The 72,089-nt window shown below is 36.8% G+C and overlaps 2 protein-coding genes and 1 pseudogene across 5 annotated transcripts in view; 2 read left to right on the forward strand and 1 right to left on the reverse strand.

Moving 5' to 3' along the window:
- The first annotated feature begins 6,457 nt into the window (after positions 1-6,457).
- On the forward strand, positions 6,458-28,690 carry SLC19A2 (solute carrier family 19 member 2). The gene is made up of 6 exons (XM_032463777.1): positions 6,458-6,913; positions 13,800-14,402; positions 22,732-22,954; positions 24,023-24,215; positions 24,572-24,713; positions 26,690-28,690. The coding sequence occupies exons 1-6, from the start codon at positions 6,500-6,502 to the stop codon at positions 26,816-26,818; spliced, it is 1,704 nt and encodes a 567-aa protein (XP_032319668.1). The 5' UTR covers positions 6,458-6,499; the 3' UTR covers positions 26,819-28,690.
- A 20,636-nt stretch (positions 28,691-49,326) lies between these two features.
- CCDC181 (coiled-coil domain containing 181) overlaps positions 49,327-72,089 on the forward strand; it is a 23,925-nt gene continuing 1,162 nt past the window's right edge. Inside the window, exons 1-6 of one of the 4 annotated variants that reach the window (XM_032463780.1) lie at positions 49,327-49,491; positions 50,129-50,160; positions 54,091-54,227; positions 56,711-57,661; positions 59,840-59,986; positions 70,890-71,041. In XM_032463780.1, the coding sequence (XP_032319671.1) occupies positions 54,114-54,227; positions 56,711-57,661; positions 59,840-59,986; positions 70,890-71,041 (1,364 nt within the window). In that variant the 5' untranslated portion in view covers positions 49,327-49,491; positions 50,129-50,160; positions 54,091-54,113. Of the gene's footprint in view, positions 49,492-50,128; positions 50,161-54,090; positions 54,228-56,710; positions 57,662-59,839; positions 59,987-70,886; positions 71,042-72,089 lie in introns of all 4 variants that reach the window. The other 3 variants (XR_004313886.1, XM_032463779.1, XM_014556050.2) reach the window with 3 other exon arrangements.
- LOC116658656 lies at positions 61,435-64,512 on the reverse strand (annotated as a pseudogene).

Here is a 72,089-nt window from a genome sequence, read left to right on the forward strand (position 1 = left end):
GCATGCTTTGTAGGTCACTGCTTGCTCAGAAGCTGTCCTGCAGGTTTTTGAAATGGGTCACTCAAGGGATTAGAATCAATGATCTATACAGGAACATTCATTCACCAAGATTCATTAAGCTCCTTCAACTAATCAGATGCTGTGCCAGAAAAACAAGAGATTAAGACAAAAAGTTCTCTGTTCTCAGTCCAGCAATCTCCTCAAAGAGGTCAAGTGAATAAATATAATCATTTTACCATTCTCTTTATATTTTTTATATTTTATCTTATATTAGTGCATTTCTATTTTTAAAGGGTTTCTTTATCACCTGGAATATACATGTAGTCACCTAGATTTGGGGGGAAGATTATTATTACTTAAATTTAAATTATTTCTATATTTGGAATTCCTTTTTACATATGGTATAAAATTGTCCCCAATTTAATTTCCTTCACGTGGATGAATAGTTTTGCCAGTCATATTTACTAAATTATTTTTTTCATTTAACTGAACAAAACAGTTGTTAATTATTAAATTTTTATATATAGTGAGCCCTATTTCTGGATTCCCTGGTCTGTTTCACTTATATATTTGCCTATTTCAATTATATTATGAACTTGATTTGATTCTAGAGCTTTTAAAGTATGTTCTGACATTTGGTGAGGCAAGTACCCCCTTACTAGTCTTTCTCTGCAAAATTTTATTGGCCATTCTGGTACATTTATTATTATACATGAACTTTAAAATAGTTTTAGATTCTTAATTGAATATTTTTGGATTCCAATTGGAACTGCATTAAAGTTATAAATTAACTTTGGGGAAAGGGATATTTTTATGATGTTTTCCTATCCAAGTTTATAGTATGTGTGACCATTTGTTCAAATCTTGTTTCATGTTGTCAATAAAAAATATATTTGAAAAATAATATTTGCAATTAAGAGGACAAATAAAAAGTTTATAAAACATAAAGTGCTCTTATAAATTGGTAAGAGGAATAAACAACCAAAAGAAAAATAAACCAAGGACATAAATAGGTACTTTATAGAAGAGTAAATCCAAATACCTGACAAACATATGGATAGATGCTCAAATTCATCTATAAAGATTTTCAAATTGAAGATAAAATGAGGTATCACTTTATAACAGTTTCTCAACCTCAGAACTATTGACATTCTAGGTTGGATAACTCTTTGTTGTGGGGGCTGCCTTGAGTATTTTAGGGCATTTAGGAGAACCTCTGGCTCTGTCCACTAGAAGCTATTGGCACCTACCCACAGCTATGATTAACAGTTATGACAATCAAAAATATCTCCAGACTCTGACAAGTGTCCTGGCATTGGGGGTGCGGAGGGCAAAATCATTGCAGGTTGAGAACCACTGATTTTCACCTATCAGACTAGCAAAAATGTTAAAGCCTGATTACACCTGTTGTTGGCAAGTATGCAGTGTAAAAAGAATACTCTGATAAGTGGCTAATGAAAACGTAAGTTATTATAGCTCTTACGGAAAGCGACTGAACAATGCCTATTAAAATAAGAAGTGTATAACTCTTTGACCCAGTTATCCCACTCCTGGAATAAATCCCGTAAAATGAAACAAACAGTACATAGACATATATTGTACAAGGATGGCAACTGCAGCACTGTTGGTAGTGACCAAAAAAGTAAGCACCGAGTAAATGACTATAAAAGGGAATAGCTGAATAAATTATAGTACACTTGCACAATGGAACACTAGAAAGAATTTTAGAGTTTAACCTTATTTATTCGTGAGTGAGAAAAAGCAAGATTCAAAAGGATGCATAATGTAATTCTACTTTTTGCAAAACACACATTCCCTCAGACTTTTATAAATAGCTCTCCCTCAACTTACAATGGGGTTATGTAATTGAAAATATCCTAAGTCAAAAATGCATTTAATACACCTACCAAACATCATAGCTTAGCCTAGTCTACCTTTAAACATGCTCAGAACACTTATAGTAGCCTACAGTTGGGCAAAATCATCTCACACAAGGCCTATTTTATATTAAAAGTATCTCATGTGATTTATTAAATACTATGCTAAAAATGAAAGACAATGGTTTTATGGGTACAGAATGGCTGTAAGTGTATCAGTTGTTCACCCTCATGGTGATCATGTGGTGACTTGGAGTTGTGGCTGCTGCCACAGCCCAGCATCACAAGAGAGTATCATTCCAAATATCACCAACCCCAGAAAAGCTAAAAGTTCAAAATTTGAAGTATGGTTTCTACTGAATCCTTATCACTTTCATACCATCATAAAGTTGAAAAATCATTCCGTTGAACAATCATTAAGTTGGAGTATAGAGGAAAATATCTCTAGGATGGATATTTACCCATACAGAATGGGCAAAAATATCTGCTTATCTTATACTGATAAGGCTCTATTCTCCAGAATATATAAAGAATTCTTATACTTCAGCAATAAAAAGATAAACAATCCAATTATAAAGTGTACAAAAGACCTGAATAAACATTTCTCCAAGGAAGATATACAAATGGCTAACAAATGCATGAAAAGATATTCAACATTATTAGTTATTAGGGAAATGCAAATCAAAACCACATTGAGACACCATTTCACACCCTTACGATGGATTTTCAAAGAATAAAATAACAAGTGTTGGCAAAGATGTGGAGAAACTGGAATCCTCATACATTGCCAGTGGTAATGTTAAATGTGCAGGCTCTGTGGAAAACAGTTTGGTAGTTCCTCAAATAGCTGAATGTAGAATTATAAAGTGATTTGGCAATTTCACTCCTATTTACCCAAAAGAAGTGAAACTAAGTATTCAAACATACACAAATGTTCATAGCAGCGCTATTCATATAGCAAATAAAACTACCATGTCCATCAATTGATAAATGGATAAACAAAATTATTTCTATACATAAAATGCAATATTTTTCAGCCATAGAAAGAATGGAGTACTTGAAATGGAGCAGGACCCTATGGGGCCTTCCCAGGACAGACACGCCCCTGCCCGGGTTCTCCACCTGCCTCTTGTCTGTAGAAAAACTCAGTCGAAGAATAAGTTTAATCAGAGAAGTATTAAGAAAATACAGAAACAAAGGGAAATGGTCAAGCAAAAAAAAATAATAATAGTTTAGTCATTAAATAAAGTCAAGGACTTTTAGTTCCTCCTCAAGGGCTGTAGATAATACTGTGAGCCATACCCTTTGTAGTGTCTTGTAGATACTGAAAGCCCCACCAGGTGGAAGATGTTAATTACATGATGACCAGGCTGTAGCTATGACAAAAGCTGCCACAATTCCGAGAACTGGCCTCAAAGAAATGGGAACAAACCAACCTTGGAACTGATGATTAACTGTATTTAAAACAATCAAGATGCTGCTGTTCAGACCACCACAGGACAAACTTCAAGATGACTGTCTGCTGTTCTGCATGTAGCCCCTTCCCTCTGCCTATACACCCCTGAAACTCCCATTTAAAAGCTCGCCCACTGATTGGCAGGAGGGGAGTTGGTCTCTGGACACAAGTCCCACCTGTCCTTTGACCCCAACCAAAACATGCCCCTCGGGTATTGGCTTTCAAGCTGAGAGTCCCGACGCAATCAGTAACACACTGATACATGCTACAAAGTCAGCATTTCAAGGTTCATTTCGGTGAGCCTTGAAAATGTTATGCTAAATGAAAGAAGCCAGACACAAAATGTCTCATATTATATGATTCCCTTTATATGAAACTACCCAGAAGAGCTAAATCCATAGAGACAGAAAGTACATTAGTGTTTGCCTGGGGCTGGGGGAAGGGGAGAATAGGGGCTGATTGCTTAATGGGTACAAGTTTCCTCTGGGGGTGGTGGAATGCTTAGAACTAGACGGAGGTGATGGTTGCACAACACTGCAAATGTACTAATACAACTGAGTTGTACATTTAAATCTGGTTAATGGATAATACTGCATTATATAAATATTACCTCAATTTAAAAGATATATTCTATATACCTCTGTATTAGTTTCCCGTTGCTGCATAACAAATTATCAGAAACTTAGGCGCTTAAAAAATTACAAAAACAGTTTCGCTTACAGTTCTGTAGATCAGACGTCCAGGTCGGCTTGAGTGGGTTCTCTACTTAAAGCCTGACAGGCAGAAATTAAGTTGTTGGCTGTGCTATGCTCTTATCTGGAGGCTCTGAGGAAGAAACCGCTTCCAAGCTTTTTTAGGTTGTTAGCAGAGTTCAGTTCCTTGGGATTGTAGTACTGAAATCCCCAGTTCCTTGCTGGCTGTCAGCCAAGAGTCAGTCTCAGCTGCCATAGGGTGCCCACATCCTTGGCACAGAGCCCCCACCGGCAAGCAGCATGTCAAATCTTTCTCATTGTTCAGATATCTCTGACTGCGCCTTCTGCTACCAGCAGTAGACAAATTCTCTGCTTTTAAAGGGCTCGTGTGATTAGTCTGGGCTCACCCAGATAACCTCACTTTTACCATATAATGTAACGATCAGTTGTATTATCTCATCAAATTCAGGGGTTCCACTTTTTGCTCAAAGGGGTGCAGACTGTACAAGGGCAAGTGTCATTGGGTGTCAGGCTTAGAATTCTGCCATGACCTCTCAGAGAAAAATAATAACAGTTTCTACCCAATTCAAGAACAATTGCCATTTCTTAAAATCCAACACTGCAAAGAGGATTTGAGGTGCCTAAGTGATTTATACGAAGGAAAAATTTCAGAACCAGTGATTTACAGATTAAAACAATTCAGGTCTCCAAGACTCAGGGAAGGGACTGAAAGTTGTTCTTAGTAAGTGGGCTTCTCTTTCTGAGGCCTCTCTTGTTTTTCTCTTCCTCCCTTATCTTCTACTAAGGCACTGAATGTAAACGCAAAGCAATTGCCAAGAGGACCACGGGTGTTCTCTCCATAGTCGTAATGAGAAGTAGATACTACGGCTGGAGTTTAGGCGACTAGATAATTCCATTGTGTAGATTATAAGTTCTTAGTTTTTGGCCTCAAAACTCCTGTAATTGAGGACACTTTTGTGTGTGTGTGGGGGGGGGGTTATACCTATTTGCCATATTAGAAGTTAAATTTGGAAAGTTTTTAAACAGAAACATATACACACATTCTCTTAGCCTTTAAAGTGATAATGCCACCATACATCATGTAGTCTCTAGATTGGAAAAGGAAATAAAGTTTTAGCATTATTATTAAAGTACTCTGATCTCCTGAATATCCTCAAAACTCATAGTGCTTCCTGGACCACACTGTGAGGCGATAGTTGTTAAGTACCAACAATTGCATTTCTTCAGAGATTAATCAACTCATAGATCTCTTCCTTCACTAGTATGTTGTCCTATCTGGTAGTCATTTTTTGTGGCTGAGTGCAAAAAGTATCTTTTTTTTTTTTTTTTTTTTTTTTTTTTTGCAAAAAGCGTCATTTGCCGACTCAGGTAAAAATTTGAGCTAGATGGGTTGTAACTTACATTACAGTAAAATAGACAGTTCAAAAATGTTTTCTGTGAGGTTCTGGCAGGATGTTATTCTGCAAATACTGCACAGGAAAAATTGCTTTAAACGGTGCAGCTTGGTCTGCAGTGTTAGGACTTGGGATACAATTAAGCTGAGTCAGGCAGAAAGAGGCTTACAGAGAGAGATGAAGGAAAGTACTGGGGATTCTTGTCACGCTTTGCCCTTGAAAACTATGCCAAGACTTCTGTTTTGTTTTAATAAAGAGACCGATATTTCGTGCTTGCTTTAATAACTCGGGATTTTCCACTTTCCCTTTAAACACAGGTTATGCCTAAAGTTACGCTTGTTTTTTGTATCCCACGTACAAAGAGTAACGAAATAAAGCTAAGACCCTTTAATTAGGACTCCATTATGGTCCTTCAGTTAAGTGACGGCGTCGTTCATTCTTCTCACAGTATTTTATCCATCTTTCCCGCTCAGGCTCTTGGTCAACGCCCACGACCGCTTAAATCTCTGGCTTCTCTACCACAAGATGAATACAATTTAAAACCTGAACGCTGCTGCAGGAAAGGGAGAGCATTCCATTCCCCCGCCTCAAGGATAAACCTTTGCCCGGCGCTGGCCACTAAGTCTCTCTGGAAGAGGAATCCGAACGAACGTCCACAGAGTGACCGTCGTTAAGAATGTGAGAGGATGACTGTGTGGAACAGCGCGTTGTCCCGGTGGGGATGAGGCCAACATGGAGCATTCCCCACAGGTGAGCGGCAGCACGAAGGACGTCCGAGGCGACCTCGAGTTGTGGGCGGCCAGCTCTCCACCTGACTAGCGCGCGCCGCCGCCAGGAACCGCGGCGTCCTGACGGGAGTCCTACACGTCCTCCGCGCCAGAGCCAGAGGACGTCAGCCGTCCGGCGTGCCACCGCGGCTTCGCCGCTTGTGAGCCGCCGACCAATGGGAGAGAAGCTAAGGCCCGGCGTCCGCTGTGATTGGCTCTCAGCGGGGAGGCGGTGGCGGAGGGCGGGCTTTAGGGTGTGTTTGGTATAGGGCTGCGCGGCGGGCGGCGACCCATGAGGCGCTGGCAACTGGGAAAGGTTGGGAGGCGCGGCGCCTTGAGGCAGCTGTCCCAGAACAGCCTGGCCCTGCCGGGAGGAGGCGCCACTCGCGATTGCAGGTGCCTGCGCTGGGGCAGCGCTTCCACCTCACTCCCGTTGGCAGAGGAGGAAAAGGAGAAGGAAGGGGCCGGGCCGGGTCCCCCCCACTCCCGCCCCTCCCGGCCCCGGATGGATGTTCCTGGCCCGGTGTCCCGGCGGGCGGCGGCGGCGGCCACCATGCTCCTGCGCACGGCTCGGGTCCCGCGCGAGTGCTGGTTCTTGCCCACAGCGCTGCTCTGCGCCTACGGCTTCTTCGCCAACCTCAGGCCTTCCGAGCCCTTCCTGACGCCCTACCTGCTTGGGCCGGACAAGAACCTGACGAAGAGGGAGGTAGGCGCGGCGGGCGGGCGGTAGATGAGCCGGCGGGGAGCGCGGCGAGCGGAGGTGTGCTGGGGTGGGTGGGAGCGGGCGGAGGGGATGCGGTTCAGGGAAGGAAGAAAGGAAAGGCGCTCGAGCCGCGTGAGCCATTCCGGGTAAAGTTCTATGCCGGTGCTGGGTTCTATCTATCTTAATTCATGCTGTTTTTCTGTCGTCCCTTGATTTATGGGGCACGTCTTATGTGAAGGGCTCAGAAAGCGGCTCGGGAGCCCCAGTGCACGTGTTTCAGATGATGGTGCTGATGATGCTGTAAAGTAACTTAGCCCCCACTCTGCTTACACTGATCCAGCAGTTCTTGCTTGTGGGCGGGGGAGGGAAGGAGGAGAATTTTGGATAAAAAAGCGAAAACAGTAAGTTGTACTTTGGACATGGTATAAAGGTTTAAATAAATATTTGCTGCCTGAAAGTAAGGAACCAGATGCAGAGTAACCCCTGCTTTCTGAAAGGGTCTTCCCTCTACCTGCTGCACCCTCATCCTTCTCCTATCTTACTTTCTTTAAACTTTGACAAGACGGATGTGCTCAAATAAGGACAATACAGGACAACAAGAATCTATCATCTTATCTTGTCTTGATTTTTAATTGGGTGAGGCTGTGTCGAAGGATATGCTTCCCCAACCCGACCTCCACCTCCTGGGATAAAAGCAGATACTTAGATGGTACCACACAGTTGGCACTTTTAGTTTTTCTTGCGTTGTGAATTGTTGCTATACAGGTGTCAGTTTTGCTCCTTTCTGTCCTGCTGTGATGTTCAGAGTAATTGAGAGTACATAGTCCATGATCAAGAACTTCTTGCTGATTGATTTTCCCTAGGAGGATTTATAAGTAAAGTACTTCGGAAGTACACTGTATACTTTAAAAATGTGCTTAACTCTTTAAAATATATGGCTAATCTCAACACTTGTTTTTTTTGAAGAAGAAAGACATATTAATTGAGAAAGGAATTAAACTCAAAAGTGCTACAACAGAATCCAAATAAAGCAGATTCAGCATCCTCTCCCTTCAACACTACAAAGGGTGAAAGCTGAGTGGGCACTTGTTAGCTGTTCCTTTTTCCCTGTGTCTACTTTTCCTCCCACCCTGCCTCCTGCCCCAGTGGCTGTGAAACACTCCTCCCATTTAAACCTTACTCTTCTTGGTGTAATTAGTATTCACCTCTTTTGAGTAGCAACTCAGTATCCCTGCATAACAGGCCAGAGTAGGATTAATTACTCATAGTCCAGTTTGTGGTTGCACTGCTCGTCCATTTTCAAGGGCACTTAACAGAGAATTGGAAGTCAGTGTTTGAACCCTGGATTGAGGATTTCACTTGAGTTTCTCACATTGTCTTGCCACTAGAAAGTAGCACTGACCTTTACCCAACTTCAGATCTTCTACTTCTTGGTCTTAAGGAGCAGTCCACAAGGAACTGTAACCGTTATTCATTACGTATTTAAATTGTAATATTGGTTCAAAACAATAATAAAATGGAAAGGGCCAACTCTTGGGAACAGAATGATCCTGCAAGAAGAAAGTTACTGCAGTAGATACTAACTATTATGTATAAAATAGATAAACAACAAGGTCCTACAGATAGCACAGGGAATTATATTCAGTATCTTGTAATAGCCTAATGAAAAGGAATACATATATATGTATAACTGAATCACTGTGCTGTACACCAGAAATTAACACAACATTGTAAACCAACCAAACCTCAATTAAAAAAAAAAAGAAAGAAAGAAAATCACTGCAGTAAATATGAGAGAAAATGATTCTGGAGACCCAAAACAACCACTAAATCTGAGGTGTAGCCACTGAACAGAAGTGGTGCTCCTTGTGGGCTGCTAACAATTAAAGTTTCATGGGAACTGCCATGTGATCTGCACAGTTTGTGTACCTCGCCTGGAGGAAAAGCACACAGGGGAGGAACACACTCTCAGTGTTGCTATTTGAAAGCCGATCTATTTTGTCCAAGTGCCCTGGGCAGGATTGCTGTGAGATGTGCCATCATGTGCCCTGTCTTATCGGACAGCTTCCAGGGCAAGCGGAATATGTTCAGGGGGCATAGGAATAAAGCAGGGGTACCAGGCCCAGGAGATATTCGCTGACTGTGTAACAAAAACATAGCACACTTCTGTTACTGCAAATTAGATGAAGAGGACAGGGTTTGAAGAGAAACCTGGTGTCATTTGTCTCTGAGGGCCTCAGAATCATGGCCCATTCTGCTGGTCGTGCACCGTCTGGCTCTGTCTACCCTCTCTGGAACCCTAGATTTTTTGAATATCTGATAACTAAAATGAATAGGACAACTTGTTCTCGTTCCTGACTTGAGTGCTTGATTTCACCAATGGACAGTTATTTATTTAATATCACATGATTTTTGAGCAAAGTGAGTGTCAAATCATGGTCAGTAGTGTTTGTATTGAACTTTGTATTTCCCCCTAGAAGACTTTAGAAGGGCTAAGTGGTATCATCTTAAATAAAGGTATTTTTAACCAAGACAAAAGACAAAAGGAGAGGGAAAAGGACAGAATTTCTTTTTAACAATCTCAAAAATTTTTTTCTTAGATTTCAGGAAAACCATTAGCCTGTTTTAGGTATCATTTTATAAATTTTAAACAGGTTAAAATTTGACCATATTTCAATAGTTGAAAGCCAAACTTTAAATAAAATAGAGCTATTTAAAGCCTAAAACTTTTTTATCCCTTCATCTTTTTCAGCATGTGATTTGGGACATTCACTACCTTTATTTGAAATTTTTAAAGCATTAAACTTAAACATTAAAACTGTTCTTCCAAATGTTGGCAAGGATATGGAGAAAAGGGAACTCTTGTACACTGTTGGTGGGAATGTAAATTGGTGCAGCCACTGTAAAAAACAGTGTGGAGGTTTCTCAAAAAATTAAAAATAGAACTACCATATGACCCAGCAATTTCACTCATGGGTATATATAAAAAAAAACTAAAACATGAATTCAAAAAGATACATGTACCCCAATGTTCATAGCATCATAGCAGCATTATTTAAAATTGCCAAGATAGGAAGCAACCTAAGTGTCCATCAACAGATGAATGGATAAAGATGTGGTATATACATACAATGGAGTACTATTCAGCCATAAAAAAGAATGAAATTTTGCTATTTGCAGCACTATGGATGGACTTTGAGGGCATTATGCTAAGTGAAGTAAGTCAGCCAGAGAAAGATAAATATTATAGGATATCATTTATATGTGGAATCAAAAAACTACAACAAACTGGCAAATGTAACACAAAAGAAGCAAACTCACAGATATAGAGAACAAACTAGTGGTTACCAGTGGGGAGAGGAGCAACATAAGGGTAGGGGATTAAGAGGTACAACTGTTAAGTATTAAATAAGTTATAAGGATATATTGTACAATTTATAGCCAATATTTTATAATAACTATAAGTGGAATATAACCTTTAAAAATTGTGAATCACTATACTGTACACCTGTAACTTAAGTAATATGCACATCAACTATACTTCAATAAAAAGATATTTTTAACTATGCTTCCTGACATTCAGAGCCTTACAGAATTTGGCTCTTGCCTCCTTAACAGCCTTATCTCCTAGTACCTCCTTCTTCCCCTTGCCTTCTACATGCCCAAGCTCCACCTACATTAATCTTACAGTCATAAGTCCAGCATATCCAGTCTCTCATCCACTGGTCTGTACTCATTAACTAGTTGTTTAATTGAAACTTGATTGGCCTGATTGAATAGAGATTAAAACTGAACATTGTTTTCCCTTGACTTTTTTGTAACTTAGAAGAAAGCACAAACAAGCTCTGATCCAAAGAGCTGTGAAAGGCACCTTAGAATAAAATCAATTCCCTTTGCTCATGTGGCAGATTTTACCTGAGATAAGAAGGTATTGTCCAGGTATGGACAATTAAGTCTGCAATCCGTACATTTTTGCATGTGGAAGGTTTCTCTTCAGGGTTCAAAGTGCTCATCAAAGAAGCATTTCCTGGCATAACAGCTTCACTGAGAAAGAAGGGGTCTACTGGAGACCCAATGGCTAAGCTCTGGAGATTGTCTGGTCTTCTGTATTCATGAATGCCCTATGAAAGCACCCCTTTGCAGGTTGAAAAAGCTGCTGCCAGCGTTGGAAGTAAGCCTAGAACATAGTAGATGATCAGTAAGAGTTTTCTGGCTAAAGACATGAGGTATTTTAGTGTGCTGGATTCAGAAGATCAAGGTTCAGATCCTCCCTCTGACAATGACTAGCTGGGATGACTTTGGGCAATTCACCTAAGGCCAGGTTCCTCAGTTGTAAAATAGAGAGGATAAAAGCATTTACTTCCTAGGGTTGTTTGGATTAAGTGAGGTAATGTAGGTAAGGTCATCACCATAGTGTATAGCACATGAGTAGAGATTTGCTGTTATAATGCTGATAATACTGTGAAAGGGACATTCATCCTGGGTTGATCTCTCTCCCAGAAGTAAATTCAGATTTCTTATTTAGAATAAGTTAAGGAGAACCCCTCTGGTCTTTATCCTCCCACTTGCTTTGTTTCTGCTTGGCATTGCTTTTTCCTCATCTTCGTTATCTAAATTTAGGTTTTGTATTAGGAGTAGAATTAGGCTCATCAATATAAATACTTTAAATTGATAACGGAAAGGCTGAGATTTTTTATAATGAAAACTTGGCAGTTCATTGTTTTGGGACAACTGTTATTGAAAGGTACATCACATGTCTATGTATAGGCAATTTTACTGGAGTGAAGACTCAATGATTAAGTCCCAAGGGGTGTGGTGGAAAACAAAAAAAGATAGGGAACTGTGGGAAGATATTTTTAAAGGAAGGGTGTGATGGCTCATGGCTTAGTGACATTGTGTTGGGGAAAATGTGAAGGTGAGGGAACATGCAGTTCCAACAGTGGAGGCAGTTTCACACTTAAAACTGTAGGAGAATATCTGTAAAATTGCAGGCAGAAAAAGGAATGGAAAGTTGCTAATGGAACACAACTGTGAAAAGTCTGTAAAGAAGCCTTCACTCTTCGGGGCTTTTATCTCAAGGTTGCCCTTATCCTCTTTGGTTTTCTACTGAGAAGCCGTCTCTCCCTGTGTCATGTCAGCTGAGTGCACTTTGTTCTGCATTTGCTAAAATTTTCAGACTTGTGAAGAAGAACCACTTCTACAGTTCTTGATTATTTGTTCATTCACAAATTCAGATGCAAGAAAATTTCCTAAGTGGAGGTTACTAAATGATTTATGAACACAAATGAAAACAAAATTCATGAAAGTGAGGCTATTAGATGAATCACTTTTGATATTTGGCCAGTCAGCAGTCAGAAATCAAGTCTGGAATATATTTCAGATTATATCTTACTTTTATAGTTGTTCTCTATACTTGCAAAATATTTTATAATAATTGTTTATTTTACTGTTCCTCTAAAGCCTTAAAACAATTAGTCCACTTTATACATGGGTGAAATGAGGTGTACATGAGAGTTAAAAAAAAAAGTTACCTTTGGTCTTAGATTGTCAGAGCCTAGGATTAGATTGCTCCATTGCAAAGTATCTAGCCTGTTAGCAAGACTGCATTTCAGGAAGCACTTACAAACTGGGGCCACTGAGCCAGACTTTGAAATGATCACTTAAAAAACTGACTTACTTAAACCCCTAGGAACTAGCTAGACTCTGGGGTAGGTGTTAGAAGAGGGAAAAGTCCCCTACAATGAGTGTTATTGCAAGAATGAAGATGACAGTTCCATTAATTTAATTCCTAATGTCCCACGTGGTCTGTGTTTCAGCTTTAGTCCTTAAGTCTTTAGACCTATGAATAAAGTGGAGTGAGTGATTTACATGTATTCTCTCATTTAATCCTTGCAACAAACACTATGGCATAGTTTTTACTTCTCCTTTACTGATAATGGAGATTAAGGCTAAAAGGAACTGGAAAAAATAAATAAATAACTTGTTTCTAATACAGCAAATGATGGAACTGAAATTCCAGCTAGGGTCTTTGTGGTTTAAGATTATTTCTATCTTCCAATGAAAAACTAATGAAGAAGGAAACAACAAAACCTTCGTATTTTTTCATATTACAGACAAGCAAAGAGAAGGACCTCAAAGTTGCTTATAATGCTACCATCCACAGATAGTTATTCTGTTAAGACTGTAGGACAGGTTTACCCTCTTTATTACTATTTCCCCAAAGAAATGAAACTTAGAATCATAGAAACTTAAACAGTAAAATCATAGAAACCTAATCAAACAGTAGGATCAAGGCTCTGTAGCTAGAAGTAAGAATTGACAATGATTCTAGGGCATGTATTTGTTTCCAAAGCATTTATTGAGCCAAGTGTCTTCCAAAGAGTGTGCTGGTTATTAGGCTGTGCACATGAAAGTTAACTCCACCCTTCGAGAATCTGTTAGGCAATGGTTCTCAACTCTGGCTCATATTAAAATGTCCTAGGAGGTTTTTAAAAAAAATGTCTATGGCTGGGCATCCAAATTTTTCAAAGCTCCTTGGGAGATGTGTAGCCATGGCTAAGAACCAGTCCTATGAGGTAACTGGGGAAACTGGCACATACAAAGCAACATCAAGAGAGCTTTGGATACAAATACTGTCAGCTGCAACAAAGTCGTCTGGGATGAGGAAGGCGTTGAACCAGACCTTGCTGAACAGGGAGGGTTTTACTAGGAGAAAAATGATGCAGTGGAAACAGGAAGTACATTCCCAACAATCATCAGAATGATTGATATCTTTGGTTGATAAGGATGAGATATTGAGGTATCAGTAGATTGTTTTGTAAGAATAAACTGTTACGACTATTCCAGGTCCTTTGATATCACTAATGGGATTTTATCCTTTTTCCACCAGGTCTTAAATGAAATTTATCCAGTATGGACTTACTCTTACCTGGTGCTGCTGTTTCCCGTGTTCCTTGCCACCGACTACCTCCGTTACAAACCTGTGGTTCTGCTGCAGGGACTCAGCCTTATCGTTACATGGTTCATGCTGCTCTACGCCCAGGGACTGCTGGCCATTCAGTTCTTGGAATTCTTCTACGGCATCGCCACAGCCACTGACATTGCCTATTATTCCTATATCTACAGTGTGGTAGACCTGAGCATGTACCAGAAAGTTACAAGCTACTGTCGAAGTGCCACCTTGGTGGGCTTCACGGTGGGCTCCGTGCTAGGGCAGATCCTCGTCTCAATGGCAGGCTGGTCCCTCTTCAGCCTGAACGTCATCTCTCTTACCTGCGTTTCTGTGGCTTTCGCAGTGGCCTGGTTTCTGCCTATGCCACAGAAGAGCCTTTTCTTTCATCATGTCCCTCCCGCCGACCAGGGGAGGAATGGTGTCAAGCCACAGAATGGTGGCATTGCCACGGACATCTCAGCCTCTAACCACCTTCCCCAGTGGGAGGATGTTGAATCAAAAATCCCTCTAAATACAGAAGAACCTCCTGTGGAGGAACAGGTAAGCACATCCTTAAATGTCTTGTGGCTGCTACCCTGGGGGCTAGACCAATGGTGAAGAAACAGACAAGAAGCCCTGAATTCATTTGGATTCAGTTTTATCTTGAGTTGGTTCATTGGTCCATTCATTCATTGATTCACAGTAATGTTGATTTATCTTAGAGATGACAAATATATTTTCCCCTGGAGTGAGTGACCTCCAAGTTCAGACTGGCACATTATATTGCCCGTGTCAGAGATGTCCTAGAAGCCACAGCAATGTCTGTCTCTCCTTCATCTTTCTGTCCCAGAACTTGGTATATAAAGGAAGCTCTCAGAAAATTTCCTCTTAATGAAGTGATAGCAATAAATGATGAATCTCTACTTCCAGTTTCTGAATTAAAGTCCAAACTGTTTAAGGACAGGAAGTTATCTTCCTCACCTGAGGCTGGAAATTAGACCTGATACAGGCATACCTTGAAGATATTGTGGGTTCAGTTCCAGACCACTGAAATATAAAGCAGATAGCCTAATAAAGCGAGTCATACAATTCTTTTGGTTTCACAGTACATACAAGTTATGTTTGCACTATATGGTAGTCTATTAAGTGCCATAACATTATGTCTAAAAAATATATACACCTTAATTTAAAAATACATTATTGCAAACAAATGATATCATCTGACCCTTCAGCAAGTCGTCATCTTTTTACTGGTGGAGAGTCTTGCCTCATTGTTGCTGGATGCTGACTGATCAGGCTGGTAGTTGCTAAAGGTTGGGGTGAGTGTGGCAATTTCTTAAAATAAGACAACAATGAAGTTTGCCACATCAGTTAATTCTTCCTTTTACGGTTTCTCTATAGCATCAATGCTGTTTGATAGCATTTTACCCACAGTAGAACTTTTAAAATTGGAGTCAGTCATCCTAAACCCAGCCACTGCTTTATCAACAAAGTTTACGTAATATGCTAAATCCTTGGTTGTCATTTCAGCAGTCTTCATAGCATCTTCACCAGGAGCAGATTCCACTTTCTTTGCTTATCCATCAGAAGCAGCTCCTTATGCATTTAAGTTTTATCATGAGATGACAGCGGTTCAGTCACAATCTCAGGCTCCACTCCTAATTCTGGTTCTCTTGCTGTTTCCACCACATCTGAGTTACTTCCTCTGCTGAAGTCTTGAACCCCTCAAATTCATCTGTGAAACAAAAGCTTTGCAACTCAATAATTTATTCTGACACATCCCATTATATTTGTTTTTTTATAATGTGATTGCTGCCCACTAAATTGATTTTATTACCTTCTAATGAGTTGGAACCTGAAGTCTAAAAAACTTTGTCCTAGACCAACTTGATATTTGTTATTTATAGATTTTTTTAACATTTTTTATTGATTTATAATTATTTTGCAATGTTGTGTCAAATTCCAGTGTAGAGCACAATTTTTCAGTTATACATGAACATATATATATTCATTGTCACGTTTTTTTTCTCTGTGAGCTACCATAAGATCTTGTGTATATTTCCCTGTGCTATACAGTATATTCTTGCTTATCTATTCTACAATGTTGAAATCCCATCTATCCCTTCCCACCCTCTGCCCCCTTGGCAACCACAAATTTGTATTCTATGTGTATGAGTCTATTTCTGTTTTGTATTTATGCTTTGGTTTTTTGTTTTTTAGATTCCACATATGAGCGATCTCATACGGTATTTTTCTTTCTCTTTCTAGCTTACTTCACTTAGAATGACAATGTTAAGATATTAGTACTTGACATGCTGAAGAATTATAAAATTTTAGAGTTAGGAGTGATTCTAACCACAGGTCATAGAAAATCAGAGCATCTTAAAGTTTCAAGGGACCTTAGATCACGTCACCCTTTCATTTTAGAGGTAAGGATTAGGATCCACCATTAATGAGTTGTACAGAATTACACAGATATACTCCTAAACGTAATTTAAGACCATATATGAGATCCACTTCAATCTGTACTTTGGTCCTTGAAGTCTTTCACTGGGATAACGACATGGTCAGAACTCATGTTTCTGGCAATGCTGTGGTAAAAATTAGGATTCAGGTCAGTTCCATGATCTCCTTGGCTCTGCTGCTGACACCATGACAGGCAAGCAGTGCTTCTGGGCAGCTGTACCTCCCAAAAATTCTGCTGTTTTTCTTTGACAAGCTTGAAGGGAAGTAAGAATATGGATATTGGAGATCACAGTGCCATTTTAAGTTGACAGAGCCCCTAAGTGAATCATTAAGGGTAATCATGGTAATTACGGTAAAGAAAAGTGCTAGGTCAGTGGGTGGTTTTCTCTTGATTTTATAAAAGAGGAAAGTGAGGTGGAAGTCAGAGTGATAGCCGAGTCCACAAGTTACCTTAGAGTACTTGTGAGTTGATTTTTCAGAATGAGTCTGCTGCTTTGGGGCAAACCCTGCTGACATTGCAGGAAGAGGAGCAGCCAAAGCCAGGGATTTTCTTTCCTAGCCAGGCAGCTGGACTCATTTTGTGCTTGGTGTATAGCTGGGCCTGATTTATTTTAAGTTGCTCATCCATTAGAAATAATGTAAAGTAAACCATCTTTAGCACAGGGCTTGATACGCAATCAATACTTAATGAATGGTATCTGTTAATATAGCTTTACTTCTGTTTGCAGACTGACACCTTTTATTATTAGCAAGCATTCTCAGTGTGTATATGTGTTTGAGTTCCATCAAATGCTGACAGCAGCAAAATGAATGTTCCCACTTTGTCCTTAATATCATTTCTGGCAGCACAGTACAGTGGGTTTTGAAAAAAGCAGGCAAGCCCCAGAACTAGTACTTACCAGCCGGGTGATCTTGGGCAAGATACTGAATTCTTTACGACTTAGTTCCCTCATTCATATACCTACCTCATAGGGTTGTTTCAAGTATTACATAAAGCCATGGAAGGCTTTCAAATTAGTATACATAACAAGTAATCAATACATGGTGATTTCTGTGATTATTTTTATTAGATATGAATAATCAAGAACATCTTTGTACCTTCACTATAGATATTTATTTGTGGGGCTGTAAATAATCTCTCATTTTCCCTTTGAATTAGTTACCCTCAGTATTCTGGACCTTATGAAATGTATTGTTAGAGTGTGGTACTAATTCCTTCAGGAATTCTTTTTCTTTAACTGAGTTAGGCTACTCCTAGACGTGGAGAGTGTTAAACCAGATGATCACTAAGCTTTCTCTAACTCTCGAATCCTGAGTTTTGTGAGCTGGTCGATGTGAAGGTGTGAAGGTACTATGTCCTTTTGCTTGTGTTTCCCAGCCACAGCGTGAAAAACTCTGTCCAGTCCCCCATATCTGTCGGGACACATAATTAATATCATAGAAGTACTTAATTGCAGTCATCAGCCCTTGACTTAAATCTTCATACTTTAGGTATTAAACCCTAATTATCCATCCCCCTATGTTTTCCAATCATAGAAGAAATTTCGATTTAGAAGAAAATCCAAAATTCTCATCTCATCATGGCCTATAAGACCCCATACGATTTGGCCAACATCTCTGACCTTATCTCTTAACTGATCTGAAACACATCAGCTATGCCACCTCAGAACTTCACTCAGGACTGTCTCTCAGTCAGGACTCCCCTTCATTGTGACTTTGATGGCTGGTTCCTTTATGTCACTCAGGTCTCAACTCAGGCATCAGCTTTCTAGGGAGCCCTTTAACACTCAGCAGTCATTCATTACCTCTCCAGAACACAGTCACTTGCTAGCCCATTACCTTGTTTATTTTCTTCATGGTATTATTCCTACTGTAAGCTGTCTTGTTTGTCTCCTTGCTCCAATGTAAATTTCATAAGGGCAGGAGCTTTTCTGCTGTATCACCAGTGTCTGGAACATTGCCAGACACATGGTATGGGTACTCGATAACTATTTGTTGATTACATAAATGAATCATGACAAATAGAATATCAGATAAACCAGCATTGTTTAAGCTCTTGCTACATACTGAATAATACTCATCTAGGTCTTCCAATAGCTTGTTGAAGTAAGCATTAATTTCCACTTGACAGTAAAATGCCTAAGATTCAGAAATTTTTCTGTCTCTACATGAGGCAGGTATGCTGCTGCTGCCTCCTCCTCTCAGCTCCCATTATTTTGACCTGAGTACCAGATACTGTGCTAGCAACCTTAGATTCATTATCTCATTCTTATTAAAACTACTATTCTTACAAAAACTCTATGATAGATGTATCACTATCCCCATTTTACAGATGAGGAAACTGACGCCTACATTAAGTAAGTTGCCCAAAGGCACAAAGAAAGTGGCACAGTCAGAATTTTCAAACAAGATCTAGTTGACTCCAAAGACCACTGTAATAGACTCTCATTCTTTGTTGGAAAGAAGTAACTTCTAAAGCTTAAAAAAAAAAAAAGAAAAAGAAAAAGAAAAACCCAGCATCAGAACCATTAAATAAAACCTAAAAACCTAGATGCCCATTGTGATAAACAAGTAAAAATTGAGCTTAGATATGATGTGAATTGGCAGAACTATGAAAAATTGCTTGGTTCTTATTCCAGGGAGATTATCCAGCATTTTGGGGAGAAAATGGCCTTTATTTACTTAATTTCAATGGTCACTCTTACAGTACATAGCTAATAAACATCTTAAGAGGAAAAAGAAAGTCTCTACTGATTTTATTTAAAAGATTCATACTTAATTTTTAAATTAAACAGTACTGAAGACTATATAAAAAGAAGTCAAAATAATCTGAATTTCTGCCACCCAAAGATTGTCACTTAATATTTCAGACCTTTCAAAATTCATGTATATATTATAGTAATGTAATTTTAATCTACATGCAGCTTTATAATATGTTTTTTTACTGTGTTGTTTAATACTCATCTTTCTGTGTCTTCATGTCAGAATAGCCTTCAGAATCCAAAGAATTGAAACTATAATGGTAAAAATGACTGATGGGAGGTGTGTGTTGGGCAGTACTCTGCATTTCCCACCAGGCTGGCCCTGAGCACTAAAGCCAGAATCAGAGAGAGACTTGTGTGAAGGATATAGTCTGCCTTTTGACCCTCCTGTTTTTTTCCCACTTGTGGTCACAACCTTTCCCTCTGGATATCTCCAGTCGGACCTCTGCCAATGGATGTGTCTGAGTTAGGATGGAGGGGAGGTGTGTAGCCATATATGATTGTACCCGCTCCCCTTTGCAGATTAATGCCCTTGAGGCTCAGATGGTTGTCATCTTCTCTGAAAAAGAGTAGCCAAAGGCAGATCTCCATGCCAACTCTTAACAGGTTGCCAGTGCCCCGCTTTCAGGCTTATGAACTGGGGCGCTGTGAGGTAGCAGGCCAAGGCAAAAATGACTATTCTTAGAACAAGATAAGTGCATAGGAGGGCAGAGCAGGAAACAATGTCCCAGAAGCCTTTATGTTGGAAGAGAACTTTATCGTTGCTGATTCTTAAGTTCATTTCAAAAGCACCTTCCTCTGTGCTTTTCTTATTTTCTTTGCTTTGAAAGTTGTTCTTCATTATTTCTCTGTTCAAGTCTTTTCTGTCACCCAAAGTCTGTCTCAAACACCAATTCTTCCATGATACATATTTTGGTTCCTTTTCCCTGAAACCAGATGTACTTGACTTGTGCCCATTGGTTAAGGCTCATTCTATATGCTTTTAGAATGTTTTGGACAATGGAGTATCAATAGCTGAGGAAATAATGATAGTCTTCCTTTCATCATAAAAAAAAAGTGTTCATTGTTTATAGCAAGAATTAGTATCAGGATTCTGCCCTTCAACAGCACTTAATAAAAGAAGCAAACTTATTCTTGGAAATTTCCATCCCAGCTATTAGTTTGACCATAGACGAATCTCCCTCCGCACATAACTGAGCTAAGAAAAGAGTAGCATTTAGCTTGGTATTGTAAAGACCTAGCTATATTCATTAAAAGGTTCTATTTAAAGGCGAAGGGGCTATACAGAAATAACTTAAGATGAATGAAAGACTTGAACCGAAGACCTGAAACCGTAAAACCCCTAAAAGAAAACATAAGTGGTAAGCTCCTTGACATTTGTCCTGGCAATGACTTTTTTAAACTCTGACACCAAAAGCAAAAATAATTAGGTGGGACTACATCAAACTAAAAAGTTTCTGCACAGCCTAAGAAATCATCAACAAAATGAAAAGGCAACCTACTAAATGGGAGAAAATATTTGCAAATCATATGTCTGATAAGAGTTTAATATCTAAAATATATAAGAAACTCATACAACTCAGCGAAAAGAGAACCCAATTTAAAAATGGGCAGAAGATCTGAATAGAATTTTTTCCAAAGAAGACATTCAGACTGCCAACAGGTATAGGTAAATATGCTCAACATTGCTAATCATCAGGGAAAAGCGAATGAAAACCACAATGAGATATTATCTCATACCTGTCAGAATGGCTGTCATCAGAAAGAACACATAACAAATACTGGCAAGGATGTGGAGAAAAGGGATCCCTCATGCACTGTTGGTGGGAATGTAAAATTGGTGCAGCCCCTGTGAAAAACAATGTGGAGGTGCCTCAAAAAATTAAAAATAGAACTACCATATGATCCAGCAATTCTACTTCTGGGTATATATTCAAAGAAAATGGAAACACTAATCCAAAAAGGTATAGGCACCCACATGTTCATTGCAGCATTATTTACAATAGCCAAGATATGGAAACAAAGTAGGTGTCCATCAATGGATGAATGGGTAAAGAAAATGTGGCATATGTATACACACAGTGGAACATTATTCAGCCGTAAAAACTTGGAATGAAGTCTTGCCATCTGCAACAATATGGATGGACCTTGAGCACATTATGCTAAGTGAAGTAAGTCAGACAGAGAAAGAAAGATCAAATTATCTCATTTATATGTAGAACCTAAAAACAAAACAAAATACCCCACAAGCTCACCGATGCAGGGAACAGATAGGGGGCTGCCAGAGGCAGGGGCCAGATGGTAGGCGAAATGGATAAAAGGGGTGAAAAGATACAAACTTCCAGTTATAAATAAGTCTTGGGGATGTACAGCATGTACACAGTGGTGACTGTAGTTAGTAATACTGTATTGCATATTTGAAAGTTGCTAAGAGAGTAAATCTTAAAAGTATTCATTAAAAAAAAAATTATAACTATGTATGGTGACAGATGATGACGAGCTTTGGGGTGATCATTTCACAGTGTATACAAATAGCAAATCATTATGTTATAGACCTGAAATTAATAAGTAATCGTTTTACATCTGGAAGTTCTCGTTCCATACATGCCATGGCCTCCAAGCAAGGAGCTTCCAGCCAGCGAACAGGTTGAATCATGCTGCTGCCATCAGTGCTACTAATTTGTTGCATGGCTCCTATCACACGTCCTGCCTCTTATGTGCTACTTCATGGTTAGCTTCCCTTGGTCCCTTTGGATTCTCTCATTTTGGCCTTTCTGTGTTAGCCACAAAAGTAAAATTTCCTGTTTTCTAAGCAAGGCTCGGGAATTACAGCAACCTTTGATACGATTGGGGTCAGAGATATTTCACAGGGTGTTTGGATCTCATACTGACTTCCTGGCATAGTCTCAGGATGGCACGTAGCTCAGTAATGTCTTGATTCACTGAGTTACAAGCATAGTAGCTTTATTACTTCATTATAATAGTAATATTCCCCGTAAATATTGGGTGATATAAAAAGCATAAAGAAGAAAAAAAATCACTGATACCCTACCGCCCAGGGAGAACTGCTGCTAATATTTTGGTTTATTTCTTTCTAAGATTTCTGTCTTAACCATTACCTTTCAGTGAATCTGTCAGTTATAAGGATAGGTTCTCATTGATGGATTCTGCCTGAACACTGATTTAATAGGGTTACCAATTATTGCTTATTCTTAATGTTGCTTGCCACTGTGTGGGGAGATGTGGAACGTCATCTCCCTTTGGCTGAAGTATGCAATCTCTGACCATCTTTCTACCTTCATTTTGTAAACAGTATATCATTTGCTGGGTGTGCTAATATTTGTAGAGCATTCAAAGCAAAATTTATATGAGTGTGTTTTTCCCCCAGAGGGGATGAATGTAATTGCTAAGAAGTTTACATACATATATATATATATATATATATGAAGTTACATATATATGTGTGTATTATATATATGTGTGTGTATATATATATATCATATATATATATATATCTTTTATATATATATATATATATATATATATATATATGAAATAAGCAATTGGCTTTCACAAGGAAGAAGGAAAATGTGTGTTAAATAGAAAATTGAGTCTACATAGTTGCTTTCTGTGCTGTTGCCTTCTTCTCTTTTTCTGTGTAGGAGCCCAAGCCAGCCCGTCTGCTTGTGCTGAAGGTCCTGTGGAATGACTTCTTGATATGCTACTCCTCTCGCCCGCTGCTCTGCTGGTCCGTGTGGTGGGCCCTCTCCACCTGTGGCTATTTCCAAGTGGTGAACTATGCACAGGTCCTGTGGGAGCAGGTGATGCCTTCTCGCCATGCTGCTGTTTACAACGGCGGTGTGGAGGCCGCTTCAACCTTACTGGGTAAGCCGTGCAGGGTGGTGGAGGCTGGTAGGGATGGGGGAGAGTCCTCTGGGTCATGAAGTCAACCAAAATCAGATTTTCTCTCCCTTCCCAAATTTGAAGTAACCCCCCAAAAATAATTTACTCATTTTGAGCTCTGATTTTATCATGTAGGATGAAAAAATTTCAAAGTGTTCAGCAGGTGGAGGACTGACAGACAACCTTGAATTTTTCCTAGCCTTTGGGAAACCTAATGTAATGATTCCCTATACTGTCTTCTTATCCCAAGTTTTTGTTTATCTCTGATTTACTGGGTGCTTTTGCCACTTGTTGTGAAACTTCAAGTAGCAGTCTACAGTGCTGTATAACCACAGTAGCTAATACCTGTTGTGTTAATATGTGCCAAGTGCTGTTCCGAAGACTTTATGAGGATTTAGCTCAGTCCTCACAGGAGTCCTAAGATGGGTGCAGTTATCCTCCCCGTTTTACAGTGAAGGAAGCCGCAGACTAACAGGTTAATAACTTGCCAGGGTCATAGAGATAGTAAGTAGTAAAGCCAAGGTTTGAACTCAGAGCCTATGTCTTTGGCCATTATTCTATTGTCCCTTTCTGACGTGTGAACCCACCTCATAAGGTTTGGGAAGACTTTACATGATTTCTGTAAACCCTTGTAACTGTGACTGGCACTTAGCGCACTCCATAGCTACCACCAGCATTTTACCATGTTCTAAACTGCCCCTCAGTTGGGAGGAGATACGAGCCATCCTGCCACGTTGCACAGATACTATCAGCGGTTCTTTTTGACTCTTGCCTGTGTCCACCCCGGTAGTTTTCCCTTAGCAGCATCCCTGGTTCTGTGTCGTCCACTTCCATCTCATATTCAGTCTCTCATCATCTCTCAGTGGCTCCATATTTATTCCATCAAGTCCAGAATTCTCTGCCTGACTTTCAAAGTCCCCCATAATCTTGAACTCCTCTGTTCATGGGTTAGAAGATCTTAAAATGCAGTAATTTCAGCTGAATTTTTAATTTACTGAACTAGTACTTGTTTAGCAAAATAACTACCTTACTTTTCTCTTTGTTTTGCAGGTGCTGTTGCCGTGTTTGCAGTTGGTTACATTAAAATATCCTGGTCAACTTGGGGAGAGCTGACACTGTCTCTGTTTTCTCTCCTGATTGCTGCCGCAGTGTATATCATGGACACTGTGGGTAACATTTGGGTGTGCTATGCATCCTATGTCGTCTTCAGAATCATCTACATGTTACTCATCACCATTGCAACGTATGTATTTGGATTCAAAGCATTTGGAAAAGTTGTGACTTCTTCTTGGTTTCTTTCAAAACAAATATTCTGGCTAAAAGAGGCAAATGGGAGGAAGCATTATATTACATGTGCATTATCAGTTTTTCTCCTGAGAAAGCATTTAGGCAAGGTTCATTTATTTCCTTGTCCATATATTCTTGCTGTTTTCAGATGTTTGCACGAGATTCACATCATTTAGCAACAAAATACTTTTTCACTTGGTTGGGAAGGGAATTGATGGTAGAAAGAAGGGGCTACTCTTCACATTTAAAGTAAAGACTGTAACTACCCTGGAAGTCATTCTTGTCTGTTCTTTCTTCTTTTTCTCTTTAAAGTTTTCAGATTGCCGCAAACCTCAGCATGGAGCGCTACGCCCTAGTGTTTGGTGTGAATACCTTCATTGCTCTGGCATTGCAGACCCTGCTCACGCTCATTGTGGTAGATGCCAGCGGCTTTGGCTTGGAAATTACCACTCAGGTAGGATCTCTGTTTCAGTACTGAAGATGTTACAAGTCAATCAAGGTAACAGAAGTGGAGCATGCTTAATAAATAAATTCAAGCCATGTAGACAGATACAAAATAAAAAGTAGAAGTGTCTCCTCCTTCCTCAGTGAACCTCCACCCTTAGTTCTTTTCTTCCAGGAGGATGTTGGCACCATGATTTTTCTGCTGAGGCCCTGGAACATTCTGAGTGTGATTAAGCAGCCAGGTGTTGCTAAGAGGTGCTAGTGGTCCCCTCCAGGCCAAGCTCTCTGCTTCCTCATCTGTTATTATTTCCCCTCCATTTTGAATTCTGTGCCTGGAATACTGCATCCCATGTTTGAGATGTTCTGCTTCATCTCAGAGCTAAGTCTCCACCCTTCTTTATTTACAATACCCCTCGCCCAGATACCAAGGTACTGACTTGCTGTTGATGAACAGCACTGTGATTCTTAACACATGACCTGTTGAGGAAACACCTGCACAAACACCCAGAGACAATGTGAATACTTTCATTCACTTGGGAATTGTGTGGTTGTATGAGCATGCCTTCATGCATTGTGAGTTGTAGGTAGGGCTTGTTCTATGCTTTTGCAAAATGGGCAGTTGAATCAAAAAGTGCCTACTCCACCCCATCTCAGCCCAAATGATTCCATCTCCATTATTCCTTCCTTCCTTCCATAATTGTTTTCTTAGAATACAAAGACCTAATATGTTGGCAGTATCCCTTTGTTTTTACTGAGGAGATCTAAAAGGGAAATAATAATAAGTCACATGCGTTGAATGCTTTCTGTGCCAGGTACTTTATTGAGAATTTTGCAGGGTTGTTGTCAGGATTAGACATCGAGAAAATGAGTCTGGGAGATGGTGTGTTGTTTAAGGTCACAGTCAGTAATAGCGTGGCAGAGCCAGGATTCAGACCAGCATCTGAGTCTCAAGCCTAGGCATCTCCCACTGCTTCATGCTGCGTCAGAAAAGGCTGGGGCAGAGGAGCGGGGGATAGAGCAGAGGAACGGGAGCTTATTACTTTCTTTTAAGTAAGAACGACTTAAGTGTTTCCCAGTTACTATCTGCAATAAAAACTTTGAGGAGACCTCTCAAGGGTTAGGGGCGTACATTTGGGATGGAGGGTAGGAGAGTAACTAAGGGCTTGCCATCTTGCTGTAGAAATGGTGGATTTAAACAGATGGAGTAATAGAATTTTGTGGGCTGTGCTGAAACTCGTAACCATAACAACCATGGTTAATGAACAGGTTTCCTATAGAAAAATGTATCCAAATTTTTAAGAATCTGGCTCGAAGGATTAGAGGGACAGGCTTATTGCACCCATAGAACCAGCTTATCGGTATTTAGTTATTTTAAGAAGGAGATGATGACGATGTTGATAAATGATATAGTCACGTCAAAAAATTGGCTTAGAGAAAATTCTTATAAAAAGTAGTCTTATAATGGAATATAGTTGACCTCTTCTGGGAAAGAGTAGAAGTTCTTGAACTTCAGAACTTGGCCTGTTGGTCATACCCACCTATCAGCCTGAGGGTAGAGCCCATGATTCAGTTACAACAATAATAACAGCAACAAAAATGAAAGCAGTGTTCACAGCAGTAGCGTTGTGCCAACACACTTACGTACGTGAGCTCGTCCCTTCTCAACAACCCTGGAAAACAAGGAAGTGTTATGAAATACAAAGTGGTCTGTACATGAAGTCAAGGTTCAGAGACTAAGTCTCTCAGTCCAGGTCACACAGCTGGTAAGGGGCGTGGTCAGGATCTGCACGCAGGCAGTCAGGCTTCAGTGTCACCGCTGCCTAGTGTATCCTCAGTGCTGGTCCATCACGTAAGCACACGGTGTTTTTTGGAGTTTTATTGAGAAACTGAATGTACCTTTACTTATAGTCTGTTCACATACATGTAATAAAAGATCTCATCTTCTAATCAATAATCCTCTAAATTGCTTCTCCCCCTCCTCTTTAGTTCTTCATCTACGCTGGTTATTTTGCACTCATCGCTGTGGTTTTCCTGGCTAACGGTGCGGGCAGTATTATGAAGAAATACAGGAAGCGGGAAGATCCAGAATCAAGTTCTCAAGTAAACACTTCATAATCCACTGCTGATGAGCTTCTTAGAGCAAGAACCCTGCACAGCAGCTGTGCCTGGATGTATTTAATTTTTTAAAGTGTAGACATATATTTATGAATGTGCATTTCATGGCTTCAAAGCAGCCAACTGACTCTACCTTGTGTTCCTAGAGTAACATAATATACTGTTCAGAAGTGAAGTTTATTTCGTAGATTATTTATAAGGGCCAATTTTAAGGATGCCTTTTTTTTCTGATTCAAAAGTGAACTTGATTTTGAAAACCAAGTAATCAAGAGCAGTCAAGCAGCACATGGTGATGTATACTTGCTAGCACGTGAGTTTGGTGTTTCATAGGTCAAGTGCTTCCGTATCTGATTAGCCAGATACTCGGCCTGGTGGGACCAGGGCTTCACAGGGGCCACAAGATGTTACTAGTCGGAGTAGAAATATGTTCTAACAGCACCCGGCTCTGTTCAACTTAATTCTTGTTTCTGTGTTACTCGCGTGCATTTGTGTTTCTGCAGATGAAAGCTGTTCCTATCAGTGACAGTATTTGCTCTGGTTTGGTGTTCTTTCCTATAAGGAGTATTTGTCATTTCTAATTTTAAGTTTTTTAAAAAAAATTCATTGTGCGAAGTTCTCAGTTCCCATCTTGACAGGTATGTATTTGTGTAGATGTTCCTCAGAAGTACATTTTTACATTATTCATATGCTTCCCAGAGAAGCTAATTTAGTTTAAAAATAAGGCAGGTTTTGAGGCCTGCTAATAATCTAAGCGACCTAATTAGAAAACTTAAAGTAGGTTTGCTTGTCTTTTATTCTGTATGAAGGACTGTTAATTCCATGATGAAAAGTTAAGGAATGGGCTAAAGATACTACTAGCCCATTTTGTATTTGCATTCCCTTGTATTTCCAAAATAAATTGATAAGGTCTTTTTTTTTTTTTAAATAACATCATCTCCATTTATAACTTATATTATTTGTCCTCCTTATACAAGGTAAAGATGTCACTAAGAGTTGGATTATTCCAAGGTCTTTTTCACAAACTGAGCCTCTTTTAAATTATTTTAATGGGACAGGAACCAGAAGACTTGGTTCCTGCATTTTGTACATTAAATCTGCCTTTGTTTCTAAAGGTGGATCATCTTGAATATTTGCTTAAAATAAGAATTGCTAGTGATTCCACTTCCAAGTTACTTGAAAAAATGTTATTCTGTATACATTTAATTGGGAAATTAGTCTAAAGTGACTGCTAGTTTATGTGAGACATGAACACTATTTTAAAGCCAACTTTGTTGCCTTAGCTTAAAAAAAGTCTAGGGTAACTTTTTTAGAATGACATAGGTAAACAATGAGTAATAGTGTCAGGATTCTAAAACTGACCTACTTATTTGGTAGAAGCAGGAATTCTAGAAGCAAATGAATGAGGATAAGAATAGGTCATTCTCCACTCACCTTCCTTTCTGAATGAGGGAAGGGAAAAGAACGCTGCCTGAGGAGGGGAAGGGGAAGTGGTGTCATAAAAAGCAGCCTCCAGTTTTTACATTTTGTCTTTGTTTTGTTTTATGTTGCTACATAGGGAATTGTTTCCTCGGAAACAAGTAGAAAAGCGGGGTTTGAAGGATTTTAATTTTTTTAACAACATAGACTGTGGTACAATCAAATTGTTCGTGTTACCTAAGCAATATTTCCATGAAATTTAATTCTAAGTTTGTGGTACAATCAGAGCCTTTACTTATTTAAGACAATAGTAAGTTCACATCGTGGTATGTGGCCCTATTTGCAAGTTGTACTGTATGCAGTTTCGCAAAGAAGTGAAAATAATTTGTTGTACTTTGTATTCAATTCTGTACAGATTTTAAATTTATTTTTATTAAATAAATATTTTACAGTATATTCTCCCTCTTTAATCAAAATTATTTTCAAGTGATCTTTTGCTTCAGTAAGAGCTTTGGATTACATATTTAAATCTTTTAATAATTTCTCCTAGGACAGATTTCAGACTAAGCATTCCCCTCACCTGACCTTCTGAACTAAGCTTGTCATCTCGTTCTTCCATTGCTTTGAGATCTTTACCTTCGTCTCTTCTGCCTTATTTCTGTTGTTTCCCCCATTTTTTTCCTAGCACCACATTGCACTACTTACTTTTCTTGGTTTTCATCTTGGTACCTCTTATCTTCTTAAAGGATTCTCCCTTTTAGAAACTGAAAAGACCTACATTCTCTTGATGTTAACTGAATTTTTTAAACAAAGGAAATGAAGTTGAATCAAGGGCAGAAGGTACCATCCTGTTTTGAAAATTCATAGCCTTCTTGTTCCAGCCCCAAATATTCCGATATCCAGAGAATCATCTTCTTGCCATCAGTTGAGAATCACTTGTTCTTTGTATCCCAGAAACCAAATCAGTCTTTTCTCACAGTATCCAAATGAGTACCTTCCCTTTAATATCTCATTCCAAAACCTGTTTCATGAAGGCATTTCATTGATTATCACCAAACACTTGGAAATTTTTCTTGCAAAAACATTTTTGAAGATAAAATTTTCTGTCTCTAGAGTCATATCCCCTGTATCTTAAGGCCTTTCAGATTGTAAGCCTTCTAATTAGGGACCATCTCTTATTTTTGCCTTTTGTATTTATAAAGCACATCCTAGTGCCCTATGAATACTGAATTGTGTAACTGATGTGTAATGGACTCAATATAGCCACTTGCCACTTGTTTTAAAAAAAAGTACATCAACATAAAACATTAAGATTAAAAGGCCTGTCAATGACCTCTAGTCCACTGGATACTGTATTCAAAGGCATTGTGCCTGAGTGATAGAAACTGAATTTATTTTACCTGTTATGGCATCCTCATAATTAATACCTTATATTCGTTTAACACGTTTTAACATCTCCTTGGATTCTGAAAAAAGTGTCTTGTAGCACTACTAATTCCTCTGCTTTCATTAAGTAACGCTGATAGAAGGGAGTTCGAAATATTGGGTTTGCCACTCAAAGCTCTGACACATTAGGGAAGTCACTCTATTGAGCTTCAGTTTCCTCATCAGTAAGTGGGAACGATACTTACCCCACAGGATTGTGGTGAAGAAATTAAAGAACATATGTGAAAGCACCTGTAACACTGGAGAGCCAGAGCAGGCAACTAAGAAACCAGTTCCCTTGCCCTTACTCTCCATTTACACTTAGTCTGTTGCCATCAATCTCAAAATTGTACTCTCAAAGGAAACTTTTTAATATTTCAATCAAAATGAAAATGATCAGAAGCTTTTAAACATTCTCCCATATTTTTAATTTATATTTTGGAAAGCTCTTCTGGGGATAGAAGGAAAAAGTCATGATTCCTGCTCTCAAGGAACTTAAAAATATGTGATAAGAAAATACAAGTAGAAAGGATAATATAGAGGCCCAACTGCAATACTAAATACTGCGTGTCAGATACCATAATGATTAAAAGGCTTGGGTCTCAGAAAAAGACATTGGGGAAATCATGTGTGACTGCCTGAAGGAGGTGGCATTTGAGTTGGCAGGACGGGCAGGATTTTGAAAGAAATTCGGAAAGGGAGACCTGTGTAGTGAAGAAAGGGGTATCAGTAAAGGTATGAAGGCCAGAAAATGGGTGTACAATCAGCAACAAATATAGAGGGGAATAGGGTGCGATAAAGTTGCAAAGCAGTTTGGGGTCATTTTCTGTTTATTAATTGGGGGTGGGAATGGGAAGTAATGATTAAGCTTATCTTAAAGACGTTTAATCTGACAGCTGTGGACAGGATGAATTTTATGGAAAGGTATGATTTAAAATGGGTTGTTGAATGGCCATTTCAGTTGATTAGGTGTAGGTGAGGAAGCCCTTTATGTCTATGGCAGTGGAAGTAACAGGACTAACCTGAGGTTACTGAATTAATATTCTGGAATGTGTGCCCATTTTTCAAAAGGTAGCTTAAAAAAGTGAATAACCTACCCAAGATCACACATCTGTGAGTTGGAGAAGCCGGAATAGGATTCTGATTCCCACCCTCCACTGCAAACTAATGGTCACTTCCACCCTTGTTCCCCTATCAGGTCTGCAGGGATGACACCACAGTGGGAAGAGGGGGTAGGAAGGTGCAGCCGTGGCAGCTCTCTGACAACAGAACCGGAGTTCTCCAGAGAGGAAGAATGCCAAGCAGGGCACCCTTGGCAGTAGGAGGGATTTGCGTAGGGGCTGTCCTGGAATGGCTGGGGAAGTGGCAAGGGGATAGAAGCCTCGGTGTACAAGTTGTGGGGATAGAGTGAAACAACGCTACAGAATATCCATAAGTAGATTTTTCCGTCCAGCGCCTTCCAGGGCGGGCGGCTCCGGACTAGAACTGGGCCTGCGGGTCTTTGGGCAAGCGGTGGGCTCAGTGTGCCTGCCTCCCTTGCTCCCTCCTCCTCCCGAGGGCACCCCGGCCACTGCGCCTGCGCATTACAGCCCGCCGCTGGCGGGCTGCGACGGCTCCAGGTGTTTGCACGCTGCATCTGTGCCTCCGCAGGAGAGGGAAGGAGGGCTTAGGGAAGCCCGGGCTGTGTGCTGCATTTGACCGTTTTATGAAAATCCTCCTCCTAAATCCACAACGAACCGCAGTGTGAGGAAAACCCGCGTGGAAGGTCACATACCGCTAAGGGCGTCGGCTGCTATGACATTTAAAACGTCTTCGGTGATCAGTATTGCCAGCTGTAAGTCGTTTCTGAATACCAAACTATCTTCTTTTAAAGTAAGTGAATCAACAGGGGCAGCAGCCCTTTTCCAAAGGAAGATCTTACCCTGTAGAAAATGCAAAGGGAATCACAGCCAAGAAAATTTAACCTCCTGCCTCAAATACTGAAATGTTAACCAAAACTTATCCATTTGACATTTAATATTGAAAAGCCCTAAACTTATTGACGTTTGATATAATTCCATCCTCTACCCACACTACCGCCATCGCCCTTTTTTTTCTAGTATTAAACTGCATGACTTCATTATCATTCCCTGCAGGATGCCAAAAATCCTGGAGGACATACCTTCCACATTCTGAGAGTGTTAACAAGTCGACCTTGAACTATAGATCAGTACTTAAGATCGAGCTCTTGGATGGAAACAGCCACCTGGAAATTCTTGCCTGTGTCATGTGTTTGACTGATTGAGAGAGGGTAAGCCAGAGAATGTATCCTTAGTGGAAAATTATCTAAGATGGCTTAATGATCTGTTTTTATCTCCAACTTTTGCAATTAAATCCCAGTTATAGTTTTTTGGCTCTCTCCTCCCTATCCTGATTATTTCCTTGCATTTTGGTCCCCTTTCCTTAGGTATAAGCCATTTTATTTCATATTTACCCAGAGTCATTCCTCCATATCCACTTTAATAAAAAAAGACCCGCCATGTCTCCAGGAAAGGACTCCTGCCTTAAGCCAGGGATCTAGGTGGGAGCTAAAGTGGTCCCAAATGGGTAGAAGTTCTCAGCTTATAGCAGAATTTTAAAAACCATATTTAAAAAAATCATCTCTAGAGAAAAGCATTCCCTTTTAAGCTCCTGCATCAGTAGAGTTATGCACAGTATGGAATAAAAAAAAAAATCACAGAGAAAAATATACCTTAATCTTCAATAAACAACCTTCTAAGAAGTGACCTAAAATCCTACTTCATAATGTACAATAAAATTTTATTAATTGAGTTTATTGGTGGTTGGCAAATATTCTAGTTCTATGGTTATTTTAATATTTTTTCATGGTTTTAAGAGCATTGTGTTTTCAGTAGGAAATTTGGAAAATATAAAAAAGCCTAAGGAAAAATTGTTACTCTTAATATTTATCAACTCTAATCCCATATATCTGTTTTTTATCTGCTCACAACCCCCAAGAAACCACAACAGAGCATAAGTAGTTAATAAGACACTTAGTGGCAGATCACTCTCAGATTAAATAAATATATAAAATATTTACTATGAGAAATTAATACTATTAAAAGTAAATACATTATTTTAAAAATCACCAGAGACATAAGCAACCATGAATAAAAGTCACAGAAACAACAAATAACAGATTAAGAGTCCTGATGATTTAGGTTTTGGAGTGACAGATAACAAGTATAAGATCAATATGTATAAAACTTTAAATATAAAAGATGAAATCACAAAAAATGAGCAAGTAACAAGAGACTAACAAAAATGAAAAAAGTGACAAGAAAGAACCTAAAGATATATTTTAGAAATTAAAAACAAATGCTGAAGTTAAAATTCAATAGATAATGTCTCATAAATTGCTGGTGGCAAGTAAGTTGGTACAACCCTTTTGAATAGCATTTTGGCATTTTCCTTTAAAGTCCAAGATATGCGTACTCTATGACCCCGCAATTCCACTCCTATAGACAATGTGACTATAGAAGAATGAAAATGAATAAACCAGAGTTACAAGTAACAACTTCAGTAAATCTTAAAAACATAATTTTGAGCAAAAGTAAGACACAAAAGAATATATCAATAAAATTCTATTTGTTCAAAAGCAGACAAACTATATTGATTAAATTTATATACATAAATGATAAAAATGTAAAACAAAGAAATTATTACCACAAAAGTCTAGCAAAAGTATTTACTACTGAAGAGTGGGGAAAGGTATAATTAAGGAAGGGCACACAGCCTCGCAGCCTCCTTCTTTTTTTTTTTGCACACAGCCTTCTAAGGAGTGCTTATGTTATTCTGTTTCTTGGCTTGGTATATTATACATGTGTCCTTGTTAGATGATTTTTCACTATACTATACATTTGTGTTTTGTGTTCTTTTCTGTATGTTCAGTAAATTTCTAAAAACACAAAAACACAAACACAAAAAACTGAAAACACAACTAGGTTAAACAGTACATTAGGCATGCCTGAAAAGAGAACTAGTGAAGTAGAAAATAAAACTGAAGAAATTAATATGCGGTAAAAAGACAGGCCTTTAAAAACGTAAAAAGACATTAAATACATAGGAGGAGAAATGAGAATATCTTCCATCACAGCCTCAGAAGAAATGAGTAAATAAAATGTAAGTGAGACAATATGCTACAATATGACTGAGAATTTTGCAGAACTGATTAAAGCAAGATCCACAAATACTGAAATCAGTATCTCAAGCAGGATGACTAAAAAAAATAAATAAATAAAGAGAGAGACAGAGAGAGAGAGAAGAGAAATCCACACTGAGACACACAGTAGTAAAATTTCAATTAACTTAAGACAAAGAGAAGATCATAGAATAAATAAACTGGGCTTATGAGAGATGTTTAGAAATGAAGTATTCTAAAGTCCTTATGTTATTAATGAAGAATAGTAAGATACAGATTGGATTAGGTATCATAGTGAAGTTTAAAGAGTAGCAAATAAAATTAGAGCGTGTAATTTACTAAACAGTGGAAGGAATAATATAAAATAAAGCAAACATAACAGGGATGATTTTAGCAGCAACCATGCAACCTGGCTTTGTAAAAGTTCCCACAGTTCTGTGCCCATAGGCACCCAGGCACCTGCCCTCCCCACCCCCATCACAAACCACTACCAAGCTGCTCAAAGTGAAGATGAATTTAGCTGAAAGGAGAATAAAAGAAGAGCTATAGAGGATATTGGCAACATTGTCAGCTAAACCAGTTCCTGCGGACATTGAAACCAAACCAAAAAGGGCATTAAGAAGAAATTAATCTCCTGCCAAAAAAAAAAAAAAAGGCAAATGAAAAAACAGAATAAAAGGCAAACAAGCTGAAATGTCTATCCAAGAAACTAAAGACAAATTACCTGCAGAAACTGAAAATGAAGAGTATTGGCAGCAGAGAAAGAAGTCAGTCTGATAAATATCATTTAACAAGTCTTAGTGGTTCCTGTATTCTTATGAGACCCCAGAGAAATATTTTTACCACCTATTTTGTAAGTGCAAGCTTTTAGAAATAGCTCTAAAAACACATTTTTTTGAAGGAGGAAATACCACCCTCATCCAGCTTTGTGTGTGTGTCTACATACTTTTTTTTTTTTTAAAGAAGAACCCATGTGCTGGTTAAACATTTTTCTGTACAACCCAACTATGTGGGGATCCTGACTTGAGTGGCTTTGGCTGTCTTGATAGGGAGGACAAGTTTTCACATCTTATACCTTGAAATATAACTAATTAGAAACTTGGAGTCACAGTTGTTCACTTAATGGACTTGAAATATTTCAAACTATTTATTGTCTATCTCCATTTTTTAATATATATGTAGAGAGAGAATTGCTCCTTGAAAAAAAAAAAACTGCTCCCTAATCTAGGCTCTCCCTATCAGAATTGTTAATGTCCTGTTAAGGACTGGAAATTTTAGAATATGGAATGTGTATGATACTAAATTGTGAATTAGTGGATCTTTAAACCTAACAGTTTATCAATATTTGAAGATATTAGTGCCTCATATACTTAAAGGACTACACTTTGCCTCCAAATTTTAAGCTGGAAAGTCACTGGAATAACTGTTAAAAAAGAATTACAGCTACATGAGTTTTTAAATTTTTGGTACTTAAATTTAAATATTTGTCTACAAATTATTCACAGTGTCTGCACGTGATCAACTAAAATCACAATAATGAAAGTAAAGTTAAAATATAATAATTTAAAAGCAAAACAGACAGAGGCATGAAATAACCCAAATGCCATTGATGGGAGAATGAATAGAAAATTTTGCTGTATAATAGTAATGGAATGTTATACCGTGGCAAAAATAAACAAATATACTTACATGCAAAACATTTATAAATTTTAGAAAATAATTACACTGTTACGTGAGAAAAAGCCAAATAGCTAGCGTGTCCCTGCTGCGTTACACCATTTAAAAAATGAAGCTCAGCTGATGACCTGACTGCGTCCTAACACTTCAATTCCCTAATCCACTCCTTCACAGAGACGTGCCTTTAGAGCATGAGCTCCCCTTTTTCATTCTTGGGCCATTGAATAAAAGCCTGTCTCACTTGCACCAAAGAATAAATTAAAAAATAATAAAATACAACAAAATTTTAAAATGTAGCTCAAAGACAAGTAAATGAACCAGAGTTTTGGTTATGAATAATGTACATAAGCGGTGAAAATTTTTTTGAAAAGAATGTAGTGATACACTCAAAATTCATGACAGTGGTTACCTTTTTTGGTAAGACAGGAAGATGGTGTAGGTAGATCATGAATATTGGTAATGTTCTTATTTTGATTGGTGAGTTTTTATTACACTTTATAATTTACATACATATTATAGATATATTCTCTTGTATTATATTAAATACAGTATATCTAAAAAGAGTGAATCATTGCCAACTTCCTGTGAATTTTGGTCAGTATTTCTATGATCCTTTTGCACCATTTGCCCAGAATTCAGCCAATTATGGTCGAGACCCCGAGGAAAACATTTTCTCCTGAGTAGGAGAAATCGAATCATTGCCACCTTTCATTGTAAACTTTTAATTTCTCCCATATGTCCGGTTAACTCCCAAATATAAACCACAGTTAATGGAGCAGTTTGCAAAGTATCTGAACAAACATAAAAATATGAAAATATTTAATCTATTTGTAATATCTTTTTGGAGTTGGCAAATAATTTTGTATGAAATTACCTACAATCATAGAAACTTCACATTACTTAGTAAAGTGGGTAAATGAATGGGGGTATTTTCATTCTGTGGAGAAATGGAGACAAAATATCCATTCCTCTTGCACTATGTTGTACTCCAATAGCACTGAACTCTAGATTTCATTTTCTCCTGATGAAAAACACTATGAAGTGAAGTACATCTAAAAGAAGAAAGCTTTTGTTTGACTACTACAAAACAAGGCTGTTTTCTATTGAAAACAATGAAGAGACATTCTGAAAATGAAAAATGTCAGCTGTGAATTTGCAACGGTTTCAAGAATGCATCTGTTTGGTCCTGAAGGAGGAAGAGACACCATAAGCAAAAACTTGAGAAAGGCGATTGAGAATCCTCACGTATCATACAGATGGAGGAGTCTTGTGTACTTTGGGAAAGAAGCCCACCCCTGCAAAGTGGACGTCATTTCAGAACTCACTTACCTGGCATTAATCAGCTCTGCAGCTGTCTTACGCCCTTGCTCCTAGGGTGGCATTCATGATTCCAGGAATGCATTTCCCCATTTCCTCACTGATGCCCACTTGTAGGAAGGGGCGTAAACTTTATGCTCTTTTAAATATTTATGTTAGTGCCCGTCCCCACCCCCAAATTGTCTGCACAAAAGATGAGAACTAGGAGGGAATGAGGGAGAAGAGTAACAACCCAAAGGAGAGTGGGTTTGTGCGCAGCATCTCTAAGGTTATAGATTCTGCTCTGTGTTTGTCGTCACGGCGCCCCTCGCCACAATGTGAAGCACAGTAAGCAACAAAAATACGGGCCCCCTGTGAAAGTGGCAGATTCTGCGTCCCTCGTGTTCTTCTAGGAGAGGCTGAATGACCATGTATTCATGCATTACACTAGGAAAGGGCTGTATAAAAATCCAGCAGTTTATAAAAATTCATTTAGAGATTTCTGGAAATAAACAGAAGTTTTGCACTTATTACTATTTAATGCGCATCAACCTGCAGTCAAATTGTATTGTTCATATGCTACTACATTTTTACGGGGATGCTGGTTTGCCACTGAGCGGTTCAAATTAGTATTAACCAAATTATGGTTGTCTGGTTATTTCAGAAAGTCTTAAAAATTCTAATGGAAATATAACCTCTTTGCTAATTCTATGTTTAATAAAGAGGTTTGGTTCTTTGATAGAGTTGACATTTACAGTAAAGGGATGCATATTTTGCTGAGTCATTACTATCTCATAGCATTTCTTATTTTAAATCCTTACATTCTTTCTCAAATTTTTTTGCTTCACATGATTACATATTTCTTCAAAAAAAATGGAAATTATCAACACATCTAGACTACAGCCAAGAATAACTGCACTGGTTTAGAACTCAGTGATCAGAAATTTGCAACAATACTTGGATAGGTAATTTTATTTTCTCTCACTCAAGATTTTCAGGATTTAAGTGGTAGAGACAAAGGAAAAGAACTCTCAGTTCAGTGCACTTACTGTTTTTGTTATACTTGAAAATATTTTTGTTGTTCAAAATTAAAACAAAACATAAACCTGAATTACATATATTCCTAACTCTCCTTGACTCAAATACCAGCGGTGTCTGCAGCTGGCCAAAAGTAGGGAACATTCAATAGAGGCAAGTTGGAATGGAAGGAGGTACTGGTTTATTGTACTTAAAATATTTTATTTGGGGAAATTTTACAAAAGCATATTTTCAAAGAAACACACTGTTAGGGCCCCTCCTAGGGCCACAGAAGGAGCTGGCACAAATGAGAAGCACTGAAACATAAGCTTTATTAGCTTCATGATAAATCCTCCTCTGCTTGAAACTCCCTATTCTTGCACCTAAAGTCCTATTTCCTTGTTGCCTTTTCAGCAGTATGCCTTGAAGAGAACTGTCAGTACTGCTATCTCTACTTACTCTCATCTGCTTTGTTTAGGATCAAAACAGTGGTTCTTGATCCTCATTGTATTTGATGTTTCAGCAGCATTTGACACAGAGAACATCCCTTCTTTAAACAAGTCCTTCCCTTGGCTTCTGGAACACAACTCTCTCTTGATCCTCCGTAACTCACTGGTTGCACCAGGGATATGTTTACTGGTTCTTCGTCTTCTTCCTGACAGCTAAATGTTGGAACACCCTGAAGCTTAATTCTCTGAATTTTTGTTTCCCAACTCATCTACATCCCCTCCTGTGTGTCTTCTATATATATCCCTGTCCACTTCTCTGAATTCCAGACTCATAGCATCTCCAGCTACTCAGTTCCATCTCTACCCGATTGCCTAACTAATCACAACAGAACTGAAAAGCAAACAAATGTCCTAGATCTCAGGAAAGGGCCATCTCCTTCTCTCATTTGCACAAGCTAAACAAAAGCATTAAGTCATTGTTGACTCCTATTTTTCTTTCACTCTCTCCTCGGCTTCTTTATCGCAAATCCTACTGACAGTATTTCTCCCCATCTTCTCATGCCTTCTTTCTTTTATTGCACCAATTCAGGTATTGTGCAATTCTTTGTGAAGTCAGTCATTCATTTATACTTGTTACCTGAGAGTTGTTTAGCCTAGAACCAGGGAATGGAGTAGAACCTAGGACAGAAATGATTTATTTCGCTCTACATTTTCTTGCTCCCTTAAAAGGAGAAGAAAAAAAGAGAATGGTAACCATTAAAACACCTTCCTCTCTCCTTATCAAAGTTATTTTAGTTCACTGCCACATTAGGCCAAATAAAGGTGGGAGTAAAAGTAGTTACACATTTCAAATGCTCAGCCTATAGGATTTCTACTTCTGTGCCACCTCTAATGAACCTCATTTATTAACAATGCGACTGTAGGTTACTTATCTTTGTGCTTTAAGTGATCGTAACAGCAAAATTTATACTAATTTCCACTCAAAGTCAGTTTTTATCATATGATGTAATTGTCAATATTCTTGAATCTGGTTATGGAATAGGCAGAGAACAACAATTGTTTATGTTTGAACTCAGGAGTAATGGAATTACAGATTGGTTAGTTGAAAATTCAGTCACTTTTTAACATCTCAAGTAGATAATTTTTACATTGGTGATGTGAAATAAAAAATTCATATTATAGGGCAAGACAAGAAAAATTTAAACACAAAAAAATCTCCTCTGCCTATTGGCTTCCTCTGTCCCCATGCTGTACAGTGTGTATCTGCACTACCCATCGAGCAAACCTCCCCCATCTGTAGAAATACCTGCTCAACCATAAAGAGCAACATTCTCCCAACATCAACAAGACAACTCCTTAAAAGATAACATTCCTTCCTGATCTTGTAAGGGGCCATGATGATACTTAGATCTGGATTGTTTAAATTGTCAATAATTGCCACTTAATGCATAGCCCTCTGTCTCAAAAAACTTATATAACAGTGCTTTGACTTCTAATAGTGGAACAATGCTCGGAGCTTTCTGAGATGCTGTTCCCAGGTTATCATCCTCAAATTTGGCTCAAATAAAATTTTCCATTTCTTTCTTAGGTTGACTGATTAATTTTTCATTGACAGTAAGATGTTCTTGAATTTGAGGACTTAGAAATTGTTATTGCTTTTTATTGAAAAGTGCACTGAATATTAACCATCCACCTTTACAGTAAACAAACACAGTAACAGTAATTTACACTAACACAAAACCTACTCCTAACAAGCCATTATTTTTCTGTCTGGGGAAGTTTTAAAGTCACCTCCCCCAACCCCCAATAAAACCCAGAAATGTACCTATACAATGGCCATCTTTTTAAACAAACCTAATGATTCACAAAAAACCGTAAATACAGTATGTTACAAGTTGGTACACAGCTAGTATATTTCATTTAAGTGAGTCTCATAATAACACACCCGAAGTATTCTTGAATAAATTATCATCTGAAGGGAAGACAATCTGAGAAATTATCATGAAGTATTAAAATTTCCATTATTGTAATTTTTAAAAATAATCTTTTTAAAAGTACACAGGTAAAATTTACTATCAGCCACACCAAGTTGCATATTTAATGTCTTTTAAATTAATTATAAATGACAAATATGGTAACTGAATTCATTAATGTCCTCATAAAAATTAGAATTTGATTACTATTAAGTGGAAGATCTGTCTTTTGATAGAATAGTAATTGTGGGATGATACAAATACAAAAATTTGAGAACCATTCCCTCAGATTATCTAGCAATGTTAGGAAGAGTAGCTGGTCAATAAACCTCTAATGGATGGCAATTAAGACTCTTTACAGCCTTTCCCTACCTGATTTTCCAGCTTTGCTTCACTACAGCATCCTACCCTATTCCAGAACCCATGCTGTGTGCTACTGACCTTCCTCCGGAGCCTCAGTTTCTTTGCCTTTGCACATGCCAGTCTCTGTGCCTGGGATGCTCTCACCCCTACTTCCCTCTTTGGTGTCCAACTCATTTGTCAAGATTAGCTCCAATGCCACTTTTTTATAGGCAGCCTTCAACCAATGTTTCTACACTACCACATATACACTTAGCTATGCATTGCAGTTATTTGTATGTTATATATATAATCTCCACTTTAAGCAAGAACTTGTTCTGTTCATTGTTTGTCTCTTAGTACCTAGCACAACACCTTATACACATTCATTGAATTAACTGATTAAAGTGGAGATTTCTAAGTCTTCCTAAAGTTCACAAGTTTTGCTAAAGATGATATGAATTCATGGAAGAAATATCTTTGGAAAATATAGTTTAGATCTTGAGTGTGCAAAGGTCATGACTGAAGAAAATTCTGGCTTTATTACTGATAATCTGTGATCTATTTCAGCGAGGGCTAAAATACATACTAGTGAAGCTCTTAATATATGTGTGGATTGATTTCAAAGTCTACTGAATTGTCTGCTATGTACAGATATTAACAATTTAGAAAAGAATCCTGCCTCAGGTTGTGACAGGTGCCATGGTGCTGTAGGAAAGGCTCCAGCTCAGCTGAGACTGGATGCAGAGGTAGGAGTTTCTGGAATTCAATTCTCCCTTGGAAAATTTCCCACTGGATTAGAGGTAATGCTGATTTATAAATCATCTGAAGGCTGAGCTGGTGGGTGGATTAATGTAGAAAAACAAAGGAACATAAAACCAAAAGCAAGATTAGATAAGTCACAGACTGGGGAAAATATTTATAAATCATATATCTGATAAAGAATTTGTACCCAGAATATATAAAGAGTCCTTACAACTCAATAATAAAACAAATAACCCAATATAAAAATGGACAAAAGACTTGAATAGACATATCACCAAAGAAGACATTACTAATGACTAACAAGTATATGAAAAGTGCTTAAAATTGTCAGCATTAAGGAAATGAAAATTAATAGCAAATGAGGTACCACTATACACCTTCTAGAAAGTTATAATTTAAAAAGCAGAAAATACTAAGTGTTGGTAAGGCTGTGGAGAAACTGGAATTCTCATACATTACTGGTGGAAATGTAACAAAGTACAGATACTTTTGAAAACAGATTGGTAGTTTCTAAAAAATTACATACAGCCCAACAATTCCCCCCATAGAAATCTAACTAGGAGAAGTGAAAACGGGTCCACACAAAGACTTGTACACAAAGTTTTATAGCCATTAATTACAATAGTCAAAAGTAGAAACAACCCAAATGTTTACCAACCAGGGAGTGAATGAACAAAATGTGGTAATAGCCACACAATGAATACTATTCTGTGATGAAAAGGAACAAAATCCTGATGAGTACTACATAATACATGAACAGTAAAAACATTATGTTAGTGATAGAGGCCTGATGCAAAAGATTATATAGTGTCAGAAAGTAGAATGGTGGTTGCTAGGAGCTGGAAAGAGGAGAAAGTGGGGAGTTAATGTTTAATGGGTACAAAGTTTCATTTGGGGAAGATGAAAAAGTTCGGTAGATAGAGGCCGTAAGCAACCATTGTGAAATAAGCCTAGACAGTCTCCATAACAAAGGCCTAATCTACAGAGGAAAAGACATTCCCAGAGCCTTATCTTATGTGAGGGGAAGGCATTTCCTCAACTCCAGCTCCCTATAGCCCTTCTATTTGACCTAAATAGATAGAGAAGGAAGCTAAGAAACACTTGTGAAGGTCATAGCCCAGGGACACAGGGCCACTAAAAGACTGATATTTAATCATAAGATTATAGAATGAGTCTCTTCCTCCAAAACTATCACCATAACAACAGGGCTCCAGTATAATAACAGTGAATTATAGCTGAAGGAGCTGCAAGACACAGTCTCTCTGAGGAGGAGTTCTTACGAAGGCCCAAAACTAGAGAGAGAAACAGAAGGACATTAGGGGAATTTGAACCCTAAGGCACCTGCAGCTACAGAAAACATTAAACATAGCCCAACTTCTAGCGAGATAAACATAAACTCTCACACTAAACGCCTATTTACTTCAGTCCTTATTATCTGATATATCATGCCTGGATTTCAACAAAATAATTTAGAAGTCATGCTAAAAGGTAAGAAAAAATACAGTCTGAAAAGACAAAGAAAGCAACAGGACCAGACCCAGATCAGCAGAGACACTGGAATTATCAGAATGGGAATTTAGCTCTGGGCAATATGTTAAGGGCTCTAATGGAAAGTAAGACAACATGCATGAACAGATGGGTAACGTAAGCAGATATATGGAAACTCTAAGAAAGGTATGAACACTACATGTGAAGCAGTAGTGTTATTTGAAATTAGTTTTATTATTAGTTAAAAATATACTGCAAACTCTAGGATGGCCACCAAATTTTTTTTTGAAAAAGTATAATTGCTATCCTAAGAGAAGAGATAAAATAGACAATTAAAAAAGGCTCACTTAAAACCAGGGAACACAGAAAAAGACAGGGGGAAGTAACAAAGAACAAATGCAATGAATAGACAGCAATAACAAACATGGTGGATATTAAATCAACTATATCAATAACTGTTTAAACGTAAATGGTCTAAATACAACACTTAAAGGACAGAGATTGTAAGAATGGATTAAAAAAAGACCCAACTATGTGTTATTTATAAGAAACCACTTTAAAAAATAAGTACACATACAGATTAGAAACAAAGTGCTGGGGGAAGATTTCCCTGCTAACAGACATTAAAAGGAAGTTGAAATAGCTGAAGTAGCTCTATAGATTTCAGACAAAACTGAATTCAGAATAAGAACAATTATTATATATGAGGGGCATTACTTAATGATAAAGAGGCAGATTTTCCAAGAAGACATAACAATCCTTAATGTGAATGCCGTTAACAACAGAGTATCAAAATACATGAGTGAAAACTGAGAACAGAAAGGAAAAATAGAAATATACACTATTATAGTTAAATACTTCAACATCCTTTTTTAATAACTGTTAGGTCAAACAGGCAGAAAATCAGTAAAGATATAGCTGACCAGAAGAGCACTATAAATCAACTTAATCTAATTGACATTTATAGAATATTCCATTCAACAACAGCAGAATGCACATTCTTTTCTTACTTGAATAAGATAAAGGCAGGCCTCATTCTGAGCTATAAACCACAGCTTTACAAATTCGAAAATGTAGAAATCATACAAAATTATATTCTCTTACCACAATAGAATTAAACTAGAAATAAATAAAAGGAATATACCTGTAAAACATCCAAATATTTGAAAATTAAAAAACACATTTCTAATAACATATGTGTCAAAAAAAAAATCTTAAGAGAAATTTGAAAATGTTTTGAAATGAAAATACAACTTAGCCAAAGTGGCATGATGCAGCAAAAGCAATGTTTAGATGAAAGTTTATGACATTAAAGACATAATAGAAAAGAAGAAAGATCCAAAATCAATCATCCAAACGTCCACCTTAAGAAACTAAAGCAAGAAGAAGAAAAGAAAGAGTTTTAAAAAGCAGAAAAAAATGAAGCTGAAACAGGAAACCAATAGGGAAAATTAATGAAAAAAGTTGTTAAGATATCAACAAAAGGGATCAATAAACCTTTTGCCAGGCTAACTAAGAAAAAAAGAGAAGACACAAATTACCAATGTCAGAAATGAAAGAGGGATTATTACTGTTGATACAATGGACACTTAAGAATGACAAAGAAATACTATAAACAGTTCTATGTCCATACATTTGATAACTTAGACGAAATGAACTAACCTTTTGAAAAACACAATCTGAATAGGCCTATAACTATTAAAGACATTGAATCCCTAATATCCTTCCAAAGTAGAAAAAAGCACTAGGCCTGGGTGGTTTCACTGATGAATTCTATTAAATATTTAAGGCAGAAATAATACCAGTTCTCCACAATTTCTTCCAGAAAATAGATGCCAAGGAACACTTCCTAATTCATCCTATGAGACCAGCATTACCCTAATGCCAAAAACAAATAAACACGACAACAAAGAAAAACTACAGACTAAGATCTTTCTTCAACATTGATGCAAACATTCTCAACAGATTTATTCTTAAATATCTTTTTTTTTGATACAACTGCAAATGGGATTGTTTAAATGGTATGTATAAGGAGAGACAGAGGGTAAAGTGACCTGCTGAACTCTAAAATTACCAAATGTGTCATTAGCATTCCCTCATCATTCCCTCCTCACTTACATGCCAGTCCTGTTCTCTAATGGCACTTTCTAAGATGCCCTATTTTATAAACTTACTCCTTTTTCCTCCCTGATCATCAAAACACTAATCCCTGCACTAACCTTTGGCTTCCTGATACTGCATTAGGAGGAAATTATAAAATTGATTATATAAATTATATGATTGACGCTACTCATGGAACTGAGCAGAACACTGCAGGCCCCCCACCCAAGTACAAAACGGAGCAGTTAATGATCAGCACAATAGAGTCACAGACTCAGTGTCTGATGCACACTCCTGAGTTGTTTTACATGTACAATAACTGCCACCAGATGGAAAAAAAGCTAACTGTAACTAGCATAGCTGCTCCATCTTGAGCACCTCTGAATCTATGGCTAGCAAAATTCAAAGAACTGGCCTCAAGAGAATGGAATGATGTTTGACAATGGGGAATTGAAAGCAGCTCTTTTGCCCCTTTACTGTTTACGCATTTCTGTCCACCTCTAACCTTGAAAGAACCTCATATAGGAATGAGATCACTAAGCAATTGAAACTAACTTCTGACGTACGCTCTCCTTAAATGCACATCACACCTTGTTTAACCTGTTGATTCTCTTCCTAGATAAAAAGAAGTAAGAATGAAGAATTAAGCAGTTAAAGAGTGATTAGCTCTCTCTCCCCAGTATTCCCCTTAGCAATCCTACAGGCAGATCACCGGGGCAAGATAACATCTGAAGAGAGTCAGCCAGCCTGTACGCAGTGGAGGGTGATGCAGAGTCCAACCACCTGACTCAAATTCTTCCCTTCTCCATTTTTCCTTTTAAAAAGCTTTCAGGGCTGAGCAGAATCTTCTGAGATGGTCTCTGGACATCGAGTCCAATGTGTCCCCAGATCGCCAGCTTTTCTGATTGAAGCGCCTTTCCTTTCTACTGACACTTAGCTCTCGAATTTATTGGCTTTTGAGTGGTGAGCCGCTGAATCCCAGTTCAGTTAATATTCACAACGAAATTAGTTTATTCGGTTATGTAAACTCAAGAAATATTTACTAAATATTTAAATGCCAATATTGCTAAATACACAGAAATATCTAAAACTCAGACTCTGCTAAAATTCCCAGTTTTGAAGAAATGAATAAGACACTTAACTTTCCCAAGGACATTATTAATTTTAATGGAAATGTTTGTTCACAGATAATATTGCAGTGTTTTTCACAATACGTTGAAGATATCTCAGAGGCTGCCATAGGCAATGAGGGGTAGGTTTCATCTCATGCCATACCCCAACTTGCTTGTTAGAATTCAGTCAGCAAGTCTGAATTACCTAAAGCTCCCAGAGTAAATTAGTTTATGCCTCCATGTCGTCCTGAATGTTGTCATCTCTATGTACAATGCCCTACCTACCCTTCTTGCACAATTGATGTCTGGATTGATATAAATACTTTGCAGAAGGCTTTTAAAAAATTTTTGCTTATGTGTTTCTTGGAGGGGGTAATTAAGGTTTACTTATTTGCCTATTTTTAGAGGGGGCACTGGGGATTGAACCCAGGACCTTGTGCATGCTGAGCAGGCACTCTACCACTTGAACTATACCCACCCCCCCGCAGAAGGCTTTTTATTGTCACTGTTTTCCTAATTAATCCCTCCTTTTCTGAGCTAAATCTGCACCTTGTGAGTCATACTGTGCTCCCTTTGTTTAAGCCTCTCTCCCTTTTAAATCTGTCAGCTCCTTCATACAGAGATTAGGAATTATTCATCTTCCAGGCAGGCTGTAAGGAAGGAACTGAACAGGAAAAACTGAATGAAATTATTAAAACCCTAACATTTCTCTGCCTTCTTAATTGGATGATAGTGAAATAAACTTTTTGTAGTAGTTCAGGTTTATCACTACAGATTGTGAGTTCCTGTGCAGCGCTGCAATTTAGTGTTCGTGCTTTGATCAAAGAGTTCAGTTTTATTCCAGGTAGTCTCTGCTTTAAATTCTTTTTATTTTTTCCCTCTGCGTGTTAGTCTGTCATCCCTCCAGTTTTTTTTTTTTTTTTTCTTTTTTCTGTGTCAGTGTACCCTCTGTTAACAGCCCACCTCTTCTATTTCCCTTCCTTTCAAATGATCACATTCTAATTTCTAGGCTGGGAACCCAGGGGACCTGGGTTTATTAGAAGAAACTAAACTAAGGACTGTAAGAGACTCTCCTACAACTAAATGTTGAAGCTTAGCTCACAAACTTTGTAACAACTTATTATTACTTTCAAGCCTTTTACACTTATTCTTGTTTGCAACCGGATTTTTCTAGGTGGTTGAAGTAACGGGAACTCTGACTTCCACTTAAATGGGACATGTTTCTGAATTTTACACCTATCTATTCCTCTTTTAATGCTTATTCGGTTACATAATGCAAGGGCGCTATAATTCTAATATTTAACATACATTTCTTTGAAATTAATACATTAAAAATCTAGATCTTTTATATTAAAAAAACTATCTGATATGTAGAGAATATTTTTCTTGAAAATTCAATACATAATACTTTTTTTTCTTATTTTCATTTTGGATATTTAAAAATATTTGGACTTCCAATCTTGTGGAAAACTACATAATTATAATAGGCACCATTTATTGAGCACTTTGTATACATGAGGCACTGTGCTAAGAACATAGATTAATGTTCTTAATATTTAGAATTTAGATTAATGTCACTTAATCCTCATAATCCAGAGGCAAGTATTATTATCTCTATTTTATAAGTAGGGCAACTAGACTTAGAAATTAAATCTTCTATAAGCTAAGCACAGCAGACAGGTTCTATATATTAATTCATCTTGAAAACTCATTTCTAAATTAGTTTCAACTCTCCAGTTATGGTTTGTCCACTATTTCATTTTAACTTTTTGGTAATATCTTTATTGTTGACATGTAAATTCATTCCATACAATTTGCCTTTTACCAGTTAACCACCCATTTTCACCCAAAAGCATGATGCCCCTGCCCCCACCCCAACCACTAATATACTTTCTATCTCTATAGGTTTATTTGCCTCTTTTGAACATTTCATATAAACAGAATCACACAATATGTGGTCTTTTGTGTCTGGCTTCTCTCACCTAACATAATATTTATATTTTCAAAGTCATCCGTGTTGTAGTATTTACCAGTACTTCATTCCTTTTTACTGCTAAATTATTACATTATATGGATATACCACCTTTTGTTTATCCGTTCATCATTTGTTGGACATTTGGGTTTTTTCTGCTTTTTGGTTATTATAAACAATGGTGGTAATGTCCCATTAATATTTGCCAAAACATTCTAAGTATTTAGGAGGGTCAGTGGAAAAAATATTCAACTGTGAGGTCAGTTACCTAAGGTCTATTTTAGTTTTAAATTACTACCAATTACTGTTCATTAAAGGAGATTTGACTAAAATTCCTTTGACCTTCAACAGTCGATAATTTTATATTTTTTTGTCTTCTTCAAGTGTTTGGCCTAATACCGAAGTCCTGCAGAAGAAGAAACATTAGGTCATTCTAAGTTCTACACTGTAGCTAGGAAGTGCAGTCAATACTGTAATTCATTTTAACCTCCAATCTTTTCAACTTTTTAAATTTAGTCCACAGTTTGGAGAATACTTAATTCAATTTTACATTGCCCCTCTTTGTTGAAAAGGTGCACTCTATTTTACCAAATTATAGAAATTCTAGTAATAAACCAAAAAAATCTGAAAATTATGGCTTGTACTGAGGAAGTATTTTCATTTCTCTGTTTTATTTCTGGTGGGGAATGGACAGTTCCTAAAATATTATTATTTGTCACCCCAATCTAAAAATCACCTTTCTTCCTCTTCATACATAAAGACGACTATACATAAATACATAAAATATTATATATTAGGGAGGATTCGAGAAAATTCCAGTTGATCATTTTGACATGCTTGAAAGCTGGAGCAAACATCCTATTTCCTTTGACCACTCTCCTGGGCACTAAAGGTTTGGTTTTGATTGGGGGTGGAGAGTAGGGGGAACGTTCGGTCAAACATCTGTTAACTAATTAGCGATGTGTTTATTAGTGAAAGCTGAAACTACTTTTTGACGTTACCGGCGAAGAAAATAACAGAGAAAGATACTTCTAGAAGTTGTTATAACTAAGTCCCTATGTGGAGAGAGACAGCTAGCTACACGTGGGAAAACTCATTATCAAGAGAGTCGTCTTTCCCTAGTTCTTACTAATGGCACCGAGACTTGTGTGAGATGCATGGGTTTCTTGGTCGTCCCCGCGACAACCACAGGCAGGGACGTCCCTTGCCGGCAGCAGGAGGAGCCCCTGGAGGGGCAGGTGTGCGCAGTCTGTCGTCTGCATCTGCGCAGTCCACCGGGCCCGTGTAGTGAGAGAGGCCCGGATGGAGGAGGCGGAGACGCGCCGTTGCCATGGCAGCCGGGTCCCGGCTGCTGTGGCAGCAGGTGCTGGGGTCTCCCTCGCCTCATTGTCAGAGCTTACAAAGAGGAGGAGAGGAGAACTTCCCGGGCCATCTTTGTGACCCCAGCCGCTGCGTCTTACACAGGCAGGAGGGGATACAGAGGGAGCGAAGGGAAGGATGATGCGGAGATATGGTGGGAGAGAGGGTAAAGGGGTAAATGTCTGGCACAGCTGGGAGGAAAGGAGGGTGGAGAAGCGAATGAAGGGCTTTCCTGTTGGCGCCTCATCCTTACGAGTCCGGGGTCCACGGGGCCTGGCGCTGGCGAGGAAGCCTGGTTATTGCGCCTTGCTTCGCTTTGTGTGAGGAAAACCCCTTTGAGGGTAGACAAAAACAAAAAAACAAAAAACAAACAAAAAAAAACCCTCTAATTTTTGTCATATTCCTATGTCTCTCAAAGTTCTCATCTCTGGGAGAAAAAAAAGGCACTCCTTAAATGTTAGCTTCCATGAAGAGGCTAAGGTACTCATTTGGTCGGTGGTAGCTTGGGAGCCTGGATACAAATGGAAATTGCCACCTAATGTTTGTAAAATATTGTTTATCGTTATACCTGTGACAGATTATGATTTTTTAAAAAAATTTACTCATAGGATCACAGTCTTGGCAGGATACAGCAGGAAGAGTGGGCCAGATGGTCTTATGATGTTATTATGGGTTAGCTTTTGCTTAAGTATTTATTTTATATTAAAAGACATTATCTTTGACGTTCTTTCCATTCTCTTAGATTTTAAACAAGCATGTTTTAAGAAGTATGAGGTAAGACTGGAGTCAATGAATTAGATTAAACTGTTTTTGAATGTTTTGAATCCTGAAAGAAAGTTCTGAAAATTATTTGTATATATAGACTTAGTTTAGACTCACACTAAAAGATCTGCAATCACCCACATGGGATTTAGCAGACACACAGGAGGAAGAAATTAATTTCTATTTCTTAACTACAGTTCCTTATTAAGAGGGTGGTTCTGGTGTAAGCCACTTACATAGATTTTTACTGATGATACTTAACTGAAATTTAAATGTGTGAAATCACAGGAATAATAGTTAGGTGATTCAGTTTGTGTAAGATGTATTTTTGTTCCGGCATGTTGATGGTGTACCATATGGCCAGCACCCTGGGGATGAAGATTAAAAGAACTGAAGGGGATTGAATATCCTGTGACGCATTTGAAAAAGGCTTAAGGGACTTGGTAACAAGAGTTTATGATTTATGTTCTTTGTTTACTTGGGAACCAGCCATGAATTTTTTGAAGTTATAGGAAAAGAATGCATTTCTTATTTGATGAACTTCATTTACTTCCCTGAGTCACTTCAACTATGGCTTTTTTTCTTTTTAATTAAGGCATAGTATGATTGAATAATACTAATATAATTAGCTTGTAATTATTTTATTTTTATTTATTTTGCTGAGTCTGTGTTTTAGTTTTAAATTTGAGTTTTCACATGGGTGAGATACTTTGTGAATAATAAAGCAAATCGGAAGTCTTCAGGCAACGATTTATTCACAAGTTCAGAACTAAGTTTTTATAAAATTAAGGAAAAGCACTGAAGAGTTCCATAGAAGTCTTATTCTAACAATTAGTTATGTAACTTAAACATCTTAAGGCATTTATGAGAGGGAAAAATAGTACGATTTATGTAAGTGTTTTGGATCACAATGGTTTTAGTTTATTTTTCATCATCCATGGCACCCTTGCTTGTAATTGGTAGGTAAGCAGACACAACAGCATATATGATTTAGCCTGTCCTGTAGCTTAGGCAGTGATAAATAAACTCACTCTGAAATATTGATTTGGTTTCTTCAGGTCACTTCAAAATATTATTGATCTCAACTTCTGATTTACAAATTATTAAAGCATTAATTTGAGTCCTTTACAAAAAGTTCATTTCCTATTTTTAGTTTAAAAGAAATAAGTATCTAGAAGGAATTATAGTCCAACTAATACAATAGAAATAGTTGTATAATTATCCAGTTGAATAATTAGGTTGAATAAGTAACATTCAGTATACCTAAAACTAACTTTGTCTTGAGAGGGAGAGGGAAGTAATATCAAGAACCACGCAGAGGAAAGATGACCGCTAAATGAAACAGACTTTCGAATTTAATTCTTGAATTTAATTATTCAGACATTAGTAATTTATTTTGTATTAAACCTTCATGGTACTACACATTTATTTTTAAATTCTCTTGCTTTTCATAAGTTGGCAATTATTTGCTAATTTGTATCCTGTAGAAAAGGTAAAAATAAACCTTAAGGGTCATCTAGCACAACGTTTTTCTAAAGCTTCAGTTTCCTTTAAAACAATGCCATTATCCTCTTCCAGGCTATGTATAAACATTTGATTGACAGGAACACAGCTCACTACATGTAAGGACAGGTTTGAAAATGTAAATTGTATCTTACATTGTGCCAGAATTTGCCCCTGAGTTCCTAACCCTTATACTAGTTTTACTATTTGAAATTATGCAAAACCAACCCTCCTTTACATGATGACCATTTAAATATTGTAAAGCGGTTGTCATCGCTCTCCTTTAGGAGGGTTCTATTTTTTAGGCTAACATTCCCAGGGGTTTTAGGATTCCTCAGAATCTGGTTTTAAGGCGTTTTATTCTCATAGCCTCCCTTCTTCCCTTCTTTTATATATCCCTGTCTCCTGGCTTATTAGCCCCTGAATGTATTCCAACTTTCTTTTGTTCTCTAAACAGTAGCAAACTAGATACAGAGCTTCACGTGTTATTTGTACCTCAGGCATAGTCTCAGCCTTGAAGCTCATTTATGTTTTTGCCTTCATCATTCTTCTAACTCATTTTGAACCCACTGTCTACCAAAAGCTATTAGTAGGTTTTTCCTACATAGTACTGAAAAGCCTTATCTCTTCTCTTAGCCATGCTTTCACTATCATTTGATGGTGAACAGTAGCAGGGGAAAAATGTAAATCTTGCATTAGTAAAATTGGTACTAGGTTAGTAGTCTGGTCAAAGGTTTGGGGAGAATAAAGTGAAGCTAATGACCAAAACAAAGTCTGTGGGTATTTATCAAATCAGGCAGAACATCTGTCATTTATATCTTTTAAAATGTGCCTAGATCTCATGTGTTCTTGACATCTGTACTTTCTACTTTCCAAAAAGGGTTTTAGGCAAGTTATTCTTGGTGTAGGAGCAAGAGAAGGCAGGTATAGAAACAGAGTCCCAGTTGTTTGGGCCCCTGAAGATCATATTTCTACAGTTCTTTTGAAATTGGACCTGAAATTCTAAGTCCATTTAAAGAGCATTGCTCTTTTTGTTTTTGTTTACTCAGTAGCGGAAAGTATGCAGATTATTGCTGTATATTTCTACCTTTGGGTATTCATGACAGTTAGACCTACATAAACAGTGTTCCCTCAGCCCTTTACCTTTTGAAAAGATAATGTGACATCAAACTGCCCCCTTCTCTCTCCTTCCAGACCCTTCAGGAGCACGTTTATGTTCAGGCCACACTGGAAAATTCCATGCACTTCCATGCTTGTTCTTTCTCATGCTGTTCTTGTCTGGAATAACTGCTGAACTGTCGTACTCAGTGTTCAAAACCCATCCCAGCCTTCCTTGATATTTCCAGTTTTAGACTGGCTTAGTTGCGTCCTTATTCTTCCACAGTCCTTTATAATATACCTTCAGGGTCAAGGGTAGAGCTCAGTGGTAGAGTATGTGCTTAGCATGCACAAGGTCCTGGGTTCAATCCCGAATACCTCCATTTAAAAAAAAATTATATATAATATATATATATATATATATATATATATATATAAAATATACCTTCATTCCACTTACCTGCATTTTCAATTTATGTTTTTTGTCTACATTTTAAATTTATGTGTTTTGTTTTTGTCTGTCTTCTGTACGAGGGCTCAAGGGCATAGTAATATTGTAATCTTTATATGTATATATAAAATTATAATCTTTATAGGAATATTGTAGGTATTCAACAAATGTTTATCAAAATTGTGTTATATATTCACACGTGTATATAATATGCCCTCCCACACAAAGACATGGGTAAAGACTTAAATGCTTCCTTTATTTGAAAAATTATGCACAAGAAATTAGCAGGGCTAGGAACTGACCTCAATTTGCTGATAACTTCAGTTTGTTTTCTTAAAAGTGACTGAATAAACCGTTTTCACAAACATTTATTAACTTTCATCTGATATCCCTGTTTATTGTCATTGTCTTCTGCTACATAGTTTTAAAAAACCTCTCAGATCACAACTTATGCCATATAAATTACTAGAAGGATTGAGAAACTGAGGATGAGCATTAATATAATCGTTTTTATTTGAACATAAGAAAATGTGAGTGAGACTAAAAAGATGATTCATCAGCTCTGACATGGACAAGGAGTTTTAATGATCGGCAGGGAAAGTGGAAAATCCTTCTTTAAACCTCAGAGAGTCTTCTTATCCACCCTTTTTAGTCTCCTTGTAAATTAGGGTTTCAGGAATTGGGGGTAGGTGGGATGGTTGTTAGGAATGGTTCACCTAGAAAATATCTGGCCTTTGTCTTTCTTTTAGGGTATACAGATATGTTTATTCTGAACATTCCATAATTTGTGTTTCTCTATGTTAATTAGCTTACCATCAACATTAATCTCCATACTCCATACTACCCCCAAAATAGACATAACATCTACCTTATCTCTTATAATCTTATAGCATTATTCTTTAACAAACTGAAAATGGATGAAAATAAAGATACTGATTCGAAAGACAGTGGAGAATATGAAGACGACTTTGAAAAGGACCTGGAGTGGTTAATTAATGAAAAAGAAAAAAGTGCCTGCATAATAGAGGTATATATAAATTGCCAATAGCATTGATAATAAGTATATTAACAAAGTGCTTTGTAGTTCTTGAAGAGTTTCACATATATTATCTCATCTAAACCTCACAAAATTCCTTTGATATACATAAAGCGAGTATGATTATCTCCATCTTAGAGACGAGAAAATTGAGGCATAGAGAGTTTAAATGTTGTATCCTAAGGAATCGGGCTAATTAGTGAGAGAGCAGGGATTAAGTTAGGCACTTAATAAAGCTAAAATTATCATTTAAAATTATAATTTACAAAATATAAATAATATAATTGAATGCATCAAAAGTAAAAACAGTTAATTTCTGCTTTATATGAACTTCGATAATAGCATGAGGTTATACTTTTAATATATATGAAAAATAAAGCAAATCCTCAAAAACACTGTCTTTCAGCAAATATTTGAAACCTGAAGAGTGAATTAGCTCTTCAGGGGAAATGAATATACAGAAAAAAGTAAAGGGTCAAAGACTGAGCCGTAGGAATATTTGTAGGAAAAAGCAGATTCATTAAACATGATCATACACTACTTATCAGACATATAGAAGGGAAATCCAGAAAAATAAACTAGTTTCTGGGTCATAGAAGTTTCCTTCTTTCTTTACATATATATAGTGTGTATGTGTATCTATATATAATATATGTATGTATGTGTGTATGTGTTTATATATACATGCAATTGACCATATATTAATAATTATGTATTATATATAGTTGTATATAATATAAGTCATGTCAATAAATAGAGAAGTAATGAAGAAAAGGACCAAGAATGGGATAAGAATAGGTACCTTTAGAGGGAAAATAATCAGAGTGGCTACAGAAGAAGCCAGGTTTAAGAGACTTAAGTAAAAGACCACAAGGAAACGAAGGCAGCATGTTTTATATCACAAACTTCTTTTAGTTCCCGCTAGCTTACTTACACAATGGGATAGACGATATTTGAAAAAGGCAACAGAGTCAAAAGTGAAGACTTTTCTACGATGGCTTTTACATGGGAGTTTTATGCATCTTTAATAGAATAATAATCAGAGTGACTAGCCGTAGAGATACCCAGAGATACTAATGCTGAACACCAAGGTCTTATGCCTGGAAGGGTAATAGAGTTAGAGTAGTGATAATGGTAATTCATTGTTTTATTTCTTTATTCAGCAAAAAGTAATGATCACCTACTGTGTGTCAGAGACTGGTCTAGGTGCTGGGGATATAGCAGTGGTCAAAACAAAGTGTTCTAGTGAATCTGGTTCATTCCAGTGGATTATTACAATGCCTTCTTTTGAAGCTGGTAGGAAGTATGGACGACAGAGCTTGAGATGGGGATGAGGGTCGGGGGAAGATTTCATTATAAAAAGTGGTAGTTTTATTATAGTGGGTTTTAGAAAGAAGTGAAAGCCAAAGGAATCTTCAGAAACAGGTACTGTAGGAAGGAACCCCAGAATCAAATCAGGCTAAAAAGAACCACTATAATACAGAGGTCTTATTTAATCTGAATTATTTGGTAGTCATTTTAGGGGGCCAGGTTTATTTCCTTATTGGATGTATAGCAGTGTTGTACAGGTTAGGAAGAGGAGGCTGTCAAAAATGATGACTGTTATCCAGTAAAAGAGGAAGATAATTTTAATGGGTTTAAGACAGTGAGAAATAGTAGCTCCCATATAAGTCTTTCAGGAGAGAGAATTGCCTGAGAAAGAGAGGTAAATTAAATATTTTAGGTGCAAAGTGTTTGATAGAGGAGGATGTATGTATATGGGAGAGATGCTAGTTAAGAAGCCATCAGTTAGAAACATATGTGGAGAAAGGTTTTGTAATGTGATAATAACAGCTTATGGTTCATGTGGCATTAAATTAAAAGAAGTAAGACCAAATTATGATGGTGTTTAACATAGATTATTGGAGCCTCTGAAAATAGTTGAGGAAGGAAAATCTAATCCAGAGGTAAAACTTGACTTGAAATTTGGGTGTAGGTCCTGCAGAAAATAGCAATAATAATCTGAAAAGATGGTAAGAGCTTCAAAATGATTAGTATTTGACCAGAGGCAGTGACTTCTTAATGGTTCTGGGGAGAAAGATACTCTTTTTGAAAAATACAAATATTACAAAGAGAAAACATTTTAAAATATATTGTTCTGAAAATGTAAAGGGAATAAAATTTTAGAGAGGGAAGAATATTAAAATAATATTGTGCTATTTGTAGTTATCTTTTTATATATTAGCATAAAATTTAAAAAATATCAATATAGTACTTGAATATCAAATTCAAATTTATAGAAGTGCTTTCCCCTTGGAATGCTCATAAATATAAGTTAGAAAATTCTGAGTGAAGTATGAGCAGGAAGCATGTTAATTTTCCCATTCATAAGATAAATCACATGAATATGAAAATCCATTTTGGATTGTCTATGTATAAATGGACAAAGAGTCTCAATTTTTATTGAAAGAGAATCTCACCTTCTTTTTTTTCAGATGGCTTGTGGGAATGAAGAGAATATTAACCAAGATTTAAAAGAGAATGAAACAGAAATCGAACAGAGCAACCAGCTTTCTGATCCTGACAAATCTTTGAAGGATGAAGTATCACCAAGAAGAAATGACTTCATTTCTGTACCAAGTATTCAACCTTTGGATCCCATATCAGATTCAGACAGTGAAAACTCTTTACAGGAATCCAGACTGGAAAGCCAGCAAGACCTGGAGGAGGAAGAGGATGAAGAAGTAAGGAGATATATTATGGAGAAAATTATACAAGCCAACAAACTTCTACAAAATGAAGAACCTGTGAATAATAAAAGGGAACGAAAACTCAAGTTCAAGGACAAATTAGTTGATTTGGAAGTTCCTCCTCTTGAAGACACTGATACTTACAAAAATTATTTTGAAAATGAAAGTAATATGTCTGGAAAACTGTCACAGTTACGTATTTCCAATGAATTTGGGCAAGAAAATGTGCTCCTGCCACTCACTGATGGAAATGGTGAAGAAAACAAGGATAGGAAAATACTAGTAGAGAGAGATGGAAAGTTTGAACTTCTGAATTTACAAGACATTGAGAGTCAGGGATTTTTGCCCCCCATTAATAATGTTAATAGTACAGATAATGAACCTCAACAGTTGTCACCCAGATCTTCCAATTCATCTGTCAGTGGAGTCAAGAAGGAAGAGCCAATAGCAAAGAGTCATGCTATTTCTCACTCATCAACAGAAGAGCCTCTGGCTTACATCCCTCAGCCACCACCCAACCCCATGACTCATCCAGACTCTGCTGCCAACTCAGATAGAAGTAAGGGGAATGGAAAATCTAATCACAGGACACAGTCTGCAAATATATCTCCCGTGACATCAACATACTGTCTTTCTCCTCGACAGAAGGAACTGCAAAAACGGTTAGAACAAAAGAGAGAAAAGCTAAAGAGAGAGGTGAGACCACAAATGGGCATTATATTGAAAGTAGAATATGTTTTCATGTTTTATAAATGCAGTAGGAATTGAAACAGTTCTTTCAATTATTGGATATATTTGCTTGCTTGTTTTGTCTGTTGTTAGATTAAGTGGTTAAGTGTTAAGAATGTATATTTATATAACAAACACCACGATTACCTTTGTCCTTTCTTGTAAGGATCACAAAAGCATAGTGATGAATGACATATGTTAGAGCCAGAGATCTCAATGATGGCTTCATCCGAGCTTTTCGTTCTAAAGTTGCGGTTCAGAGAGATTAAGTGACTGCTGAAAGTAATCTTGATAGGCGAGAATCAGATGTCAGATGGAAAAATGAAAAATGAAGGCACAAAATGCTGGGTTTTAGGAGGCAGTAGGTAGAATTAGATTATAATTCTCTGGGGGGTGTGTGTGTGTGTGTGTGTATTTCATATATCGCTCATGCCTGCTGATGGAAGACGTTTTCACATACTGAGCTGTGGGGAAGTCATTCTGGCTTATGTATGATTTGTCTTGAACTTTATGCTAAGACAGCCTGTCTTATGGCCTGTCAAACATACATCATAGATATGTTTTAACCATTAAAACAAAGAAGAATGTATTTACCAGATTGTTTAGAATGTCCACTTTGAAGACAGGATAAATGTTCTCCCCTTTCCCATGACACCAATGCTAGTACTCCTTTGAAGATGAGATTCCCTTCCCAGACACCAGGGTCATACTGATTCACTGTGTAATTATTCATCTGACTCTTTTGAAATCTTGAAAGAATGTACCCCTGTCATGTTTGATGTTTGTTCTTTGTTCTAAAAAGATCTAAATATAAAATTTATTCTTTGATAAATTCACATTTTCTATAATGTAAGCTCCTTTAGGGCTTAGGAAATAGTATATAGGTATTTAAAAAGATATTTTATGCTGTTAATTGTATAGAATTGTTTCTTTCCTTCCTACATTTTATTCAATCAAAAAAAAAAAAAATAAAAGGGCTTCTTGCTATATTGTCAAAATGCAAGGAAAGAACTCTGATTTCCATTTTTTGAAGACAGTTTAAGCATGAATTTATAATTTAGTTTATTAAAATGCTAAAGTTTTAGCATTAGAAGAGATTTAAGAGCTTGTTAATGTAACTTCATTTAATAGATGAGAATTCTGAGTTAAGGGGTTTGCCCAAATGGACACAGTATGATGGCAATATGATTGTTCCTCAGGTCTCCTACTCCTAGCTTAGTGCTGTTCCCACTGTGACATGCTGCTTTGCTCCCAGTAACTATTTCATAGCTCTTCATAACTGGTTTAAGTACCTTCCTTCAAGGTAAAGTAACTCTCTTTTATAATATTAGCTGAATAATTCAGTTTAAAAAATTCATTTTGTTCTTATTATCTAATTGAAAAATTTTCTGACAGCAAAAATGTTACTTTATGAGTATACACTAGTTGAAAATATTTGTAGAAGTTATAATAAAAAAACTCAAACACATATAAAGTCGCAGTTAACCCCTATGTACTCAGATCTCTCAGATTTAGAAGTCACCAAGACTTTGGCATATTTGCTTCATCTCCTCCTTTTTTGTCTGAGGTATTTTTAAAGCAAGGCCTAGACAACACATCATTGCTCATTTGTACACTTCAGAAATGACTGTACACTTCACAGAGAAAATGATTATAGGATTTTGTTTTGTAAACACAAAGTCATGTATCACAATTAACAAATTTAACAATAATGTAAAAATGTTTCAGACATTTATAGTGCTATAGACACCATATAGTGCTTCTAGAGCATGGTGGTTTCTTTTCTTTTTTCTTTTGCAGTTTGAGGAGTTCAATACCAAACGTAAACTAGGAAGTGAAGGAGAGATCCAAGGATGTATGCATTGTACATTTGTGTAATTGTAGACTTTGTCTCTGCGATTTAATTTATCTAGAAAGTCTTTTTTTTTCTAATCAAATTATAGGCCTTTTTTTGTTTTTTGTTTTTTGTTTTTTGTTTTTTGTTTTTGTTGTGTGTGTGTTTTTAGGGGTAGGCCCAATTTTCAGATGGAAATTTATAGGGGCAGGGAATCCTAAAGTCAGATCTCAAAATATATTTCTCTGCTTTGATAACTCATGTAATTTTATTGACTTTTCATTAATGTCTTTTGGTATTTTTTCCACTAGGAAGAACAAAGGAGAATAGAAGAAGAGAAAGAAAAGAAAAAAGAGAATGACATGGTGTTTAAAGCATGGTTGCAGAAGAAGAGAGAGCAGGTTATAGAAATGAGGAGAATTCAGCGAGCAAAGCAAATCGAAGACATGAACAGTAGAGTAAGTAAAACTTTTCTGTGAAAAGTTCATACAGGTATGAAAGCTTAACTTATTTACAGAAAGGAATCTGATTATCAGACTAAAAACCTATGGAAGAAGTAGGAAAAGTGGTCCAAGAACTACCTTTGCAAAAATGCGAAAGATGTAGCATGCAGATAACTTTACAACTAAATCTAAGAAGCCTTGTAAAAATCAAATAATTCCTATTTAACTCAAACGTTTATAGCACAGAAAGTGGAAAACTACAAATTCATTTTTTCAAGAGAGTAAAACTTTGATATTCAAGTAAGACAAAGATAGCACACACATACACGAAACCCTACAGACTGGTCTCACTTAAGAATAGATGTATAGAAATCTTACGTGAAAACTAACAAATTAGAGACACCGAATTATTTAATTTTTTTTAATTTGGAAATATACAGAAAACCCAAGATAAAGTAAAAAAAAATCATCTATATCCTCACTATTAAAAAATGTATATAAAGTAAAAATGAAAAATTCAACCCTATACCGTTCCAGGCTCATCTCCCAGTGGTAACCACTTTTAACTGTGTGGTGCAAACCCTTCTGGGTCTTGTTTGTATTTACATCTTTACATGACAAAAATTTATTACACAGTTTTTTTTTTCACTTATTCATCAAGGACACATTTCTAGGTCATTTCACTTAGATTTGTCTTTTCAAATAGCTGCATGATATTTTATTGTTCAGAGGTAATTTATTCAATTATTCCTCACTTGTGAATATTTTGATTGGTTCCAATATTGTTCTGTTAAATTAACAGTGCTGAGTGAACACATGCATTCTGTAGGACTACATCAGTATTCTGTAGGAGAGCTTCTTAAGAGTAGAATTTATGACTTACTGGATATCCAGAATGAAAGTTGTGGTTAAATATGCAAAATTAGCTTCCTAAATGGTTATTTCAATTCATAGTCCCTTCAGCAGTATGTAAGAGTGAATGTTTAACACATCCTGTCTAACATTGTATGTAGTTTATTTTCTTAAATTTTCCTCAAGTTAAAAATATACGAGTGTGTATGAGCATGTGTATATTCTGTGAGTTTTTTATTTATAATCTTTTCTTTTTTTCAATTTCATTTTTCTTACTGCATTGTATATTAGGGATTTTAATCCTTTGTCTATTATATCTGTCATAAATATATTCTCTTAGACTGACAATATATTTTTTACATTGTTTATTATGCCATTTGTAGAAATTTTTAGCTTTTAAAAATCTTAGGATGGGCAGTACCTTTTCAGGTGAGACACAAAAACCACAAACTAAAAGAGAAAATATTGAGAAATTTGACTACAACTGTATAGTAAAATAACAGTATACTATAACCAAGTAGGATTTATTTTAGGAGTGAAATTAAATGGATCAATAACAACAAATCTATTAATATATTCAGTATATCAGTAGGTAGATAAGAGAATATATGGTTATCTTAAAAGATATAGAAAATATATTTATTAATATTTACTATAATTTAAGTTTTTCTAATAAAATGTGGATTACAGTATAAATACTATCTTAGGAAATGCTATAGGCATACCCATTAAAGTCAGAGACAGGTAAGTCTCCCCTCTATGTTAAATAATTTTATTCTGGGAGTTCTATCCAACTTATTAAGGGAAAAGGAAATGAGGTGTAAGTATTAGCAAAGTAGTCTTTTGTATATAAACATACAAAAATTCATAGTCTTTCTATATTACAGCAAAACCTCATAGAAAAACATAAAAGGAAAAGGGATTTAGGAATATATAAAATACTTTGAGCTAAACAAGAATGTGTAGGACCTCTGTGGAAAATATAGGACACCTTTGCGAGGGACCAAAAAGATGGCTTTGATAAATGAAAACAAATATAATATTCCTGGATGGGTGGGCTAAACATTATAAATATATGAGTTGTTTGCTAAATGAAAACAAATATGATACTCCTATAATATTCCTGGATGGATGGACTAAATATCACAAAGTTTTGGGTTCCCTCAAATTTATCTTTATATTGAATGTAATATCCGTTAAAAATTGACTAGAATTTTGAAAATTGTTGTCTTAATTTACATTATTAAAGCAAAACTTTTGAATTTTCCAATTGAAAAAAATGGGCAATAGTAAGCTTACATATGAATAAATATGGATGGCCGTAGTATATGAAAAAAAGATGCAAATTTGATATCAATCAAAGAAATCAAATCAAAATAAAAGAAATGCCAATTTAAAATTTTTTATGTATTCAGTAAATATTTTTTAACTGCTTACTATATGATAGATGCTGTTCCATGCACAGAATTGTAGTCCTGAGCAAAATAAGTCTGTTTTATAGAGCTCATCTAGTAAGGATGGAAAACAAAATTTTTTTTTAACTATTACAGAAGTTTATTTCACAAAAAAGATTCAGTAAGAAAATGTACATGACCTAATTTTAATTGCATTAAAAGGTGGAGAAGAGGGGACACGTGGAAGCAGTTGATTTCTGTGGTGAACATAGCCATTGTTCATACTCATTCCGAAGCTTCTAACATGATGATATTATTTCCTAGTATTACCACCATTCCAGTGTTGTTCTGTTGCCCACTAGTTGCTGTCTCCACACAGTCATCTATCACAAGATTCATAAAGGGATCAAATCCCCAAAATATTTGTTGGACATGTCTCCCCACTATTTAATTTCGGTGATAACTTCTTGTCCATAAATTTCTTCAACTTGGGAGGGTGAGCTTTGCTCATCATGTCCACTCAGCAAGCTCAAAAGATGCCTCCAAATACAGTCTGTGTTGTCCCTCATGCTCCAGCCCCCCCCAAATTAATTCTAAATACAAAATAAATTTTTATAGTGATGAATGCTATGGAAAAAAGGAGCTATGAGAGATCATAATGGGGGAAATAAATGTATATTGGTAGTTCAGGAAAGAGTTTTCTTTTTTTCTTTTTCTTTATTTTATTTTATTTTTTACCAATAGAAAAGAGTTTTATTTGTCTATTTCCCTTTTAGTTCCAATGGATTTTGCTTCATGCATTTTAAAGTGTTGTCTGTATGCATTTATGAATCTGTGTCTTCCTGATGAATGACATTTTGCATTATGGAATGCCTTTCTAATCTTGAAGTCTACTTTGTCTGATGTGAATGAAGCCAAACTAGCCTTCTTACGCTTATTGTTTGCATGTTGTATCTTGTTTCATATTATACTGTCAGTTTATCTGTCTTTATACTTGAAGAGTTATTTGTGCAAACAGCATACATTTGGATCTCCTAACCCAGGAATTATTCTTTTAATTAGAGTTCATTATATTTAATTGTAATTAATGATATGGTAGGTTTTAAGTTTACTGTCTTGATATTTGCTTTCTATTTTTTCCATTTGATTTTAGCTCCATTATTCATCTTTTTTCTACCTTCTTAATAGATTAATCAAGTATTTAAAAATACTCCATTTTATTTTCTTATTGGCTTTTAGCTATAGTGTTTTGAAATTTTTTTTAAGTCATTGCTCTAGGGATTATAATATGTATATCCTAAATGTATCAGAAATATATTATTTTTGAAGGATTGTTTTTAAATTGAATATGGAATTTTGGGCTGACAGGTTTCTTTTCCCTTTTAGCACTTTACACATGGTGTTCATTTGTTTCCTAACATTCACTGTTTTTAAGCAGAAGTCAGTTCTTATCATTGTTCCCTTGTATGTAATGTTCTTTTTTCTATGGCTACTTTAACTTTTTCTGATGTGGATTTCAGCAGTTTATTGTATGTGCAGCTTTCTTTGAATTTGCCTAACTTGAGCTTTGCTGAGCTTCTTGGATCAGTAGGTTGGTGTTTTATACCAAATTTGGGAAACTTTTGGCTACTATTTTTAAACTTTTTCTGCCCCATTACCTTTCTCTCATTTTCTGAAAGTCCATTTTCACACATGATAGAACACTAGCAGCTATGTCACATGTCACTAAGGTTCTGTTGGTTAAAATGTTTTTTCTTTGTTCAGTTTAAATAATTTCTATTGACCTGTCATCAGGCATTGACACATTCTTCTGCAGTGTCCAGTCTACTGTTAAGCTCATTCAGGAAATTTTGGTTGTTTTTTTTCGTCTTTTAAGTTTCTATTTTTTTGTGTGTGATTTTTTTTAGATGTATTGAGATATAATTAACAAATAAAATTGTAAGATAAAGTGTACAATATGATGACTTGATACACATACACATTATGAAAGAATTCTCTCCATTAAGTTAATTAACATATACCTCACCAGATATTTACCTCCTTCCCATTTTGGTGAAAAGATTTAAGTTCTACTCTATTGACAAAGTTAAATTATGTAAAATAGTGTTATCAACTATACTCACCATGTTACATATTAGATCCTCATACTTTTTTCTCCTTATAATGTAAAGTTTATACCTTTTTACCAACCTCTTCCTATTTCTCCCAACCCCCAGCCCCTAGTAACCACCACTATACTATTCATTTCTATGAACTAGACTTTTTTTTTTAACTTTTTTTTATTGAGTTATAGTCATTTTACAATGTTGTGTCAAATTCCAGTGTAGAGCACAATTTTTCAGTTATATATGAACATACATACATTCATTGTCACATTCTCTTTTGCTGTGAGCCACCACAAGATCCTGTATATACTTCCCTGTGCTACACAGTACAATCTTGTTTGTCTATTCTACATTTTGAAATCCCAGTCTGTCCCTTCCCACCCCCCATCCCCCTGGCAACCACAAGTTTGTATTCTATGTCTATGAGTCTGTTTCTGTCTTGTATTTATGTTCCTTTTTTTTTTTTTTTTTAGATTCCACATATGAGCGATCTCATATGTTATTTTTCTTTCTCTTTCTGGCTTACTTCACTTAGAATGACATTCTCCAGGAGCATCCATGTTGCTGCAAATGGTGCTATGTTGTCGGTTTTTATGGCTGAATAGTAGAACTAGACTTTTTTTTTTTAAAAAAGATTCCACCTATGAATGGTGCCATGCAATATTTGTCTTTCTCTGTCTGGCATATTTCACTTATAATAATGTCTTCCAGGTTCAGGTTCAACCATGGTATTGCAAATGATAGAATTTACTTCTTTTTTTAAGGCTGAATAATATTCCTGTGTGTGTGTGTGTGTGTGTGTGTGTGTGTATGTATCTCATTTTCTTGATCCAGTCATTCATCAACAGACATTTAGGTTGTTTTCATACTTTGGCTATTGTGAACAACGATGCAGTGAACATGAGAGTGCGGCTGTCTCTTTGAGATAATGGTTTTGCTTCCTTTAGATATATACCCAGAAGTGTGATTATTGGATCATATAATAATTCTATTTTAATTTTTTAAGTAACCTCCACATCCTTGCCAGCATTCATCTCTCGTCTTTCTGATAATAGCTATGCTAAGAAGTATGAGGTGATATCTCATGGTGGTTTTGATTTGCATTTTTCTGATGATTAGTGATACTGGGCACCTTTTCATGTACTTGGTGGCCATTTGTGTATCTTCTTTGGAAAAAAAAGTCTGTTTAAGTCCTTTGTCCATTTTATAATTGGGCTGAATTTTTGTTTGTTTGTTTGCTTTTGAGTTATATGAATTCCTTGTATATTTTAGATATTAGCCTCTTATTGGAAATGTGGTTTGCAACTATTTTTTCTCAGTCAGTTGGTTGCCTTTTCATTTTGTTGACTATTTCCTTTGCTGATCACAAGCTTTTTAGTTTGATGTAATCTCATTTTAAAATTTTTGTAAATGTTGCCTTTGCTTTTGGTATAAAATCCAAAAAAATCATTTCTAAGAACAATGCCAAGGAGCTTATCCTCGATGTTTCTAGGAGTTGTACTGTTTCAGGTCTTACACACAAGTCTTTAATCCATTTTTGAATTGATTTTTGTGTGTGGTGTAAAATAGGGATCCAATTTTATCTTTTGCATGTGACAGTTCAGTTTTACCAGTTCCATTAATTGAAGAGACTGTCCTTTCCCCATTGTTATTTTTGGTTCCTTTGTTGAAAATTAGTTGATCATATATACATGGATTTCCTGATTGTTTTAAAGTCCAAATGTGTGTAAATCATAATAGCTATGTCATCTCAGGATTTGATATAGGAAAATGGGGCATGAGAGGATGGCCATGTCCTGGGTCTTGGACAAGTCCCTGGAATGTGCCCCATCAGGTGAGTGTCCTTGGCTTTGTACAGGCAAGAACTCAAGAGTGAGCCATAGTTGAGCAAAAGTATATTTATTCAGAGAGATACATACTCCATAGACAGAATGCAGACCTTGTCAAAAGGCAAGAGAAAAGGCCACAAGGTGTGGAGTTGTTAGTTTTTATGAACCCGGTTATTTCATATGCTAACCAGTGGGAGGACTATTCCAACTACTTTGGGGAAGGTTGGGGATTCCCAGGAATTGGGCTGTCGCCCACTTTTTGACCTTTTATGGCTAGCCTTGGAACTGTCATGATGCCTGTGGGAGTGCTTGCTATTTTGTATGCTAATATATTACAATGAGTGCATAATGAAGCTCAAGGTCTACTGGAAGTCAAATCTCCTGCCATCTTGGGCCTCAGGGTCTATTGGGAGTTGACTTTTCTGCCATCTTGGTACTAACTGCTGTGTCATTCCTTTAATGGCTGTGCCCTGCCCTCTTCCCTCTTGTCTGATATTGACTACCTTTTTCTATAGATCGTGAATTCTCTGTATGTCTGGTGATTTTTTATTGTGTAATAGACTGTATGACTCTTTAGTTGTAGGGAGTCTGGATTACATTATTTTCCTTTGAAAGGTATTAAGTTTGGTTCTGATAGGAAGTTAAATTAGTATTGGATCCTCTTGATCCTGTCAGACATGGCTCTATGCTTTATTGTGATGGGGTCTGTTTAGGTTTTGTCCTTAGTTCTAGGGCGTGGCCCTTGCTGTAGGATGTGATCCTTACTCCCAAAGCAAGGCCCCTCTGTGGTTGTATGTGGGTGCCAAAGGACTCAATGAAGTATTCCCACTCTGACTGGACTGGGACTCCAGTGTCTCCCTCTGTGCAGCTTCTGTCGTCTTTATCACTCACAGCAGCTGCTCTCTGCTAGAGCTTCCAGAGCCTCACTCTGTGCCTGCACAGCCCAGTCCTTGCCAAGGCCTAAGGGAAGCCCCTACACAGACTTCTGGATTCTTCTTCTGCATGGCTCTTTTCTTTCCAGCACCCTGCCCTACACATCCAACTGTCCCAGTGGCCCCAAACTCCCGTTTTTCCTCATAAGCCCAGTAAGATTTTTCACTGCTCCGTGCTAAGGCTTCACCTGCCTATGTTGTGGTCAGTGAAATGTCACTGAGAGCTAGGGTGAGCCTGGGGCTTATATCATGCATTTTTCTTTTCTCAGCAAATCACAGCTGCCACATGTATTTTGTCTAGTTTTATAGTTGATTTGAGTAGGAGGTTAAGCCTTATACCAGTTACTCCATCATGGCTGGATGTCACGTATATATGTATGTATGTATTCTTTTTTCAGAGTTTAATCTATTGGTAATGATTTTTATAATTTATCTTTGATCTTTAAAGTTCCTTCTGTTTTTTATATTTTCTTTTAATTTCTTTCTATTTTGGTTCCCCCTAATATAGATAATCATTTGCTATTACCTTATGCAGTGATTTCATGGACAGCCTTTTAAATTCTGCTTCAATTTACCTTAAATTTTAAAAACATATTCTTTAATCTTTATTAAAGTAAATATAACATAAATGGAGATTCTGATTCTCCTTTGAGGAAGATAAGGGTTTTGGGATCTATGTGCCCTTTTCCCCCTCATCTTTTTTTTAAATCTGAGAGTATCATTCTCATCATTTTTCATTAAAACTTAAAAAAAAAAATGTAACCCTGCAAGCAACATTTAAAAGTATTCTTTGTATTTTTGAATAGATAATACAAACATATAATTCAGAAATCAAAAAGTACAAAGAATTTTCTCCCACCCAATTTTCCTGCTTATAAATTCTCCTTTTCCAGTAACAACCAGTGTTACACCAATTTTTTGTGCTTCCTCTCAAGGATATTTTCAACAAATACGTAAGCATGTATGAATATAGAATCATACTCTATACATGGATTTGCTCCTTTACTTTTCACTGAATATTCCTTAGAGATCATTCCATATTGGTATGTATATGGAGCCTTTAAATAATTACATAGTTTTCTATTATATGGATAGATCATAGTTTATTTGATCATTACCTTATTGATTATTATTGAAATTTTTCTAATCTTTTGGTATTATAAACAATGTTGCAGTCATTATCTTTATATATATATTAATTTGCAAATATAAAAGTTTAAATGGAGGATACATTTGAGGAAGTAGAATTGCTCAGTATTCCTTTTTAAAATTTTGACAGATATTGCCAAATTGCTCCCCAGAGTTATGCCACTTTGTACTTACTCTCATCAGTGGTGTAGGAGAGTGACGATATCCCTACACCCTTATTAAGAAATGTGCTCATCTTTACCAGTCCGATAGGTAGGAAATGTTATTTGATTGCAGCATTAATATCAGTGAGACTGAACATCTATGAGCTGTTGGAATTCTCTTTTCATAGAAAAATCCTTTGTCAACTTTTCTGTTGGGAATATTTGTCTTTTCTTTTTGGTTTACGGGAACTCTTATGCATTATGAAAACCAAGTCTTTGAGAGATTTGCTACATTACATTGTTTGTTTTTATTTCCCTTTTTTTGTGATGCAGAAATGCTTGCTTTTATATGGTTTGATATAAAACCATAAAAGAAATCCTAAAAAATTTTTTAAACAATCATTTAAAGCATGACATAGTATTCAGTCTGTGAGCAAATTCTGTCAGTTCTATACTTAAAATACATCCAGAGCCCCACCACCCTAATCCAAACTACTTTGTCTGTTGCCTGGACTGTTGCAAAAGCCTAATAACTGGTCTCCCTTCTACTTGGCCTGCAGCATCCCAGTCTGTTTTCCATATAGCAGCCAGAGCAGTGCTTCTAAAATGAACAGAGTGTGTCATTTATGCTTAGAAACCTTCAGTGGTTTCTCATCTCAAAATAAAATCCCAGTTTCTACCCTAGCCTCCAAGGTGGTGCATTATCTGATCCCTGTTACTTCTCTGACTTCTTCTACCACTTTCCATCCACTTTGCTACAGCTTCACTGTGACTTCTTTGCTATTTGTTGAACCTGCCAAATATAATCCCTTCTCAGATCCCTTATTGTGTTACCACTGCTTAAAATACGTTTTCTCAAGACTTCCCATAACTGGATCCCACTATTTCTCTAAATACCATCTTTTCTCTTCACTTCTCCCATTATTACTCTCTCCTTACCATACTTATCTTTTGAATCTGACATGTCAATTGATCATATATTTTCACCCTCTTATCTAGAATAACCCTGTCCAATACAACTTTCTTTGATGATGGTAATATTCTATATCTATACTGTCTAATAAAGTAGCCACTAGTCACAATGTGGCTTTTAAGTACTTGAAATGTAGCGAAGACTGAGACATTGAATTTTAAATTTTATTTAAGTAGCTACATGTGACTAGTGGCTACTGTGTTGTACAGTGCAGATATAGAATGTATGGGAAAGGGATGAGAAAGGGAACCTTGGTTTTTTTTTTTTTTTTTTTTTTTTCACTGCTGCATCCCAGTACCTAATGTGCCTGTGGATATTCTATGCAGTAGATACTCTGTAAATGTCTGTTTAATGAACAAATAAACAGCAACACCCTTTAATCCTGTTCATCTCTGAATTCTTAATGCTTTTGATCTATAATTCTGAATTGAACAGTTTTTAGTCATCTCCAGACATTCCCAAACATTAGATGTTTAGCAGCGATCCTGTAGGTCCATGGAACCTCCTCACAAAGTTTTGCATTGTACGTCAAAGATCCTAAGTTGCATAAATGATATAAATTAGACTGGAGCATACTTGGCGATGTGGGTGACAGATAAAGGGAAATGCAGGGTGTAGGAGGTGGTCTTTTCTATCACAGAGCTCATATTTGGTGACAGTATTAAATGAGTGCATCTTTTCCTTTTATGTTCTAGCCAGGCATCCATATAAGGAGTCATGCTTTTCCCAAGGCTGAAGAGCCCCCAAATCTGTCCCTTTGCTCTCTTTACCCTCTCAAATTAGAGCTCTTTCAACTTTCAAAAATTTCCTGAAGATAGTACCCATCACAAAGTTTGAAGAACCACACAATACGCTACTCCCACTAGCCCGTTCTTGTGCCAAAATCCTCATGGCTGTTATACTCATGAGAAAATTCTTATGGTTGAAAACCCTTATTGCCACCCTCCATAGTAATAATTATAGTTTTGTAGATGGGCTTGCAGTTAGATGCTCTTAAAACTTAGAAACAAAGGTAGGAATTTAAAGAAAGTTTGAATAACATAAATGTTGAATCATTGATTTTCAAATTCCATGGAGCTTCCTTTAGGAATTGATACCAAGACCTTAACTCCACTTGTACCTCCTATCCCCAACCTTTCCTCAGCCCTGTTTCATATGTTTGTGATCTTGTGCGAAATTATTTTATCTTATTTTATTTTATTTTATTTTATTTTATTTATGAGCTAAAGGGCTCAACTTTGAAAAGTTTACAGATCACTGCATTTAGACCTTCTTCATTTATTGATGACCTCAATAAGACTTTTGACAGAAGCCAGAGGGCAGTGGGTTCACTGTTGATTTTTCTGTTAGAAAAGTAATCAGTGTTGACGATTCAAAGGTCATATATTTGGTTTGGATGCTTGGAGTGCAGGTAATGAGGTTGGTTCTATTATGAAAAATTGGTACGTGGGACATGTATTCTCGTGGGGTCCTATAGGCAGGGCCTCAAAAAGTAGTTCTGGTTTATTTAAATTAAGCAAAGCTTGTTTTCTAAACAGCAGGAAAACAGAGATCCACAGCAAGCTTTTCGATTATGGCTTAAAAAAAAGCATGAAGAACAGTTGAAAGAAAGAAAGACAGAAGAACTACGAAAGCAAGAGGAATGCTTATTCTTCCTTAAGGGAACAGAAGGCCGTGAGAGGGCCTTTAAGCAGTAAGTCAAAGGCGGGGCATTTCCCTCTTCCTCAGGGTCATTTTAGAAAGTTATATAGTCAATAAAACTTAAGAAAAAATTTTATCTCTTACCTTACATACCTGTTCAATTTTAAAGCCACACTTTTAACAATATATGAGAAAATCTTTAACTGGACACTTTACATAATAGCTTTACCATTCTTTCAAGATATTTTTCAATACTAAAATTGTTTCTTAGGCCACCAATGTGATAACTTTTGATAGCCTACCTTTGATTGATTGATTTGTTCATCTCTAGAGAAATTAGCCAGAGATTGGTTACAGCTTCTCCTACACAGTCCTCAGAACAACTGAATAAAGAGTTGCATTTACCAATAAATATTTTTTCTGTAAAGAAAAGCAATTAGTCTGAGGAGGAAGATCTGTTAGAGACTAAATGAAAAGGAGATTTGGGCACGTATTTTGATAATTTAAGGCAAACCTGACCCCTTTTCAGTCTCCTGGGTAAGAGTATTACATGGCTTACTCTGAGGAAGCAGACCTGGCATCATAATTTTGCCAGCAGGACTTGTGAAAAGAGGGAACATTGTGTCCAGTTGTTTGAAGCTCATTTCTTTCTTTTCTTTCTTGCTATTTTTCTCTTTCTTAGTTTTTCTCTTTTCTTCCTTTCTTTCTTTTAAAAAGATTACATACATGTATCCCTTTGGTATAACAGACACAGTAAAGGTGCATTGTGGGAATGGAAGGGAATAAAGTCACGTTTGCATCACCTCCAAATCACTATTGTTAGCATCTTAGTGCTTAACTTCTAGATATTTCTCTGTACATATACTTACAATTTTTAAAATATAAATTGAGATCAATTTATATTTGTATATACTGTTGTACAATCTGCTTATTTTCATTGATGATCTCATCTAATACCCAGCCGATAACCATTTTTTCCCAATTGATTCCTAAAGGACTACAGTTAATTTGCTCAAACTAATATCCATTCAAGATCACATAACATTGGATTATGAGGGTTAAGTCTCTTTTATTCTAAACAGTTATCCAGTTGTTTAGAT

The sequence above is a fragment of the Camelus ferus genome, chromosome 21 (assembly GCF_009834535.1).
Source record: "Camelus ferus isolate YT-003-E chromosome 21, BCGSAC_Cfer_1.0, whole genome shotgun sequence".
NCBI lineage: Eukaryota > Metazoa > Chordata > Mammalia > Artiodactyla > Camelidae > Camelus > Camelus ferus.

Excerpts from the sequence above, each read along its gene's own strand:
- SLC19A2 (XM_032463777.1), top strand. The coding sequence starts at position 6,500 with ATGAGGCGCTGGCAACTGGGAAAGGTTGGGAGGCGCGGCGCCTTGAGG. Across the intron at positions 22,955-24,022 it reads GGCCGCTTCAACCTTACTGG|GTGCTGTTGCCGTGTTTGCA; the intron begins GTAAGCCGTGCA and ends TTTGTTTTGCAG. Across the intron at positions 24,216-24,571 it reads TTACTCATCACCATTGCAAC|TTTTCAGATTGCCGCAAACC; the intron begins GTATGTATTTGG and ends TTCTCTTTAAAG.